Genomic DNA, 63929 nt, shown 5'->3' on the forward strand with positions numbered 1-63929 from the left:
AGAGAGGAGTTAGAGGGCAAAATGCATCCACCGATTATGCTTAACCTAATGCATAATTTACATGCTTTTTTTTTTCTCATCAGCATAATTTAATTTACATGTTTGACTTGCACAACGCTCTAGCTTAATCGACTTGTGGCAGGATTTTTTTCCTAGTTTCTGTCCCTCATCACATACTCAAAGACTAGCTTGCAGGATAATATTTGTTGTTTCGCAGATTAAAATCATAATAATCATGAGATCGAAGATGATTTTCAACATGCACATAAAAATAACATAATATACCTGCCTAGGCCTAGCTAGGCCCCCTTATTGAACATGCATGTTCTTGAAGATAAATCAAACGCATGATTAGGCCATCATGCCGGCACAAATATAACCCCCACCTTAGCCCCCCCCCCCAAAATATCATCCTTATTCCTTGTCATTGTCAGCATCGAGAAGGAGGAGGCTTCCCACACAAAAGTAAGGCAAAATGAGATCAACGGGTATATTTTCAATCTCAACAATCCTGCGTGTCTTCTTTTTGATGTCATACCAATAGAGTTCCATTAAGTGACTCTCAATTAGTTCTCCGGTAAAAACCTCTTCGCCGTCACGTGAGAACACTAAAGGTGGGTAGTTGGTAAAAGCTCGCTCCATCGCATAAAGCAAAGTCCAACTACTTACTATCCCATACTCCTTCATCACCCAAACTTCACAGAGATCCTGAAAAACTGCACAAAGCCATCCTCCCAAGTCCACCAAAAAGACACGCAAATTGATTGAAGAATTAACAGGAAATTCATGCACTCGGAATTTTTCAGTGCTGAGATCAAATGCAACATGGACCTTTTTTAAGTCCGCCACAAGAGTAACCATCCAATGGAAAGCACCGTTGGAGAAAATGGCCCGGCAAGTGTAGCAGAAATGTGACAATTCCACAATAGGCCATTCTTCTTCCACCATTCTCCAAGAGTGTTCTCTTAGACTGTATACCTCAAGACTATATTTTCTTCTTCCATCCCGTCGATAGAACTCCACTAACCTTAAAACCTTGTAGTCGTCGTTGACTCTGTCGTGTCCAAATGCGAAATGGTCATGACTCAACTCTTCTCTGGGCTTAGAGGGTAATTTTTTGTATTTTCTAATTAATGGGTTCCATATCACAGTCTCATCGTTGTAGTTGTTGATGCAAACCAGGCCATTGCAAGAGTCTACAATACGGTTGCTTTCTGAGTGGTGTAGTGGGTGTTGGATCTTCACAGCCTCGCCGAACCGATCCTCGTTGGACAAGTTTACAATGAGGTAATCGAGTGGCTCAGAGCTCGCTAAAATGAGGATGCGTTCTTTGGAGCGACTGAGATGCAAATTGATGAAATGTGAGTCGTTGATTATTAGGGCGAACCATGACTTGGAAACACACTGAAACCGAACAAGAGGCTTGATGGGTAGTATGGAAAGTATCTGGGTTATGAGCTCTTGCGGGAGATGAGTCGTCTTCATCGATCTTGAAGTCTTTTGGTAGAGTCTAGACTCTAGAGAGAGATTTGAAGTGATGAAGGTAGTCGGTTAGTTTTGCATGTTATGGCTGTCGCAGAGGTTTAATTAATTAAGGTGGTATTTATGGTGGTCGGTTCGGTCTACATTATTTCTTTCTTATATATATATATATAATCAGTGCAAGAATCAAATATTAATTAAGCTCAAATATCCTTACAGAGAATCAATGGCATTAATCCAGCTGTCCGTGATTCTCTCCATTGATGTAATTTTCCTGTTATAGTTAGTTAATTAATTAATATGGGTTGGTTGATTCTCATTAATATTTGTAATCTTTGAAATTGATATTTAGATCCTTATATATAATTGATACCTGCAATTGCAATTGCATGTCAAATTAATTTTACAACAATCATACATGCCTTAATAATATCAGTTTTAATTAATAAAATCAGTTTTAGTAAAATTTCTTATGATTTACCTACAAAAGAAAAAAGTAGTTATCTTCTCCCTCCTCCCAGCTATCTTATTTGTATTCTAGTGTGCTTTAATTTCATAATACTTCTATTTGATACGAAGAAAAATAACATCAAAATAATTGCATACCAATGATAAATACTTAAATACGACTAGAAGCAATTAATTAGACATGCAATACTAGTGTGGAATAAAGAAATTATTTATGTTAATATTTTGATAAATTACATTAAAATATAATATAATTTTATATTGATTAATTGTTAGTCTGCCCCTACATTTACGGGATCCTAGCTCCGCCTCGGCCAATGGGTCCAATTCCACAATTCATACTAGAGTTATTGAGGACATGAGAGGGCTTGACTTTGACCACACTATAGGACTTGAAATTAATTAAAGCCAAATTATAATATTATACACCCAAAAAAAAAAAAAAAAAAAAAAATTGATTCGTCTCTATATATCAATTGGTTACTTTTATTATATCCTTGTCATATATACAAAAGTAATCAATGAGAGAATCTGAAAAGGCAAAGTTGAGGAGCAGCTGGTGCCTTTATATATCAATCGGTGAAAAAATGTTCCTTCCCCAGCAACCAAGTGAATTACAGAGTAGAACGAGCTTGCCGGCATTGCAAAACAATCTCTTAATTAAACAGGTTTATTCAGAATCATTTTGCTTTAATTCAACCAAATCCTTAACCACTAAAACCCAAAGAAGCAACTATCCCAGACTTGACCTTGTCACCTCATATGCCAAGAAGCATGCAGCATTTGCAGGAACACTTCGGGCCATGGCAGGTCCAAAGCCCCTGTACAGCCCTTTTACTCCCTCCGAAGCCAGGATCTTTCTAAAGGCATCAATGGAGCCAGAGAACTTGGGATTTTTGTAATCATCTACCTGAATTACACTTTTGATAACATCAGTTGGATAGACTGAAAGCCAGAAGGAACCTCCGGCCAAGCCTCCAGCCACAATCAAAGAGCCTCTTCCTAATCCAGAAGTGTCTTGGCCACCTGCTAGGTACTGCTTCAGAGCTTCATACACACCAAACATTGCAGCATTTCCGGGAACCTCACGTGCCATAGTGGGAAACAATCCCTTGAAGAGACCCCTTACACCCCCTTCTGATCTGAGAACATGCCTGGCTACATCCATTGGTCCACCATACTTCACGGCCACACCAGCCGCACCGGAATCTGCCAATGCACTCTGGGCTTGCAACCTGTTCTTTATAGCAAATCAAAAGAAGTTAACGGGTAAGTTCGGATTTTAGGAGAGTTTCCCATCTCAGGATTCAGAAATCAGATCACACACTACAAGGACAGAGAAAGTAACCACTAAAGTACTGACCTGCACTTGATCAATTCAGTGGGGCAAGCTAAAATGGAAACGGCAACTCCAGCCCCTGCCCCACAGACAACTTGCTGATTAACTGTAAGTGGAGCACCAGGATGAGACCGCAATAATCCCTCCAGTTGTCCCCTCACAGAGAAGAGAACGGCATTGAAGGCAGCCACAGTTGCCAGTGGAGCTCCCATACCTTTATACAAACCTCTAGGGCCTTCAGCAGCTATTGTTTGCCTGACAGCATCCATTGCACCTGCATACTTGGGAGCTTGGCCTGGGAGTGGAGCAGGCTGGCTCTGGAGTTTGACCTTAATGGTGTCGAAGGGGTGCCCAACAATCAATTGTGCTGCTCCTCCAACAGTCCCAGCAGCCAAGTCCTTTGCAACATCCATCTGCAAATGTCAATGTTACAAGAGAAAATTGAGAATGGACGCAACCAAGTATCATGAATAAAAAAGTTATTCAGGTTCAAGAAAAATATAAATTTTTATGCTTGTAATAGAAGGTGCTGAGAAAATTTCTAGTTAGAGCTTTAAGCTTGTGACAGAAAATATCACAACCAATTGCCATGAGCATATCCAGTCCAGTAAAAAATATGACATAAATATGACCAAACGAACATTTTAGAAGCAATATTGCTAAAAAATAAAGCAATGTCGATAACAAGAAGAGGATAGAAAAGGAATCCAACTGGCAATATGAAGCTCAGAAAAGGATCACCATTTGAAATTATTTTTATTAAGTAATTGGAACTAGTTTATCCCAGAAAGGATCTCTTTCGTAGCATTAAGAAGAAATAACATTAGCTGTTGAACTGAAGCCTTTGGTAAAAGCCAGGTCTAGGACAACCACAAGTTTACAATTGGATTATCTCCACACCAAATCACCTGCAACAGCTGCTATACTTTCCAAAAGTATATAAACCTAAATAATCCCCCCAGTACTCCCAGCACCGTTTCCACCAGTGACCCTGAGGCAGCGTTTTGAACTTGTTGATGGAAATATAAGGAAAAATAACATGAAAAATCCATAAACCCTGACAATCAATTGAACAACCATCTCTCTCCCTAGCCAGGCTAAAGCATATATCCTTGACCAGAGAGCTAACTATACTCAACTCAATTGAGCCTTTTGCGACTACGTGTGTCAGCTAAAAATTACTCAATAGACGATGTTTTGTTTAACTTAACACATATATCTAAAACCAAAGTGAGGAATGAGGCTTGAACAAGATTATGTTGCCCAGGAAGTTTATAAAGCATGACCAAAACAAGCTAGCAAGCATAACTATCATTCCCTACACTAAAAGAGTCAAAGATTCAAGCTTGATTGCCCAATAAGCCTGGTTAAGGTCAAGGTTAATGTTGTGTCACAGTAGTAACATACACCCTTTCAAGAACAGCTGAAATAAAAGTCAGCGTGCAGGGCAAGGAATTGATGGGGATTCAAGAGCGTTACAGTGGCTAGTAAGGACCTTTAACAAAAGTTAAAAAAAAGTAGATCAAAAGTTCAGAAGTTAGATACAAACAACTTCATTTAGGATCATGAAAGAAGTTAAGCTTGGTTAAACTTGCATAAGTGAAGTTCAAATAGGTAGAATTTAGCTTGGATGAGAACTCTGCAGCTCAAACACCATTTGAGTCAAGTCCATGCTAAATACTAAAAGCTTTAACAGCCCAAAACTTGGTTAAGTGACTTGTTTACAATCCCAATGGACATAGTTAAAACATTAAAGCCTAAATATCTGATTGAAGCATTCATGACATCAGTATTGGACTTTGATGAAAGTTTAGTATCTTAAAAAGAAAGAAACATACACAAGGAGGCCTCACCCTTCAAAGCAGGAATCAATTTTATGATAGAATGTTAATTAGAGAAACTCGTGCTTGTATTGGATTAATTCTATTATCAAATGAGGTTAAGATCTATTAGATAGAAGAGAATGCGGTGGGACAGAAGACGGGAAATGAAATGGAATGGTGGATTCTATTTCTCCAAATTCAGTTATGAGAGAAAAAGGGAGGATTTTTTTTTTTTATCTCTGAAAAAGGATGAGACTAAAAACGAAGAGAAGGACTAACTGATTTTTTCTCTCATCCTTCTGAACAACAGAGAAGGGATAGGCGAAATCCCTTTCTCTGCTTCCATTATCTTTCTATCCCTTTAACAAAAGGGCACATCAAATGCAAACTGCACAAAATCCTTGACAAGTGACAACCATAAGTACCAGGATGTTTGACTAAGATTAGTTCACTCTCCTGGTCTTATGTTATGGTAGGTACAAGTGGAAGTCCATGTGATACATGGGCAAGAAGAAAGGGATTTTTTGCTTTCTTTATTTATAGTGGTGTAGTAGGAATAGAAAGAGATCTGTAAATGACCTACATCATTTTTACTTTGCAATGATATGTGAGTAAAGATTATAATATACCAGGAAGATGAATGATGGGATACTTGGGATAAGAAACAAAAATTTGAGCGTTTCAATTTTGTTACTGCTTTGTCATGAATTTGAAGGTCCTACACATGAGGGGTATGATGATTGGCACTTGCTAAATAGAAGGATCCTGAAGGAATCACCACTAACAAACCTACTAAGTCTTTTCTTCACTCCACTAAGCAACACCATCCCTTTCTTTCGTTCCTTGAGAGTTGAGAGAGATAACCAACTCCACTTATATATCATCTAAGGAGAACGTAGTTTGATTGGGTGAAGGTATAAATGAGAAGTTGTGTTCATCTAATTTACTTAACCACAGTTTATTGTGCTCTCTCTCTCTCTCTCTCTATGACTATTGCCAAGAAACCAACATTTTGACTCTCCACAAAACAGAATGAAAACAAGTTATTGCATGTAATTGCTCATGTGCACATTAGAAATACTTCTCTACCCCCAAAGGATTAGTTCATGGAACTTCCATTTTTTATCTATGAAAAGAATAGGCATCTCTTCTAATAAAGTTAGGATCCATCATATGTGGCCATCAGGGACATATGTTATGAAACCTACAGTTTTAGCATTCAGCTGTCTTCTAGAAGGACACTAGAACTTACAACCCATTAAGATAATATTCGTTCCAATTTACAGACAATACAGTGCAGAGTATGAATGGCTATTTCTGCATTTCTTTCCCCAAACTATCATAATAGTTAAAGATTGCCAAAAAGCCACTGTGATCCTTAAAGTTCCAAGGATTGCCTATGTGACTAGCCTCAGATCCTATGGTCTAAATCAAATCCTAAGGTATACACATACCAAGTCGGGGATTACTTGAAGCATGCCAAAAACCACTGTGATCCTTAAAGTTCCAAGGATTGCATATGTGGCTAGCCTCAGAAACCGTAGCATATGTTTCCCCTTTCAGATTAAATCAAATCCTAAGGTTTACACATACCAAGTCAGGGATAGTTTTCCAAGCTTTGGAAGTTCAGAAGCAATAAGTGAAGCGCCAAAAAGAGCATTTGATAATAAAATAAGATCTAAAACATATGTAAAAATCTAGATGCCTCGGATATCAAGCAATTTTAAATTGATATAGAGAGAACAAAAAGAATCCCCATTTTCTTTCGCACACCAACACAGTGAGAGCAATTACAAAATCAATTTGTTACCATGAATGCTTTATGATAACTGGCTTTGCACTATCTATCAAAAAAAAAACAGAGTGAACATTTCTGTGCTTCTAACTGCACATCAACTAATCTCACAAACAAAATAAACACCCCAAAATTTTCTTACACGCTAAACTGAGATTGGCAGTCATTTCGGTTTACCACGGTTGCACAAAACATGCCATTGTCATCTAATGTGCATTCATTACAATAACTGTTTTCCGATTACTCTACACTGATACACACGAAATGGCAACTATTGGCTCTATCTGTGTCGGAAATTCACAAATCCATTACATTTGCAAATTTCAATTACACATGCCTTTCAAACAGAAGAGAACCCATAACAAATATAAAGGACGCAAACCACTTGAACAAAAGAAGCAAACTTACTGGAGCAGACTTTCACGTTCACTGAAAGAACCCAACTAAACAAGAGCAAAAACGATTGGAGCCCAACACCAGGAAATCCGGCCTCTTGTCTCAGATAATCAAATCTGATTAGAAAAAAAAAAAGGGAAAGCGTTAGATCCTCACGTAAAATAATGGGAAGAGAATAGAATATAACCGAAATCATAAATGGTTATTGTAGTGTTAAGAATACCCATGAAAAGAAACGAAATGGGTCCCGGAAGGAGCGTCTGAGGAAACTCTGAAATGGGTTTCCAAGGAATAAGAGAATCTAGGAAAGGGAATTGAATCTTAGGGACTGAGAGCCACAAGACGGTGGTTGGGTACGACAAAAAGGATGCCAACCACTGGTGGAGCGTAGATTTCACACGAAGGAAGGCAGAGAGAGAGAGAGAGAAAGAGGAGATGTGGTTGAGAATGCGACCCAAGAGGCCTGGTGGATGCGGACACGGTGATTGAGCACAAGCCAATCCTGGTCTCAGCCTCTAATGTGTTGTGCGTTCCCTCTCTGTCTCTCGCTGTCCAGTGTCCACCAACTCGTTTTATAGTATCCGTATTATGGCTTCTGAGAGTTGGTGGGGGTGCTGACAATGGCCTTTTAAGTGTAGCCATAAAATCTTAGATGATTTTTTGCGGGGTAACATTTACACCGATAAATGCCGTAAATTTTAGTTTAAACTAGAACATAGTTTCTCTATGATAAACCTGTTCTAAGTTAAGGTGATCACAATATTTTGAAGTAATTAGGAGAAAATTCACTTTACCCTCTGAAGTTTGAAGTGTTTTTCAATTTGAACCCTAATGTTTAAAAATTTGCAATGTACTCTTCTAATGTTTCAAAAATTTTAAATTAACACCTTCTGTTATTAATTGCCATCTAAGTACACGAAAATTGCCGGCATAGGAGAAGGTGAGAGGCATCTGATCCTTTTCTTTTTTCACTCCAACACCCACACAACACCCAAAAGGGGTTGGCGAGAAAAAAAAAAATTCAAAACAGGCGTTGGCTTTTAATGAGGGACAATTATGTCATTTCACTAGCTAGGTTGTGTGCAAAATTGGAAGACGCAGTATAAAAATCCCACATGAGACGCATGTGATGTCATTTCTGTCTACTTTAGACAGCAATTAGTAACGGAGGGTGTTAATTATAAATTTTTGAAACATTATGGGATACATTACAAATTTTTTAAACATTAGGATTCAAATTAAAAAAACACCTCAAATTTAAGAGGGATAAAGTGAATTTTCCCAAAATAATTACCATGGATTGGAACCTAGCTAGAGGACCTTCCACCCGGCTATTTACATGGTGTTTGTCCCTTTAAAACACAATCCAAATAGGCTTTAAAAGAATCTTGATTATAAAGTTAAATTTAGCTATTTAAGAGCATATTTAACAAATATTCTAAAATTTGGGGAAAATTCACTTTACCTCACTGAAGTTTTTAGGGTTTTTCAATTCAAACCCCAATATTTAAAAATTGGCAATGTCCCTAATATTTAAAAAATTTTCAATTCAGACCCTTTGTTACTAATTTCTGTCTAATTAGACGGAAATCATCCCACGTGAGTCTCATGTGGAATTTTGATGCCCTATATTCCAATTTTACTCTCATTAAAACCTATGAAATTGAGGGTAATTATGTAGTTTCATAGGTTTTAATGAGGGTAAAATTAAAATAGAGTGCATCAAAATCTCACATGAGATGTACGTGGGATGATTTCCGATCAATTAAATGGAAATTAGTAACGGAGAGTCTTAATTGAAAATTTTTGAAACATTAAAAGGGTACATTGCCAATTTTTAAACATTGATGTTCGAATTGAAAAACCCCTGAAACTCCAGGAGTAAAAATTTCATATTGTTTAACTAATATGAGGCAAAAATGATGCCTAGTAGCTTGTCTTCTCTTTGTTTAAAACACATATTTTGCTTTTTTGATTAGTTACTTTTAGATAAGTACTATTGTTATGATAATAGAGATTTGAAGAGATGTAGATTCTTATGTCTTATCTTTATCTTATTATCTTCAAGTAGAGTCAATAGTTTATCTTTCAAGTCGCATGTAATTAGTTTTATTTCGAGTACTATTCCAATGTGTGTAGGCCGGATGTAACATCTAATAGTGTTATCTACAATATGCATTATCTGGTAAGTGTATTCGAGTCCCACATCGGTAAGAATTAGAAGCCTAGTAGTATTAATAATTTGAATCTAGTTATTATTCGAGTTCTCTACTTGTACTCTATTTACACTGGATGAATAAAATTAAGCATAAATTAATCTCAAAGCTTGTGCTTGAAAAAAGTTTTAAATTCATTTAGATGGATTGAATCAATGTTATCATCTCTCGGCATCATCCCACAGGCAGATTGTCATAAGTTCCAAATTTTTGCTTCTAGAATTCTACATAAACAAAGCATATCATGATGGTCTTTCATTTGATGCACGATGTATTTATTGGCATATCAATAACCTTAAGCATTTTTATGCCTGGCAACTGAAGACATAGGGGAAACTTGGCTTCCCCCTTCTCTTGGTCGGTTCAAAATTAATTTTGATATTGCTATTCGAGATTCATTCTCTGCTCAAGCTGTTGTTTGTCGTAATCATAACGGTCATATCATCTGTACGGTTTCACAAATTAGCCTTCCTTGTCTTCAATTCCCAATTTTTGGTGAAGCTTTGGTTGCTCTCCTTGTGGTATCTTTGGCGAATTCCTTCTTCTTGATAGTTTTATTATCGAAGCTAGGTGACTCCCAAGTGGATATTATGACTCTCCAGCATCCTTGCCTATCTCAAGATTAGAGGATCTCTCATGTCATCTTTGATATCATTGATGCTATTTCAACTTCTTCCTCATAGGAAGTTAGAAAAGTCAATAGAAGTGTAAACTTTTATACTCATTTTGTGACACGTTGGGCCGCAACTAGATTCTCTTTTTGCTGTATTCCCATGGCTCTTCTCCCTATCCCTTATGATCCTATTGTAAGCGGGAAAGACCTCCTTCACCCGTTGTTCTTTCCCATGTTGGTTGTTCCTCTTATATATATAAAAGAGGAGATGTGCTTCATGATTAGATTGATTGTTCTAATTACTTTCTTCTTTTTACAAAAACAAAAAAAATCCTCAGCATTTGAGTTTATTTTTCCATATACACCATTTGGATTTTAAAAAAGAAAACACAACAAAAAATTTTGAGTCTATTAATATCTTATGATGCCGTTTTTAAATCTTTGTGGTTTGTTCATGTAATTTTTTCTTGTGCATAATATTTTCAAAAATCTGGTATGATTTAATATGAAATTAAGTTTAAGGCTCGTTTCCTTTTATTTTATACGTACGAGCGCAGACACATAAAAGAATTATATATTGACCCTCTACATGCAAAATCTTAGTTCCGCCCCTGCCAACAAGAACGAGAAAGTAGAAAGAAACTAATTAACAAACAGAAGCCATGTATTTACAAATTCAGATCAATGTTTGTTTTCGATCAGACAGAAGTTCGACATATTGGGCAAGTAAGATCATCCATTAACCAGCGATTGATGCACCGAAAATGGTAGATATGCTTACAGAGAGGAAGAACCCGACACAAATCTCCACTGTGAAACTCTTCCAAGCAAATGGCGCATTCAGTGCTGCTAATGAACATGGTTTTCTTGTAGCTGTCGTAATCTTCCGGCGGCGGGAGGCTCTTTAAGGTTTGATGTCTTTGTTGCCTCATCACTCTCGTAGGATTATTTCTGCTCAATCCATCCCTTAATCTCAAGAAAAGCTCCATGTTGTTTGGGTGAACTCGTTCTTGATTATCTGCTCGAGGAGGGTAATAAATGCTCACTCCAACTAATTCATGATTCCCATGATGATGATGATCATGACCGTTGATCATGTTGTTGCCGCCTTGATCTTCCTGATCATCGAGATTGTGCCACATCCTCCAACATTGGCTGCAAAGCTTGAAGAAGAGAATGAGAAGACTTAGGAAAAAAGCAACAGTTATGGCCGGACAAAGCACATGCACGGCAAGGAGTTCCAAGTCCATGATCATCTTGTGTTTTCATTGATCATTTGATGGGTTTTTTCATTATTTTATTTTCATTTTGGTTACAAGTACTGAAAAATATTAATTAAACAATTAACGTTTATTGGATGGAGGGTTTGGTGCCTTTTAAAAAGAATCTTGTTTTGTGAATCCTAATTATAGAGATTTTATCTAGAAATAATTCTATTAAAAGAAACAAATTTATTGATATTTAATGAAAGAAATGATCTTTAAGTACGTATGTGGGTTGTCAGTAGAGGACATTTTCAAGCTGTTGCATTTGGTTTATCTTTTTAACAAAAATTAGGTGAATTTTTCCGCTTCTTTCGACTTAAAATGTTTTTCGTGGGAAAATGATTTCAAGAAAGTGCATTTAACATGTGTGGAAAATCACAAATCTTTTTTATATTTTCATTCAATTATATGAACATATAAAAGCACAATTTTTTTTAAAAAAATATTTGAGTTCAGAAGATTGTCAAGCAAACTTAGATGATTTGAGAATGAGAAATTCAAGCTCGGAAAATAATTTATAGTGAATTTAACATGTGTGGAAAATCACAAATCTTTTTTATATTTTCATTCAATTATATGAACATATAAAAACACAATTTTTTTTTTAAAATATTTGAGTTCAGAAGATGGTCAAGCAAACTTAGATGATTTGAGAATGAGAAATTCAAGCTTGGAAAATAATTTATAGTGCATTTAACATGTGTGGAAAATCACAAATCTTTTTTATATTTTCATTCAATTATATGAACATATAAAAGCACAATTTTTTTAAAAAAATATTTGAGTTCAGAAGATTGTCAAGCAAACTTAGATGATTTGAGAATGAGAAATTCAAGCTTGGAAAATAATTTATAGTTTTAAAACCATAAAATCATTTTATGGAAATTAAATAAACTTTTTCAATGTGACCAAAAAACATTTCCAATTGACTACTATTTTTTATCACACCAAACATAAAATTAAAAAATTAAAAAAAAAAAAAAAAAAAACTATCATTTTTAAAAAAAAAAAAATTATTTTACGCTGTAACAAACAGTAAATGGAATTACAACATGAATGTGCGGTTGTTGTCATGAACGAGATCCCTCTATAACGTAAGTTTTGGTGTTAAAGTGTATGTTTGTGAAAACGTTGAAGTTGCTGAATATTCTATCTCGTATAAGAGGGATTCTAGACTGTACTCTATCTATCACTTCAGGCTTATTGGCTTGCATCATTCTCTTTGGGTTAGAGAGACTTTAATCCTAAAATTTGGATTGTCTTTATTATTACCTTTATCTTTTGAATGTCCAATCAATACCTTTCATTACATCCTTCTCAATTAACAAAACAACTTAACATGGGAAGAGAAACCACTTGCAACTAATCCCAACATGACTCTAATTAGTAAATCTAAAACTTTTCGCACCAACTTGAGATAAATTAATCTTCATATGTCTTTTATTTATCTTCATATATAGAAATTTTTCAAAAATGATCAATTACTAGTTCTGAACTATAGAAAACCAAAAATTATTTATTTCCAAAACAACAAAACACATTTGATTATTGTTCATGTGCATTTGAAACTCTTCAACAACACTATTATCGTTATCATCCTCCATGAAACGTGGATTTAGTTGACAGCCAAACTACTTAAATCTATCCATAAACAAAAGCAACTTGCTCCTCCAATTGGTGCAAACATGTGTTTAGTTGCTTTGTCTAATCGCAGTCATACATAATGCCAATAGTTGCGTATCTTCTTCCTCGCGCTCTTCTACATGCTATAGCTTGGCATAGTAAGAAGCTATATCTACAAGTACACGAGTCACAACTCTTTCATAAAACTAAGAAAAATTAAACTAGTTTTGAGCAACTCTCTCCTCACCGTCTCCAAATAAAATCTTCTCAATTTCAATTGAAAATAATAAGAAACCGATTCCTCTCCCACCATCTCACTGCATCATAAGTAACAAAGGCAGACTAACCCATAATAAATGACCTTATTCTATAACTCAAGCTTGGAGAACATATGTCTTGGAAGAAGAAAACATAATGCAAATCTTACCTCAAATTCCTCTCATTCAGAAACACATGATGGCAATCTCATTGGAAACCCCCAAACCCTGTACAAGTGGTAGACAAGCAGCCATGTTTTGTTAACCTTCTTTTTCTTTTTCATTTCCAAAATCCCAAAACAAAACTAAACAAATCCTCGAGGCTTGTGAGCCTTTCGTCAAACCTTCGTCAAATACATGCAATGCACCCCTAAATGGATGGATAGGATCAAGACATTCCATATGCGTGCGACCGTCCTTGTCTCATATTAAATAAATAAATAAACATTTTTTAAAAAAATAAAAATATTAATTTTATATTATTAATAAACAGAGCGGCACACCACACGGACACGGCCCCCTTGTGGTACGCTTTCCGGATTGCTTTTATCTCAGCAACAGCTTTTGCCGACGCGTCTGACACGTGTCATCTTGTAGCTGGCTCGCTCTTCTATATCTTGCTAACAACACACGCGCAAATCCCGATATGCATTTAGCGTACAACTCGGTCCAACGCGTGGCGTGTCTACCAACCGTTGAGGTCGTAAAAGCTCACCTGCTCCGTCAGCACCGGTGCTCCTTCATTCTGATGCTGACACATGGCGTACCATTATCACATGATCTTTACCATTTTTCATTTTACATATTAATGTCACAATTTTTTTTAAGTAATTTAATTGAAACAAAATGATCAAAATTTTAAAAATCTATACATTAGAGACTGAATTTAGTGAATAATAGGTGACAGAATAACCTAAAAATTATACCAAATACGCATAGAACCAAATTAGCCAAATTTGCCTCTTCCTTATCCGTAGGGTTAATAATTTTTAACACAATTCACATATGAACTCAACATAAAATTAGTAGATTAACGTTAAAGGGTTTAACTTGTTTAATTAAATGAGTCACTTTATTATTGATTTATAAAGTTTTATATTCATGCCAATTTTAGGCCCTCAACTGCTTAACATGATCTATACCCAACATTTGATATAAGGGTTAATAAATTTTTATGTGACCTGCGAACCCAACACAAATCCTCCCCAAAATTTGCAACTAGAGTTAATAAATTTGACCCATTTTAAATAATCAAATTAAAATCTTGTATATATTTTGAGAAATAATATTTAGTAGACTCTTATGCAATTGTCATATAATTATAATAATGTAACAGTGAATATCAGTCACTAATTTTTTATTTTTACAACCCCTTATTAATCAAAATATTAATTTTTATTGCCAAATCATCATTATTATATAATAATAGTATAAAAATATAATAAATAACATTAATTATGCTTAAATCTCATTACAACTCAAATTCCACAAACAAACACGTAGTCCCGTAAAACCGGAAAACCATCCCTGCATACCAAAATTACCATCTACTTCAAGTTCGTGCACGGTGCGGCACACCCTACACCAACGCCATAGGCTTCCTTCAAATATCAACCGTCGAACGCAGTACTAAACACAAATCATAGGACCCCCCCTCATCCGACAGTTCAGAACATTACAAAGCCCGTACGGCCTACCACAGACCGACATTGCCCTACTAAATAAGAAACACAGAATCGCCACTTGGGACAAAAACAAAAAAAAACAAAAAAAATCTGCCCCTCCAAAGAAAGCAACCTAATAAAAAAACATTAAAAAAGTTCAGTTTGCCCCTAAGAGAAGGCAAACAAAAAGGTTGTTTATACACACAAAGGCTTTTCTTCATTTCAGTGTTGTGGGAGTTTCGAGGACGTTTATAAACAGTGGTTCTTCTACTCCATTTCTTTTAGTGTGTGGACAAGTTTTTTGTGTTCATGTTGATGGGTTGGTGTTTTTGGAATTGGAGGACATGAAGAAGGTCAGGTTTAGGACTGTGAGAGAGCTGTATGGTGGTACTGAGGAAGAAGAAGGTTTGGTACCCATAAAGGCATGTGCTTGTGCTGCTTCTCCCTCTCTCTCTCTCTCTCTCTCTGTGTTTCTTTGTGTAGTTTGTCTGTCTCTGGTTCTTGGTGGGGTTAATGGGTCATTTCTGGGTGGAATTGGTTGGTTTTATTATGTGGGTCTTGGTTTTACATTCCAAGTTGTAATTTTGATGGAATTTGTGGTTTGATTGGGAGCATTTGGCGTGAATTTTATGTGTTTTGTGAATGATTTTGCTGGGTATATGGGCTTCATTGATGTTAAGGGAAAAGGTATTCTATTTACCTTCGCATTGTTTTTAGTGATGAAAGTTGTGAATTTACAGTTTGGAGTTGGATTGGGTGGTTTAAGATTGTCAGTTCTGTGACGATTTATAGAGTGGTATAAATTGTTATTGGTGTTGTTCAAAATGTCATTGTGATCATTTAGTTTAAGTTTTTGATGCACAACAAACTGGCCCGAACTAATTCATTGTCGTAGCAATCGTGAATGAGTACTTTTTATGCACAACATTTTCTTAGCAACCAACCACAGGAAATATTGCATGTCTCTTTTGATTACTTTCTAGTCTGCATTTGATCACACAATTTTTTTGTAATACTCTTCAAATTAAAAAGACTTTGGTTATGTGCTACTGTATTGAAAGTTTTTAGTTGGGGCCATCTCTGTAGATATTTTAATAAATGTGATGTTGGAGAGCTATTGTAGAGTTAAAATTGTTTGTTTCAGAAAGAACAAATTATTTTAAAGGCTATTGAGCACGGTTTTGGCGTATTTCAGTTTTCCTTTAGGTTATCCTCTTATTGTAAGTTGTAGTTTTAACTTAGCAATTAAAAAAAAAAAAAATGTAAATTGTAGTTTCTGTCTTTGCTGGTTTGCTAGTAGAATAATGAAACAGAATAGGAATATACTTGGATGGATTTTTTTCATAGGATGGATATTTTTTTTACGGAGAGAATGGGCATTTAATTCTCATTATCAGAATAGCATAAATTTTTTATTTCAGCTTTCCTCCCCCCAGCGTCTGTGACACCCCAGAAAATTAGTCCCACATTGAAAAGATGAATGACTCACTTTTGTGGGTGGATTATAAAAGTGCTCATGTATGCTAAGTTTCACATTGATTCCTTACTAGGTGAGACTGGGTTTTATAAGTGATTCTAAAGAGCTCAAATTGTAATTTGACTAGTCTTTTTGGAGTGATAGCACAAATGTGACTAACACTTATCTGTTCATTATTGATGGTATTGGAGCAACTAAGTAACACTATGTGGTACTGAGACACTACATGACATAGACTATAGCGAGAATGTCAAGGATTTGAGTGGGAGAGATTGTGACACCCAATAAAGGTAGTTCCCACATTAGGAAGATGGATTGTCCACTGTGAGTGGGTAGATTATAAAGGTGTTGATGGGTGTGAAGTCCTATATTTATTTCTTACTGTGTGAGACCGTACTTTATGAGTGATACTAGAAAACTCCAATCGTAACTTAACTAGTAGTTTTAGAGTGATACCATCATATATGACTTGCACTTTTCTTAGGTCGTTACATCATCCCCTCGAAAAGTTTAATTATGTTGCATGAACACTTCAAAGTGAATGAAGTAAAGAATTACAGCATGAGCTGGACATAGAAGCATTTTTGGTTTTAGCCTGGAATTTGTTTCTTTTTTCTTTATTTGTTGTAGCATTGGGAATTTTATACTGTTCACTAACTGTGTTTTTCATTTGGGACCCATATAAGATTTCAATAATTAAGCTCACAAAAGCTCTTTTCCTACATAGTTGATCTGATTCATTAGGGTTTGTTATGATAGAACTAAAATAATCTAAGTATTTGTTGATTCTTCTGCATTTTTTCTTATTATAGTGTTTTTTCCTCACTCTTCTTTTTTTTTTAGAATACTGCATTGTTGTCATGTCTTACGAATATAAAGTTGCCAATTCTGGCACAATGCATGTGTCAGATAACCATTGTGCTTGTATAAATGTAACATCATGAGTAATCTTGCTCAATTTATCTTTTGTTACTTTTGTTTTTGTTTTTTTTTGTTTCGTTTAGCTTTTCCCTTGGATTATGTTTGTTTACAATTTACAACCTTTTCTTTCTTATTTTAATCTTCTATAGCATTTGCAGCAGGGGTCATCCTGCACTGAAGAACAATTTGATAGGCATTTCTCAAGGTGTGAATTTCAAATGGGAGAAGAGTCTAGGACATGCAACTTCTCAAACAGTACATTTCAAAAGGCAGAAGAATGTAGTACATGCAACGTGCCTGCCACCCCATGCTCACCATCTATGCATCTCGAACGAATGGCATCAGTAATGGTTACCAAGGTTGATGCGTTTTCAGATGAAGCCTGTAAGAGGAGAGCAGCTTGTGGCAGCTCTTCTAGTGATGTTGATCTGTTATCTCCTTCGTCGAGTAGTGGATGCAATGGTCGACAGCACACAAGCAGTGAAATAAGCAATGTTTTTAGTGCATGTTGTAGTCATGATTCATTCTCTGAAAATGTAGAAAGTAAACCTATTTTGAAGTCCACTGATGTTTCAGAAAACATTGAGATGCATGTAAAGGTAAACACTGGCCCTACCGCTGAAGGACAGCATGATTTTCCAAAAGTGCAAATAATTTATCCTCAAGTGTACTCAATTCAGCTTCAGAAGCAGAAAGAAATGGAGTGCCTCGGTGATAATGTCTCGTGCATCAGTAGATCAGACTACACAAAAATGATTGTTGGAGATCATCATGGTGATGCCAACATGAAGAATTTATTGTGTACTTCAGCTTCAGTTGATAGCGTTCCTGCTGTTGAAAAGGCTATTAATGATCAACCTGCCTGCCATTATCTGGCTAGTAGTAGTCATTTTGACAAAGTGGACAATCATGATCCTTGGAGGCCAAACTTTGACAAAGAATCTGCGCAGGCTGTAGCAGATATTTCAAGCAAATCAGATCAATCAGAAATTTCTTCCTTGAGAGATTTATGTGCTGGTGCTAACTTGCTGAAGGTGTGTAATTTAGATTCTTCATTAGGTGGCTAATTAATTTTGGTTAATGAAATTCCCCATGGTTTGAAGTTTTATTTCTGTCTTCACTTTCAGGGAGAGCCTTCTGACTGCTCTGAGGAACAGGTGGAATCATCATTAAAAAGAGTGGCAACCTTCAGGGTTGGTAGACAGATGCAAGATGTGCATAACCTTGCTGCATCTATGATAGATGATGCTGAAATGAATAACGGAAATTTGGCGGTTGAAGCTGTATTATGTTTAGATCAAAAGGACCACATTGGGAATTCTTGTGCAGTGGTTGCAGAGCCCAATATACAGGAGCCTCCTTTGCAATCCCAGATTGGTGACTGCAATGATACATCAATTACATTGGAGGATGAAGTATGTAAAATTTCCTTCTTGGTATATTTTGCTACTGTATATTGCTTTGGCATCAGGTGAACTACACTTATCGTATTTTACCACATGTTTTTCAATATCCATGCTAAACTTAAAAAATTTGCAATAGTGCTAATTTTTAGCCCCTTTCAATCACTCCCTATTGTTATGATTTTTCATTATTCCTCTGTTAGATTTAACAAAAATTGCTAATGGAGGGCGTGATTGAAAGGGGCTGTAAATTAGACACCCACATTACAAATTTTTGAAGCTTAGGGGGACATTGAAAAAGGCCTTGGTAGTTTAGAGGTGTAAGCGAATGCTTGTTTAGCAGGTCTAATATTGCCTAGGTGGTGCTTTGCCATGTAAATAATGTGAGCACCTATACACAGACATATACACTGAATTTCTGTTGAAATACTCTGTAAATTGAAGGCTGGCATAAGATTTCCTGAGATACCAATACATAGAAGATGATGTGCTATGTACTATTTTTTATCTTATATTCTAATTTTCTTCAGAAAGCCAATAACTTTTATGTCATTATTATTTTGATGTTTTTAAGAAGGTAGTGCTTTGGATAATCAGATATGGTTATAAGTGTTCATTTTATGATATTTATAGCTATTGAGATGTGTATTGGTCAACATATTCACTCTGTTTTTTAGATAACTTAATGATTTGATGGCCGTAGTATAATAACAATAATAAGTTCTAATATATATATTTTTTTGATAGGTAAAGTTCTAATATTAATTGCCTAGCACATGCTAATTGTCATGGCAATGTCTTTTAATCAGCAGTCTTAGCTAGAAGGAGAAAAGAGAACAAGAAAATTATGAAAACTAAGCAAATTAGGAAAGACAAACATAGCTGTCCAAAGAGTTTTGAAGAATAAAAGACTTAAGCTCTACCACTGTCCTCTTCCAGTCCTTGAAACTTCTAAATTGGCAATGTATTCAAGATCATTTTCGTAACTTTTCACAAATTTGTATGATTTGCACCAGTCCATGGTCCAAATTTGGATTAATCAGTTTCTTCAATCTTACTGAAGCCTTAGATCCAGAACTGCTTGTCTTAGCAGGTTTTTTTGCCATTCAATTCTATATAGATTCATGGTCTTCAGTCCATCTTCAACAATCATGACTCTTACAACATGTTGGTTAAATGAAATTATGGTACACATACTAGACATGAACTGATACAGATGAACTTATGGACATATGCAACATGTTGATATCACACGATCACTTGTTGATTCTGAAGTCTAACATTTATTACTACATAAGAGAAGTAGATAAAACCATGATTAAAAAAAATATAAATTCTGGTACTGCACCATTGAATTTATTTGAACTTTTTTACGCATATTCCATGAAAACAGTGGTTAAAGTTTTGAAAATGATATGATTTAACTTGCTTTCTGACAAAGCCAAGCTAAAATTTTGATTTAAGTCATACAGCACAAAACTACTTTTGGTCTTTCATGTGAATCTATATGTTTGTGTTCTGCTTGGTTTTTCATCACCATTTTACTTTTTTATAGATATAGCACCTCTATACTGCATTTATTGCGTATAATAACATTGACGGTCTGTTTTGAACAACAGGTAAAAGTTTGTGATATTTGCGGTGATGTAGGCCGGGAAGAGTCTCTTTCTATTTGTAGCAAATGCTATGACGGTGCTGAACACATGTAAATATCTTCTGGATCTTTGACTCTCTCTCTCTCTCTCCCTCTCTCTCTCTCCCTTTTCCTTTTTAAAGTAAACTATATGCATGAGTGTTCCATCATTTTCTTCCCTTTTCCAGGAAGATGAAAGATTGACATTTTGTTTTCTATCAAACAGCTATTGCATGCGTGTTAAACTGGACAAAGTTCCTGAAGGCGATTGGATGTGTGAAGAATGCATGCTTGGGGTGCAAATGGACATACAAAATGAAGCTCCAAAAACTGCTAGAACCTCAAACGATTCATTCATGAATAGAATTGTTGAAATATCTACAAATGCTAGCGCTTTCAGATTTAAGAGTGGTTTAAAATTGAACGTAGAGGGTTCAGATGTTGAGGAAATCCAAACAAAGAAAGAAAATTCTTCTTCTCTTTTATCTGCTAAGAAACATGCAAGAAACTCAGAAGCTGGTCTGGTGACAAAAAGGTGTCTTGAAACAAGTGTTAAATCATCCAGGGCCTCAAGAACCTTCAGTAAATCTCTACTTCATGGGAAGTCTTCGTCTAAGAATTCAGGTAAGACAAAATCAAGCCAGCCCATCAAGTTACTTCTCTAGATGACCAATCTTTTAAATATTTTCCTGAAGATGATTGCTTACCAGCAGTGACAGGTGATAAACCATCCCAATTGCAATCACAAATTCAGTTGCAGCGGGGTGAGTATTTACTTCATAGCTTTAGGGCACAAGCCTGTGTTGTTCATTATAATGTCTTCTTTGAGTTGTAGTCTATTTAATTTAAGATTTTCCCACGCAGGTTCTCTCTTTAAGTCAAAATCATTTAACATTACAGACTCGAAAGTGAAAGGCCATCTTGCAAAAGATGTCAGTGTCCAAAAGCAAAAAATTGCCAGCATTACTACTGTTGAGGACAAGAGAAAGGAAGGACGTACCAGAATACTGTGTAAATCCTTGTCATTTGATAACAATAGCTTACACCTTTCAAATGCTGCTGATGCAAAGGTTACAAAAGAATGCCAGTCAACTCAAGTGAATTATACGGCTGAATTTCATCCTACAGTTAGTTCACCAGTTGCTAGTTCTGGTATCTCATCATCGAGTGTAAAAGAAAATGCATCTCGTGGTGAAACATTCTCATCAGTATCCAACTACCATGACCTCGAGGCTGTCCAGGGTCATGAGCTATCACATAATTCATTGAACCCATTTAGTCATCTGGTGCAGCAAGGCTTAAAATATCCAGATGGGTTTGATGATGTGAGCCGGCATGTTGAGCACTCCACAGAAGCAGCTTCTGCTACAAAAGAAAATCATTCAAATACTATGTTTCCTTCCAATGAAATTCCCTATTTGAGAAACTTTCCATGGTTTACGGCAGCCATTCCGTCTCAGATTTCTGCTGTTCCACAGCTTCATTGCATATGGCAGTATGGTCTTTTGCTCTTTTCTGAAAGTTCATTGCCAGTGTTTGTTTTAACTCAACTCACTTTTGTACCTTGCTAATTATGTCTCATGCAAGAGTATCTGACATTCATGCAGAGGCGAATTTGAAATTCAGAGAAGTGTAAAACTTCCAAGCTCTTGTAACGGGGTCCAAGCGCACTTATCAACTTATGCTTCACCTAAAGTTCTTGAAGTAGTTCTCAAGCTTCCTCAAAAAATTATATTGCAGGAAGTACCCCGCTTGAGCATTTGGCCAACTCAGTTCTCTGAAAATCATGCTACAGAAGATAATATTGCTCTCTACTTTTTTGCCAAAGACCTTGGAAGGTACGTATGGGTATTTCCTTGTGCAAGTCAAAGTACTCTCCCTTATGCTGTCATTCACATTTTGTATGCTTTTTATGTAGCTATGGAAGGAACTACAAGAGCCTGCTGGAACGCATGATTAAGAATGACTCAGCACTCAAAGTAAATTTGGATGGCGCGGAACTGTTAATTTTCTCATCTAACTCTCTGCCTGAAAACTCTCAGCGTAAGTAGTATTGACCTTAACTTCTATAGTTGTATAGAAATTTATTTGGAGACCCGCATACAAACTTTCATTCACTTCTTTAAATTATATTATATTATTTGTCCTTGGCAGGTTGGAATAAATTATTGTTTTTTTGGGGTGTATTTCGAGGAAGAAGGGTTAGCTGCTCACAAGACATACAGAGTTCCAAGAGGGTACTGATATATTCCCTAGAGTAATTACTCAATGTTAAGTGAAATATAAGTAAATTCTTCAAATACACTTGGTAGCTTTGTGTTCAAGGGAAAGAAAAAAAAAAGAAAAGTTTATTGAATTTCAGGCATATATTGTATGCAGGATAGTAACTAATAATGCCACAGTGAAATTTTGGTGCTTTGTTGATTGAAATACTTATGTTTCTCTCTCCATTTATTGATTAATTATCTTGATTTGGTTATAGAGTACCTCCATTTCCTTGCCAAAAGTCTGTTAATATTGAATTAAAAAGCAAAGTGTTCCTTAGCTGTAAATTTTGATCATCCAGTTTTGGATTATAGAGCAATATACAACCCTTTGAGTATCAGAATTTAGCACTGATGTATTTGTTCTTCCTGCAGAGAGAAGAAAGAGATGTTAGAAGGCAGGAAACAGATCTCAAACGTCGTTTTCAAGAAAGCGAAGAATATGTTGTAGACCAAGAACGTGAATGTAAGAGGATGAAGAGCTGTTTCAGTGTGGCGTATGGATGTGATGGTTCTACAGGCACAAAGTATCTTGGTGATAGACTTCCATCCTTCGAGAATCCCAGATGGGGTGGAGTCTATAGTATGGCTGCATCTTCACCAGAGAGGCAAATACTTCCAAACGATGAAAGGGGTCGGTCGGAACACGGGGTTCCAAATCTTGAGCTTTGTTTGGGTGTCGAAAACAAATCAAACAAGCAGGGAGTCATGCCTTCCTTTCTTGGTATCATGGACAACAGAACTGACCAAGACAAGCATTTTGAGCCACAGGTTAACAAAAGCAATAAAGATGATGATGAAGTCTCTTTATCACTATCACTTTCCCTTGCATTACCTTTTTCCAACAATTAGCAAGTGTGAAATCTTGTCAGAACAAAGCAGTTGTTGCTTGAGAGGCATGCTGTGAAAACCTCCCTGCCACTTTCTGGTGGCTTTGCAAGCTCTTAGATATAGAAAGATATACTGTGAATAGTTACCAAACCATGGATGAAAAAAAATCTTTTCATGTATACCAGGAATCAGGATAATGATAACGACCCTAGTCTTATTTTAATAGAGTCCAATTTTCCATCTGGTTTAGAATTTATGAGAGCCTTGTAAGATTTCTAGTTTTTGTTGTTGTTTTGGTTTAATTCTTGCTTCAAATTTGGTTCAATTAGTTATCCATCACAATATTTCTTCCTTTAAATTTGCTACAAAGGGAGCAGTAATAAGGAAAATTGAAAGAGTTCATCAAACATTCACTAGGCACGGATATACACAACTTGGAGATGGAGAACAAACTTTTGTTTACTTGCATCAAACTAGTATCCGATGTGCAACATTAAAGAAAATAGATGTTGGCCTATTAAATTCGTCACACTCACCAAAAAATAATAGAGCAAGGGAAAGGAGTGGTTTTTTTTTTTTTTTTTTTTTTTCGGAGAAATGTTATATATCACACTAAGGCTGATTTAAGGATGGATTTTGGCAATGTCACGTCAACATTAAGAAATTATTGGACCGGATTGGTATTTCATAGGCTCATTTTTGTTGATCATGTTCTCCCTTTGTGTTGTATGACTAAGTTTATTCTCTTGTTGGAGTTTATACCCTAGTATTTTGTGTCCTTTTAAATGTTTACTTCTAGTTAATTTTTCTCATATTACCCCACCCTTTTTTATTTTTTATTTTTATTTTTTTAATTCTGCATCTAGAGCTAGCTTTTGACATCAGATAGCAAGCCACCACAAGAGCATCATTCCAATAAATCTGATAAACTAATGATAGACCATTTAGGGCACACAAAAATTAAGTTGCACATTTTTATGTCTGAAGCCTTTTGGACCCGACCCATTATTAGCTCTATTTAATAATGTAAGCAAAAGTTTCTTAGAACTTTTTAAAATCTCAGACCCATTGAAAAATAAGATGAGACAAAAACTTTTCAAAATCCCTTTTTCATATCTAGAGTGGACACCGTTCATCATGAGTTTGATTATTATGTGTAAGAATGAATTGCAACTCTCCATGAACGTGTTACAAGTTGGATCTTCTCTCCTATCATTGCAGATTTTTATCACCAGTTTTGCCTTTATCATCAAAAATAAAAAATAAAAAACCGCATTGAAAATCTCTAGAAGTGTTAATTTTTTAGCACGTCAAATTATGAAGTAGGCTGCTTGTCATTTTGTGCATCACTCTTTTATGTAAAATCATCCCAAACTTTACACTTGCAACACGGTGACGGTATCAGATAATCATTATTGTAAGGGCCGTTCAAATATCAGAAAGAAAGGTGAACTAAAAGGCGGTTTATATAAAAATAACCATATATATATATATATTTGGAAAAACATAATAAAAATGGACAAACTAGTTAGTTTATAGTACAGCAATTTAGTAACTCATATAATTTTTAAAACAAAAAGAAACAACAATAACTATAAAATTGTCTTAGAAGAACCTATTCATTTAAAAAAAAAAAAAAAAAACTGCAATTGAAAGTTACAGATGCAATCGAAGAGAAAATCAAAACAACTACTTACTTTTGGAAGAGAAGCACATGGCTAATAACAAAATATGTCCATCATAGAAAACTATAAAAAAACAAAAAAGCAAGGATACAATTTGGGAGAGAAGTCTACTTTTCAATTTTAACTTTTCTATTTGCTGTTGTGCCAAAGTCAGAGTTTCATACTCTCAAAAACGCCCAAAAACTTTAAAATGCGGGGAAACTACCTTTTTCCTCGTGAATTACAAAACATTTTTATTTTCTACCTATAAACTATCAATTGGGACACCCGAACCTCATGAACTACTATTTTACGTCTAAAACCTCCTATTTCGTCAATCAAAAGCGTTAATTCAGACGATCAAAGTGACAATGCGTTGTAGTTCATAGAGGCAAAGTGACAATGCGTTGTAGTTCATGGGGCAAAGTGACAATGAATTGTAGTTCATAGGAGCAAATACTTTTGACTAACAGAATGGGCCTTTGATTGACGGGAGGGGAGTTTTGAGTACAAAATGGTAGTTCATTAAGTTGGGTGTCACAGTTGGTAGTTCCTGAAAAAAAAAGTGTCAAAGCATTATAGTTTATAGGGGCAAAATGTAGTTTCTCCTTAAAATTTAGTTGCTCTTCTATTCAAGACTTTTGATCTAAAATTTTTAATTTTAAAAAACCATCTACCCTACCAGGCTAACAAAATAAGATAAAAAAAAAAAAAAAAAAAAAAAAAAATTGGGCCGTAGGGTCCATTGATCTATTAGTTAAAGTTTTTTCCTTAATTTTTTAAACACATTGTGAGGATCACGAGTTACAACCCATGCCGGGATTAAGGCCTCTTTGAGTATGTGTTTGAGAAGCCTAAAAATGCGTTTAACATTTAAAAAAAAATTGAAAATCACTTTTAAATGTCCAAAAAGCTTAAAAATGGCAAAACGCACTTTTGGCAAAAACTTAAAAAAAAAAAAAAAATGATTTTTGGTTTAAAAACTCTATTTCTCAAACGCAATTTCAAACATGCTCTTAATATGGCTCTACTACTGTTTTAGCACCTCCTCTTTTTTTAGGGAGATTCTTTATCAGTTATTCTTAGCCTTGAGAAATCACACTTAACTACTAATTAGAGAAGAGAAATGATAGACATAACTTAGAGACACAACTTTAGTCAAACTTTATCTTATGTGGTCATTTAAAAAAAAAAAAAAATTACGAAATAATAACATTGTATGTGATCCTTTTTTTATTCGGTATTTTTTTATTATAAAAAATGGTTTTTTTTTTTTTTTAAAAAAAAGTTGTCATTATTTTGAAGAAAAATACATTTTTTTTTTAAAAAAATAGTCATCATTTAATTGTCGTTTTGAAAAGATCACTCCAAATTTTTAAAACTCTCAATTTAACTCATAAACTTTTAATTTGATTCAATTGACCAATTTCATTAGATTAAGCATCTAACCCTTAATGAAAATGACTATAAAGATCAAATTATCCTTAAATTTTTTTTCTTTTTAATTTCAAATTTCAAATTTTATAAAAAAATCCAGGAATATAAAAGTTATTTCATCACTTTTAATATTTAAAATCTAATAAAAAATGATACATGTATCAAATTATTAATTCAGGAGTAAAATTAAAATTTTTTAAAATTTAAGAAAAATCTTTTTAAAATACGTGATAATTTAAAGGTGAAGTTTTCTAAAGAAAAAATAAATAGGTGAGGTAACAAATTTGCATGCTATTATTTAGTCTAGTAGACTAGTACTCTAGTAGTATATACCCTTTGTTCTTGTACGCTCCCATATGGGGTTGACGTCCTAAAATTCCACAAACTTTTAAGCCTACGTGTACTTTTCTTTGCCTGCATTATCCCCACGCGTCCTTCATTCATAGGTCCACTGGATATTCAGCGTTCCTCCATCGCACATCACTTTTAATGAATCCAAACCCAAACAAATCACTCTCATCTCCCGCACCGTCCGATCCTCCCACATCAGGGATCGGACGCTCTCAAACGCCCCCTCTTTCTACAAAAAACGTACGATCAATCATCAATTATTCCTCGGAACTCTCCAATGGACAAGACGAAGACCAATACCGTTACCTGAATGGAGCTCACGCTGATGTCGCTAAGTTCGACAACGTCGTTTCCGGCCATAGCCGGGGCGTGTACGAAGTTCGGCGAACTTCCGGCGAGGAGGAGCAGGAGGCTGGTTTCGGACGGAGGGAGGCTTCCGATACGGTGCATTCGGGGCTCAGCAGAGCGGAGTAGCGAAGGGATTGATGGGAGAAGAAGAGAGGGAGGAGAGAGTGGAGGGCGAGGTGGGTTCACGAGCCCGGCCATGGAGGTGACCACATTTGACGGGAGCTTCCGCGAGGCCGAGTTTCCCGTTTGGGAGAAGATCGGCGCTGTGGTCAGACTCAGCTACGGAATCGGTCTGTTCGATTCTTTCATTAATTTCTTTGATTTTTTTTTATTTGTTTATTTCGTTTAGTTTCCAATTCGGATTTTGGATTTCCGTAATATCCAAGGTACTGTTAATGATATGAAGTACGTGTCTGGTGGCAAAACACTTAAAAAAGTAGTACTGTTGATGCTTTTTCGGTTTTTTTTTTTTTTTTTCAAAGCAATAATTTGAGCTTCAACTAAAAAGTATTGTTTTTGCCCTTTTTTCTTTCTTTCTTTCTTGTTTTCGGGGCAGGGGATATGTAAGTTAGATTAGGATCATCTGGACTTCTGGACGTAAAATAAAAGAGGCAAGCTATTCTTTTTCTTTTTCTTTTTTGTGGCAAAGCAACGGTTTGACCTTCAACTAGAAAGTGTTTTTTGCCCCCTTTTGTCATTTCTTTCTTCTTTTTCTTGGGTCTTTTTTGTTTTGTGGGTGGGGGCTCGATCCTCTTGAGTTTCTAGGTTCTTTAAATTCTAATTATTATTTTCAAATTAAATGGTTCGGATTTTGTTCCCTCAGTATTTATTTTATGTGATATGCAATGATTGAAAGAAGAATTAAGGGTATTTCATGTGTCATAAATGTTGGGGAGATAAACGGTTAGGGATTCGAACCAATGATCTTCATGAGGCGTGGTGCACAGTTACTTGAGCTACCCTCGGGGACACATTAATATGCATATTTAAACACTAATTTAGCTCAAAAGTTTAAGTTAATGAGTTTGGATCCACTTGGGTAAATTACTCCTTTTTTTTTAAACTGTTTCAACGTGGGACTCAACACTCACAACAATAAATACTTTGGTGGCAAAATTTAAAGTATTTATTGAGAAATAAGGGTAAGAACCGACATAAATAGATAAATACATAAATACATATAGGGTTTAGGGTTGCACGTGTAAAATAAAAATAGATAAGTCTTAAACTTAATTTTATACCAAGTCATAAGCCATAAGTGTATGCAAAAGTTACATGTTTATAAAATCATCCTTAAAAAGTACTTCCATTTCAAATACAAAGGTTTTCTAGTTTGCACTAGACATATACAACTGTAGAAAGCTAAATCATCTAGCCATTTAGAGAGTGAAAAAGTAATGGTATAAAAAATAACATTTTTATAAGAATTTTAAAATTTTTTGTGGTTGCCAAAGACCTCCCAACTACTAAGTTAGTTCCGCCCAGGATTTAAGGGACTTTAAGAGGTACAGTTCTTTGATTCTGTGAGCTGTGGTTACGTACTTGAATGTGCTGTCCAGAGGAATTCTTTTGAGCTTCTCTGGGGACCCCAATGCTGAAACACTTACTAATGTGTCATGTGGATTTTGTTGTGTTGTTCAAAACCTTAGAGTCCAGTGTAGGTGCTGAAGAGTGATGTTACAAGTACTAAACATCTTAATTCTTACAACAAGTCACACTACATTTTTGTTACTAACGGATGTGATCTTTATGGCTTAAACCACCAGTTGTGTGGTCCACGCATCAACTTTAAAAGTGGTGGACATTTGTGATACACAGGGCTTTATGGTTCAAATTACATTATTTTGTAACTAAAAGATGTATCAAAGTTTGGTTTACATATAGGGGCAGTTTGGTTTGCGGAATATAGGATTCTCACTAAAGCCCTCAATTACAGAATCCTGCATTTCTGGAATTAGTTACCTGGGAACGTGGAATTTTCTTATTTAACTTGCTGTGTTATTCCTGTTAGATTTCCGGGAAATATAACATTTCTGCATCTGATGAGACTAAAATTCCTAGGAGTGATAATAGGTTTTATCTGGGTTTCCAAAAATCCCACTGTGCTCATAATGGCCTGGTCGGTGGGTTGTGGTTGGCAGAATGGAAATGTCTGGTGGCATTTTTAGATTACGCTTAGAACCCAACATCCCTACCATGGTAATCACATTCACACAAATCACAGGAATGTGAGATAGCCAGAATCTTGGTTCAGAACCATGAATTAATTGTGGGAGTTCTGATAGATTTCTCGAAAGCAATGGGAATCCTTTGACCCAAACAGCCCCATAGTGTTTTGTTCTGTTAAAACATTATATTCTTAATAAGTTTGAAATCGAGAAAAACAGCATGTTTATTCTGATATGAATATAACAAAACTCTCACATGAGAGAGAGAGAGAAGAAAAATTGTGTTTCTTTTTAAGTTTTGTTTTGTTTTGTTTTGTTTTATTTAAAATCATAATGTGCTTTCTGGTTTTGTTCTATCAGGTATATATGGTGCAATGGCTCTAGCAGGAAGGTTCATATGCTCAATCTCTGGAATTGATTCTATGGGTGGTTTCCATCCATCATTAGATGCCATATTAGGAGGACTTGGATATGCAGCTCCTCCAATCATGGCCCTTCTGTTTATACTAGATGTAAGATTTGATTTATTAGTTAAAAGTTTTAGAAAATCACTTATGTTTCTCGCTTGCTTTAGTTGAATTGTGCTTTGTTCTTATATGCTTCAAGTCATAAGTTATCCTTTATTTTAAATAGACTTGCCTTTTGAATTTGGGACTTTGTTTTATATATATACACATACAAAATAATACCTTAACGAATTGACTTGGTTACAGGATGAAGTTGTAAAGTTGTCACCTCATGCTCGTGCTATCAGAGATGTGGAGGATGAGGAGCTATGGAACTTCTTTTATGGAATGTCACCCTGGCAGGTAGATTATCTAAAGCTGTGTGGTTTTGACATACTTTATGAACTTCATTTGGCTGTAGTGTAAGGGAAATGGTTTAATTATCCTTGCCTTTTGTAGTTTATGCTAGTTGTAGCTGCAAGCTCAGTGGGAGAGGAGCTTTTCTACCGGGCTGCTGTTCAGGTCTGTTCTCATAAAGATGTCTTATTTCTACCCTTAATGCATAGTGTAAGAGATAACCTGAATTTGTTTTGAGGACTATTGTTATGTTTTTGCTAAATCATAGGCTTCAGGACTAGTTGATCCGAGTTTCTGTCAGCCTGTCCTATGCTTAAGCTATTTAACACTCAGTCGTAATCCTTCATTGAAAAGTTTATAAAAGCCAAGGAAATAACATTGTATTGAAAAATATGTGGCACGGTCGTCTTTGTGATAAAATCACTCTAAGTTGATTCTATTTTGAAGTGCAAGATTAGTGAAGTGCTAAGTTAAATATTAAGTTGTTTCTCCGTATTTTTCAAGCTGATCTAGTTACTGTGTGAGCATTCTTAGAAGTTTCAGATCCTAGATTCAATCATCCACCCACTAGCTTTCAGGAATTTTCATGATTTGGAATCCTGCCGCTATATTCAGCATAGTTTACATAATTATCCATACAGTGTATTTCATATTCATACTAAGAAACATTTGAAACTTTGGTGGGCATTAACTAGGTTACCCTTTTTTTTATCATAATTTTGTTGAAGTACATGGAATCTATACAATTAATGAATCACTTTTCTGCCATAGATGTTAAATGCTGCTCCTTTAAAACTTCTTTTCTGCTTTACTTCATTCTTACTAATATATGTTTTCTTTTTTGTGCAACTTCATAGGGAGCGTTGGCTGATATATTTTTACGGGGCACTGATTTTTTAACTGATGCTCGAGGAATGGCATCTCTGGTGTGTGCCCAAGTCATGTTCCTTCTTGTCATTAGTAGTAATAGTAACATATTTCCAGTTGCCAACTCTCCCGTTGCAAACTTGTTTCATATTTCAAATTAGGGCTCCCATTTTTTAGTATAAAGTGAGACTAATTTGTTTTAAGTTTCTTCCAAGTGTAGACTGGGATGCTGCCTCCTTTTGTCCCATTTGCTCAAGCATTTGCTGCCGTGATTACAGCTTGCCTTACAGGTTCTCTCTATTATGTAGCTGCCTCTCCAAAAGGTTTGACTCTCAGATACTCATGTTATTTATTAAGGAAACGTTTCTTGAACTTAAAGTCTCAAGTTTGATTTATGAGTTGCGTATTTTTCCTTCAGATCCTACGTATGTTGTTGCACCTGTTTTGCAAACTCGCTCTGGTCGCGAAGATATGAGAAAGCTCTTTGCAGGTTCAACCCCTTCCCTAAGGGAATTCTAATTTCTTGGTGTTTCCTTTCTTACTTCACATTTGAAATAAGCTTGTTTCATTTCCATTGTTTGGAAATCACTTTTTTCTTTTTAATCAACTTTTGCTTGAATTGAATTGGGATATCCAATAAATGTCCTCTTTCATTTTGTTAATGTAGTAATGGTGAGTGTGGTGGTTATTCCACTTTAGCTAGAATGGCAATGTGAAGTATGTTGGAGCATTATCATCCAAGTTACTACCATCAACCTTCAATCTAACCTTTAATTTCATTATGCCAAGTACTAGTTGCCAATTGATCTGTTTCCAATCAGAAATGATCCATAGTTTTTCACTTAGTTTGGGGCACAGATATTTTCTTTCATTTACAAATGGTGATTTATATCATCCTCGTTATTTTTCAAGAGTCTTGTTCATTTACTTTGAATAACATTATGTTTATTTGATTGCTGAGAAGATGAAGGAAGAAAAAGAAATAACATTATTCTTCATTTTGGTGAATGATTGCAGCCTGGTATGAGAAGAGGCAATTAAAAAAGATCTATTCTCCCCTCCTGGAAGCCCTGTTGGCACTCTACCTTGGTTTTGAATGGATTCAGGTCAGTCTAGTTTACTTGATGATAAATTTGTTGTCATGGTAGGTTATAGTTTCAAGAGGATGAGACTAATAGATCTAGTTTCTCTATCTTTTGATGCGAACATGACAGATGAATAATATTCTTGCGCCCATTATCACCCATGGCATATACTCCTCTGTTATATTGGGACACGGCCTTTGGAAAATACACGACCATCGGCGAAAACTACGCGAAAGAATCCAGCAGCTTAAATTAGAAGGAAAGAACTCAAATAACTTATGAAAGAGCTGTACCATGAGGAATAACCAAAGTGTGAAGGAAATTTGTATATTATAAAATAGATCATAGAAGTTTGTTAGCAGTGTAATATGGTACTTTCTATACGAACAGTGTATAACTTGTAGAACTTTACAGCACACATACACAAAGCATCATATCAATAATAGATGCTAACTTGTATCCATGAACTATCATCTCTGTAGTGCTTTCATTTTCTTTTTGTCATAGCCATGGCTTTGACTTCGCTTGTTCTTTAATCTTGCTAGCCTTTCTTATACAAATATTGCAAAAATATAACCTTTTATTCATTCTGAAAATTGGATCTCTAAAGCAAAGATAGCTCTTGGAAAAAAAAAAAAAAAAAAGGAGAAAATTGTTTTGTTATATCTTCCAACAAGGCTTCAGCCAGGGAAAATATTTCAAAAAACCCCTTGTTCTTCCATTTGTAGCAGTACTTATGATTTCTAATCTTATTAGGATTAGGAATATTATTTACTATTAGGAGTTTTATTATTAAAATTTGGATTAACAAACTAAGCTACCAGGATCGTACAGTTAAACACAGATGAAGGGGGTTTTCATCAAGCTAGCTGGATTTATAGGGTTTAACCTTGATGTAAACGAGTAGCTCTTGTTCATCCAACTGTGTTATTACGCATGATCATCATGGAACAGCTCAATTTAGTTTGATCCAACAGCTCCATGTGTTCTCATATGCTTTTAGGTTGCTGTTGTTTGGTCGAACGGCTGCTGCCTTGGTTTCCCATTACTAAATCTTCAATTAAGTACAAGCATAAGCAAATGTAAATGAACAAAACATGCATACAGCACAGTTGGCAGCTCACTCGAATACTACGCCAATCACATAAAACAAAGTTTATTCCATCTGTAGAAAACAGAGTTGAGGGCTATTCATTAGCACAACATATCATTTCTCAGAATCTTCTAGCTGAGAGATGACGCTGACAAAGACCTGGTAGCCTTGACACATATCAAAGAGAAGACAGTACTCATTCTTGGCATGGTATGTGGCCATTAAACCTGCAATATGATGCAAACGCAATGAATCAGATTTTGTAATGAGCTTTCAAATTATCAACCCTACTAACTTCATTATATAATAATAATAATAATAATAATAATAATAATAAAGTACATCATGCACAAAACATTGAGTAACTTCATCATAATGTAAAATGTCAAGACATTATCAATAAACAAAGACAAATTAACAAGGTGATTGGCGGTATTAGTGAAAGTTGCTTGTTAGAACATCCATTAAAAATGTGAACCATTTAATTGACAGTTAAAAGACCATGCCCTAACAATACACCATTAACATGGCACCCACCATTTTCATCAAGCTATAGACAAGCTACCCATTTGAACAAAAAATAGCAATCCTCAAACCGCTGAAAACAACAGCTCCCCTTACTAGCAAAAGGAACTATGCTTAACAATGAACAATAAGCATCTCCTCTAATTTGTGGAGAGAGAGTCTTGCTTTGGTTAAAGTTATGGAGGTTATATGTCCCAAATACCCAGGTGTTAAATCATGTGTGCTTGACATCTATGTGTATGTTTTGGATCTTTTTTTTTTTTTTCTGAAAGTGCGGAGGATCCATACTGTATTTGATGGACCAACTGTGGCAATCCCTTTAGGTCAGAGACAAAAATCTTTCTCGGCATTCACCTCTGTCATGCAACATCTTAGCCCACAAAATCTTCTCTAGAACCTACCGCCTTCTGATGATCTCATGTCCTTTCACCTCCTTCAAACTTAATCACATTACTCCTTACTAGTATGTTTAGTGATCTTTGGCAAACATGACTAGATCATCACAGTAAATCATCCATCTTCATCACCTACTGTGCCCACCAAAGATTTCACAAATATCAATATGGTGATTAGGGCTGTAAATGAACCTATTTGTTCACGAACAACTCAAGTATGGCTTGAATAAGCTCTATTTGAGTTCGACTAGTTTATTAAATTAACCAAGTTTTGAACAATAATTTTGACTTGATTATTAAAACGAGCTAGACTCATATAAGCTCGATTTAGGCTCGTGAGCTACTCATCTAAGAACTCAATTCAATTTGTTTTGGATCAATTATCAAATAAGCCAAATTCGTATTACATGGCTAAGCTTAAAAAAAATAGTCCAAAAAAAAAAAAAAAAGGGCTCCTAGGCTAAACCTGGTTATTCTAGTTAGCTTCTAGGTTTAGTCACGTGTATCCCAGTTAACATTTAGTAAGGTTCTAGCTTCTAGGAAAAGAAAGGAGAAGAAGAAGAAAGAAACCAAGAACTTTGAATCAATATGTACATGAGATTCTATTATGGTGAAAAAAGAAATAATAACACTATCATACCGTAGCCTGCAGTTTGAACATCAAATCCTTCATCCTGCCAAAGAAAAGGGACGGTGAGGATGAATGAGTAAAAGAATAAAAATTCAAAAAGCCATAGAAGAACGTGAGATACTCACCTGTAGTTCTCGAATGAGTGGCAAGCTCCCAGTAATTGAGTACGGCTTTACATGCCCAACTACCTCTTCAGTTGCTTTACACAATACATCAAAGCCACGTGAATTAAGATCACATGCAACTCCAGACATCGCTTCATCAAAACTTATTGTAAGACTGTAGGGAAGAAAGAAATGCCATTTAACTACTTTGTAATGTAGCAAAACAGTAGAAATATGGAAGAGAAAAGACTAAGGTGCCTAAAAGAAATTATTTTGAGATGGACAGAATATAATACAGAAGCAAATGTAACTACATTTCCAGTAAAGCAAAGTTTTTTATAGGAGTATCTAAATTACTTGTCTAAATCAATGCAAGGAAGAGAGAGAGAGAGAGAGAAAGAGACCTTCCCCTCAGATTTTCATCAGGTAGTACATATTTTGAAACAGGACCACGTGAATCTAGCTTCTCAATGTTGTCATTGATGTCATCCACATATTCTTGTAGCTTCTTAATTACATCTTTTACACTGGAGCAGAGCATCAGAAAATTGGAATTCAAAATCCATAAGCTGGCCTTTTTTATTCCTTTCAAGAAGACCACTTGAAATTTACAGAATAAAGAAATTAGCTTCTAAGTAATAATTTTTGCCTTAAAGATGAAGCAGATTGCTTACTCGTAGAAGGGAGTTAACCTGCAAATCAAAAGAAAAGAATTAAAAAAAAAAAGAAAAAAAAAAAAAGATTCTTACTGAGAATCATTACCAAAATAGGTCTTAAAAAGGTTTTTGAGAGATTATAAACCTGACATCTCCTGAAATTGTACACTCAGCTGGAATCTGATTGATCCCACCACCTGGATCTGCAAGAAAGATGCTGAGCATGGTACAATGAAAGCAATTTTCTTTTCCCCTATAACTTGTCAGTATAGGCAAAAAAACTTACAACTCCACTGAGTTGGTTTCATGGTTGAAGGTGTTGCGAATCCATAGACCTGTTCCTTAGGATGGGGAGGAAAGTCCCTGTAAAAGCGAGATTGCATCTCTTTAAGTGCTTCCATTGCTAGCTCCAAAGGATTTATAGCCTGCAGATATTCAACAAGAGTCTGAATGAATAAACAAGTAAAAACTGGACATGTGATTTCAGTATTTTCATTTTTTGGCAAGTGCCTACTTTCTTCCTTGTTCAAAGGCTAACTGTTCTAAATTTTGTAATGCATTTGCTATATTTTGGTATAAATTCTCAAATTAATATATGTACAAGTCAGATTTTTGACCCAATAAATAACTCTCAACCACTTTATATTTAAGATTTTTACGTAATCCAACTCTATGTCATCTCAATATTGCACTCTATCTAGAATCATACTGTCTCTTAGATCTAAAGTAATCTAGCATTCTCTCACTACCTCAGCTCAGACTTTTTTGGAATTCTCTGTATGAACTCAAACTTGATAACTACAATCCCAACTCGTCTTAGTCATTCACATAACTATTGCTCAGTATTTGAGTGGAAAATTTTATACATAAGACAAGAACTTTTTAAATTCCAATACCTTCGATTCATTTTCATCTGCAACCTAAAAACAGCATGTTCCTTCCTCCTAATTCTCTTCTGCTTTTCTCCTACTCTTTCAGATCTTAGATAACCAGCAAAACAGCCTAATCAATTTGGTATACTTTGTTGTAAAGAATCTAAGCAAATATTTCCTTTAGGGGAGCCGTGCAGACAGAAAACTTACACAAAAATGACTCTAAGACATAATTGTAATGGTGTGTGTACCTTGTGTGCTAAGCCACTGTGGAAAAGCTTCCCCGTCACTTTAAGTTTCCAAGGTATCATACCACCGGTACCAATGCAAGGTTGTTTATCCGCTGTGTCAATCCAAAATCTGTGTGGAAAAGCCAAAGTTCACAATAATTAGACTAAATTCTGCTAAGCTTTTATGTAAAGATTTCAAGAGATGCTTTATTTTGCTGTTCATAAAAAAGAGATGTCCTTCACTTACAACGGACCTTCCTTCAGCTTATTGAGTAGTCCATCTTTCACTAGTGCATCCACACCAACGCCAGAAATAGCAGAATTCTCTTCATTGGCTATAAATACTGCAACCACAGTTGACTTCAATTTGGGCTTTTTCTCCCCTAGCCTCTTCATGAGTTCAGTTACAAGGGCAACATGCCCTAAACAATCAGTAGTTCCACGTCCGCGAAGTTTATCCCCATCAATGCTCAGTGAGAAAGGATCAAATTCCTGTAAAATTCATAATCATAAGATGCATAAAAATCATCACTCTATCATACAGGAAGAAATCCATCACTCTATACACAAATCAAAATTCAAAATCAGAGTTGCTATAATGAAAAGTTTTAGTTATCATCAAGCAGACCTTAAACATGAACTGCAGACAAGAAAAACAGCTAATATAACTAAATAAAAAAAATGCAGTTTTTATTTCCCAATTAATAAGAGAGAAACAATCAATGATCGCCAAAAAAAGAAGAACAAATTGAACAAAAGCTTGACGCGGGTCATCCTTAATCTGTTAAAGAATGGTGCTGAAGCCAATTCTTAAAAACCCAAGAAAGATGATTCTAACAGAACGAGTATAAAAATGAAATTTGCAAATGCAGATTGAATTTCACAAAATTGATATGTTGAAACTTATATCTTACAACATATCAAGTACTGAAGCCCATTGAGATTGAACCCAGTAATAACAGTGCTACAAGAATTAAGTATATATAAGAAATCACTGAAATTCAAGGTAGAAACTATAACTTGAAACAGTAAAGCCAGCGTTGACAAAAATTTGAAGTGCATGTTTAAGTCAATAAAAACGATACCAAAAGATTTTCAGTGCCAAAGTTAAGAGGTACAGATTAAAAGTCACCAATTCGATATAGTAAGCAACTTGAATTAGAGAAGCCCCAGGCCAAGCGTTAAAAATCCAAATCAGAACAACCTAGATTGGGTTTATATACAGCCCGAAGCCTATAATCCTTAGACTGAAAACCTATAAAATGCTGAAATCACATCGCTAAAATCCCAGAACAAACAATGCCGAAGAAATTATTATAATGAAAATAAAAAGGGCAGTATAAACTGAAATGAATCCAATAACTTATGACAGGAATTGCCTACAAAGAACCCAGGTCATAACAACCACTACGTATACCATTAGAAAAAACAAACCAACAATCCCAGATTGAATTTATGATAATGAAACAATTCAATAGCCTATTCAAGAAAAACCCAGTAAAGAAAACACCAAATTAGGCAAAGAAGCAGACCCAATCATTAGGATTAGCAGTAACCACGTCCATGTGACATCCCACGAAGGACAAGATCTTCCCAGGCACGGTGCCGGGGTACTCCACGATCAAGTTGCCTCTGCCTGGATGATACGTGACATGGTCGACCACCAGGGGTCCTCCCCCTGTGGTGGTGCTATGGGGAAGAAGGGCGTCCAAGACGTGCTTGACCACCCTGTCCTCCTCTGGGATCAGCTCAGGTGGGTTGTTCTGGACGTATTTGGCTTCGCCAATGAGCTTCGAGAGGAGGCTGACGAAGGAGTCCTTATTGAGATCACCTAGCGTTTGTTTTACGTCCGAGGAAGCCATGGTTGGAGCGTCTGCTGACTGCGAACCGGTGAGTAACTCCGTTTATATGGGCACCAGGAGTGGAGTATTAAATTACTCTCGGGAATATGTTCCGAACTTTTTTACGAGGGATAATGCCCAAAAATTCGGGTAAGTTTGGGATTACATTCCGCATGGTTTTAAAAATATCATAAGACATTTGGCATTATGATTTAAAAGGCATATAGAAAAATTAAAAAAAAAAAAAAATGACAATTTTTATAAACACACTGGGGTAATTATTTAAAAAAATGTAAATTTAAACTAAAATTACGGTTGAATAATAAATATTTGATAATTTTTTTTTTAAAATATGTTTTACCAAATGTTTTTGTAATTTTAAAAAGTATCTTTTTGAAATCGCACTAATTAAAACTGCAATCTCAAACCGACCTTCTCAAATTGATTCGTGCCACGTTATAAGTTTATTAATAAAGTTATTTATTTTCTGAAATTTATTAAAAGTAAAAAATAGGTATCTTGAATCCATTTACACTTCATATCACCGGGTCGATTCAGATCCGCCTCCAATCGAACCAGGTTGGACTCATTTTAACTTTGGGCCTTAATCCTTATTAGTGGACCATGGTGGGTCATGGACTGCTTAAATTCAATAAATTGTGGACTCCATAAATGCAATATTCTTTCTTCACTATTAGGTGGAAAATTAGAAGAAAAAAAAATTAAAATAAAAAAGAAGAAGAAGAAGATTGTAATTAATTAAGCTCTTATAATTCTATAATCTTTCTCATAACTTATGTTTTTTTGGCTTGATCTGACTTCATATGGCAGTATGACTATGGTGACTGGAGCAATCAAGCTTTATAATTAATTTTAAGCACCAAAAACAAGTGCACTAATGCATGCAAAAACCCCTCTTAATGGATGAACAATAGCATAAGATGCAATTGAAATAAATCAAATGACTCCGCGAGATATAATATATGGCAAGAGTGCGTCTCAGAATAACAGATTTTTACATCATACTGATATAAATTCACCCTGCATCCTTGATTGAGGAGCATTTTTGTCAATGTCTGGTCCGTTTTCTTTGTAATGGAAGGCTTTGAAGAAAAAATAAAACAGAGTTGTGTATAGGACCAATTAATCAGTTGTGATGTTAATACAATATACTTGGGAGACAATTAAACCTCTCATTCATCTTCTCTGGAAGTTGAGGGCTTTGATTGAGACAGCAAAAATGCTGAAGAAGAGGAGGCAAAATCCAATATGCACTGCTGCTGAAACTCCTAGCATGCCAGGACTATAGCCAAGTCGAACTTCCAAATACTCTTTCACTGAGCCCTCAAATCCAGTTCCTACCATCTTGGTTTCCACGTCACCAAGCTGAGAGGTGATAATACCCTGTAGTGTCCATGCAAGTGGGCAGATCTAGTAGAACCAGCTCCACCACACAGGGATTTGCTGAAGCAATATTAAACATATATATAAGATCCATATAAAATAAAATAAAAAAAAAAAAGAAAAAAAGAAGAAGAAGAGGTACATGGGCTCCAGTGCATGACCTTAAAAATAACAAATAAGAACCATTTGCTATGTTTTCTATCACCTATTCTTTTACTGAAGGTGGGATTCATCCCCTCCCTTTTTATTTGATAACTCTTATCATAAAAGGTAATTTCCGTTTGACTTATTTCATTAGTTACTTGAGTGCAAACCACATATATATTCCTCTGATGACTAAGTGGTAAAAGTTCAAATCTTAACAGATTGGATTTTAATGTCATTTAGAGTTCCAGATACATAAGGCCAATTATGCTTTCAGAATTAGGATGAAGCAGAGTTTTGGTATGTTAGACTTAGCAGCTTGACTGCTTGATGGATTCTTATTATTGTAAAGTGAAGCTCCGGCAGTAGATTAATTTAATCGGTTCGAGTCCAAAAATAAAGCAATAATTTGTTTCAAATGTACAATATATTTACTTACAGGTTTCGGGAAAAGAAAACCTGCGAGGAGGTTCCATAAAGAGTAAAATGCAGAAGAAATGACAGCAGCTAGGTGTGGAGAAGGTGTAAGACCAACAGCCATCACGCCGTAAAAGGTAAAATAGGTGAACGTGAGGAACATAAACAGAAGATAGAGAACAAATTTTCCTGCAACACAAAAGAAACATCCAGTTGATCAGTAACTGCACGCATTGGCATAAGAAACATCCATCAAAATCCATATACTAAGAACCAACTCTAAAGACAATGGATCTTACTAATTGTCCTTTCAAAATTAATCATGAAATAGGTGATGAAGCCATATATTAATGTCTGCACAGCAATGTATGGAATCTCCACAAGACCCTGTTAAATTGCAATCAAGATATGTATCAGCAATCACCACTTGATCAAATAAGTGTAATTTGCCAAATTTTGTGTGTAATCCCCCTTACTTGGGCTGCTGCATAAGCAATTGAAGAGTAAATTCCAGCCGCTCTCTCTTGATAGAATGAATAGTGTCCTCTCAATTGAAACAATTGGTTGTACTGAAGAGGCATTGTTGATTCCAAGAAACAAGCAAGCGGAATGAAGAGCTCCCATAATCACTAACAAATCTTGAGTTGAACTCCTAAACAACATTTATGTGTTAAATAGTTTAATACCTTTGTAAATAAATAGTAGTAATCCTCGTGGAAGAAGGAAAAAAAAAAAAAAAAAAAACCATGTGACAAGTTGGGGCGTTGCAATATCCAAATATTCGTCTTTTGAAATTGTTAAAATGACTCCAAAAATATAGAACTTAGCGTACGGTAATATTCATGGTTCCCACCTAACTAGTAATTCTAGCAAGTTTGTCACATGCATGATCCATGCATATACTCTCAAGGAAAATACAATTCAGTCACTTAATCTTTCCTAGTAAGAAAATAACAAGAAAAAAAAAAAAGAAAAAAGCCGGGACTAAATTGAAAAAGGAACAATAAATAAAACACAATGAGAAAAAGGCAAAATTAACTCACTCTATGAGACATGAGAAGAGAAAACATTTACCTTCTTAAACCAACATTCCAGAATACCAAACCCAATATCAGTGCGGTGATTGTAGTAAAACATAACCTCATGCCATTGTATAGTGCAGTTCTCCAATAAACAAGATTTTGTTTCCATAGGCAAGTCCAAAATTGGAAGAGCTTGTCTTGTGAATATGTGGAAGAAAACTTCAATGGTTCTGAACTATCAGGTGGAATACTAAAATGGTTAATGGAAGCTTCCACGTCCCTAAAACACGGATGTATAAAATTTCAGTCATAAATATATTAATGTGTTAAAATGCAAGCGAGCGAGAAACAATAAGGAACAAGAAAAACATGGGTAGGATCTTGGCCACAGCAGAAGATTAACATCACCTGAATTGCTGAGAGTTCCTGTAAATTTCTGCCAAGTCTTCACCAATTCTCTCTTCAGCAACAGGTGTAGTCACCTCAAGCATCCTAGTCGATGGATTGTAACCCCTGGGAATTGGAGGGATTCCACTAATTCCCTGCACATGAAAAGGAAAACGGGGACAAAACAATGTACATATGTTTATATTAAATCACGGAGTTGTTCAAAAGCTGTAAAGTAATTAGACTGCATAAGGAAGAAACTACATAGATGCCACAACAGGACCGGACCTAACATTATTCTAGCAAATCAAAAACTAAAATTATTGCATTCTGAAGTCCAGTTAGTCTTAATATTTCTAGTTTACACAACAGTGAACCTCATAAATTGAGAACTAGACATAATGAAAATAGGATGTTATTACCTGAAAATAGTTTGTCATTATCTGTGAGTTCACACCAAGCTTGCCTCCATATATAACTCTCCCCCATTGTTTCACAAGAAGTAGTTGTGCATTTAATTAACCCCAAAGATTAGAACACATCAAATATAGTTGTCAATTGACTGCAAAAGAAAAGTTTACCTCATCAAATGCTTCAAATATATCAATACTTGGTTGATGTATAGTGCAGACCAAAGTTCTTCCAGTATCAACAGTATTATGGATAGTTCGCATCACTATTCGTACATCCAGTCCAGATGTAGGCTCATCCATAAATATAATGGAAGGATTTGCAGCAAGCTCTACTGCTATTGTTAAACGTTTTCTCTGCTCTGTTGATAGGCCAATTCTACCAGGCAAGCCTACCAAAGCATGTCGTAGAGTATCAAGCTCTACTAATCTCATCACTTCTTCAACAAACTCCTAAAATGCACGATAATTAATATATAATAATGCCATGGAAACATTCCAATATGCTGGAAAATCTTGTGTAGCAACTCACATGTCTTTTCTCTTTGCTGACTTCCTTTGGGAGGCGAAGAGAAGAAGAAAACAAGAGAGACTCCTCAACTGTCACTTGAGGAGAATGTATATCATATTGCTCAACGTATCCTGATACTCTGGAAGAGGTGCCTTGTACTTTTGGGTGACCCGATATCCTAATATCCCCTTCTATGTATCCACCAGTTTTCCTACCGGCAAGCACATCCATCAATGTGGTCTTTAGCTCCACTTGACCCAACTATTAGGGAATTAATCCTATTTCCCAAGATCCGTGAGATGCGAAAAATAAGAAAAATGCGGAATAACAAAGATAAGCAATTACACACGACACAAAGATTTAAGTGGTTCAGCTTAACAAGCCTACATCCACTGGCGGAGACGACCCAGAGAAAATTCACTATCAAAAGATAGAGTACAAAAATAGTAGAGAGAAAATCACTCAGATCTCAAAGCCCCAATACACCCAAATCTCACTATTACACAAGAAAGATTATTCTCAAAATAGAATACAAAAGACAGATGTACAAACTCTTCTTTTACTGGAACAGATGGTGGCTGATCTCTATTTTCTTCTCTCACTCTGTAGCACCTTTTTCTTCTAATAATTTGTTTTTGGCTCCTCCAAAAACCACCAAGAAGAAAAACACCGTTGCAACCCTTGTACCTCCTTCTCTCAAATTCTCTCTTTTTCTCTTCCCTTTGGTGCTCACATATATTCACGTTTGGCACACACAAAACACAAAGGCTTAATGCCTTTAAATAGCACTCAAAGTCGGTTGCTGTAGGTAAGGAATCCAAATCCAAGTTGGACAACAAAGTCCAATATAAGTCAACAAAGGAATACATATTCAAGTACCGGTCAAACTAGAAGACAAATCCAAAACCAATTTAGAATAAGGAGAACACGTGCGAGAGCAAGTCTTGAATCATAAGACTTTCAATACAGCTAGGGCCCACCAAGGGACTTGACAATTCAAGTCATCTACAACAATCTCCACCTTGACTTGAATCCCATCAAGTCTAACAAAATGTGTCTCCTCCGAATGTCTCCGCCTCAACCCCTAGGGCAATCACACTCCACAAGTGTCCCTCAAGTCCAAGCGCCTCTTGGACTTGAGCATAGGACCTGATTTAGACATTACACCATGCCTCCCTATCAGTCTCGTCGACCATACAACTTTCTTTGATGAATCTTTCTTCTTGTAGACCCATCTGCACCCTTTAGCGTTCTTTCCCTTATGTAATTCTGCCGATTCCCAAGCTTTACCTCTCCGTAGTAACTCCACCTCTTTCAGCGTACCATCCTGAACAGACGATGGATCTCCACTACTAGCTGTTAGAGCAAAAGAAACTATGTCCTCAAAGCCATACCTCTACGATGCCTTTTGATCACATTTCTCTTTGCCTCTTGCTAAAGAATAAGACTCTTTCTGGTGTTGTGAGTCTCTTGAAGATTCTCTATCATCACATTCATCCGTGAGTGAACACTGTTCATCAAGCTCCACCTTCACGAATTGTTTCTCTTTCTGCACTGTACTTTCAGAAAGCTCATCTAAGTTAACAAACTTAGACTTCTTCGGTTCCTGCTTTGTAACATCAGGTTCTGCACTTGACCTATCCTTGTACATAGCACACTCATTAAAAGTCACATTCCGACTTCTAATGATCTTCCAATTTTGATCACCCAAAATCGATAACCGAATGCCTCATCCCCATAGCCAATGAAATAACATTTTCTAGACTTAGCATCTAGCTTGCTACGAGCATCAGATTCAATATAGACATACGAAACACAACCAAAAACTTTCAAATGAGAAAGATTTACCTCCTTTCCACTCCAGACTTCTTCAAGTAGTCTATGGCCCAAAGGAACTGATGGTCCTCTATTTATCACGTAAGCAGCAGTGCTTACTGCATCCGCCCAGAAAGTTTTTGGTAGTCCAGCATGCAACCTCATACTTCTTGCACACTCATTGAGGGTCCTGTTCATGCGCTCAGCCACACCATTCTACTGTGGTGTCCCTAGGATAGCCTTTTCCATTATAATCTCATTCACTGCACAAAACTGTTTGAAACCCCCGTCTTCGTATTCTCCCCCATTGTCTGATCTTAGACACTTCATTTTCAAACCAGTTTTTGTCTCTACCATGACCTTCCACATCTTAAAAACTTCAAAACATCAGATTTAAGCTTTAAGAAGTAAACCAATACCTTCCTGCTTGAGTTATCAATAAATGTGATGTAATACCGCGAGCTTCCAAGAGATGCCACTAATGCGGGACCCCACAAATCCGTGTGTACCAACTCCAGCTTTTTCGGCTTCGGTGTTCTGCCAACTTTCGCGAAACTCACCTTTCTGCTTTCCTAGGATGCAGCCTTCACACAAATAAGACTCAACTGACTTCAGCTCCGGTAGTTTCCCCTTTGACAGAAGTACCTTCATCCCTTTCTCGCTCATGTGCCCAAGCCTTAGGTGCCATAATTTTGAGTCAGCACCCGTATCTGCAACAACAATTGTATCTCTGTTGTTCGTCATCATATAGAGAGTACCCGGTTTATGATCACGAGCCAAAATCATGGCTCCCGTGCTGACCTTCCACTTTTCACTGTGGAAATGAATTGAATGCCCTTCCTCATCAAGCTTTCCCACTGAAATCAGATTCTTCTTCAGCTCCGGAACATGCCTGACCTTCTGCAACTTCCATACCGAGTCACTGTGAACTCTAATGCGAACATCGCCTAGGCCCACAACATCCAGCGCCATTCCGTCAGCCAAATACACCTTCCCGAAATCTCCACCAACATAGTTCTCGAGAATTTCACTGTTCGCTGTCATATGAAAAGATACTCCTGAGTCTAAGACCCAAGAATCAAGGGTACTGTCAACAGAGAGAAGTAGGGCATCATATACTTCTTCTGTCACTACGTTTGCATAATCATTCTCAGTCTCCTTCCGCAGTTCCCTGCAATTCTTCTTGTAGTGGCCAGTCTTGCCACAGTTCCAACACTCAGGTTGTTGTCCGAATCTGAATTTGCTTCTCCCTTTTCTGGAATTTGATTTGCCTTGACCAGAGTTTCTGTCTTGTCCTCTACCTCGAATCTTGAGGTTTAAAGCAGCACCAGAACAAGAAGCTTCATCTGCATCTCTTCTGTGAACCTCTTCACTGAGAATCAAATCCCTGACATCTTCATAGCTCAGTTTACTCTTTCCTACAGAGTTACTCACAACCATCCTCACTGCTTCCCAGCTATTTGGCAAAGATGCCACGACAATCAATGTGCGAACCTCATCATCAAAATCAATTTCCACTGAGGACAATTGATTTGTGATGGTGTTGAACTCATTGAAATGATGTGCCACCGAAGCCCCTTCAGCCATCTTTAGGTTGAACAATTTCTTCATCAGATGCACCTTGTTGTTAGTCAACGGCTTCTCATACATGCTTGATAAAGCCTTCATTAGACCTGCTGTGGTCTTCTCCTTTACAAAGTTGTGTGCAACTGATTTTGACAGTGTAACCTGATAACTGCTAGGGCTTTACGATCAAGCAGAGCCCACTCGCTATCATACATGTCGTTGGGTTGTTCTTCCAAAAGAGGTTGATGAAAATCCTTCCCATAAAGAATATTTTCAATTTGTACCTTCCAATACCCAAAATCTTTGCCATCGAACTTCTCGATTCTCATCTTTCCTTCTTAACCTGTTATCGCTCCCACTCGAACCAAAAGCTCTGATACCAGTTGTTAGGAAATTAATCCTATTTTCCAAGACCCGTGAGATGCGAAAAATAAGAAGAATGCGAAATAACAAAGATAAGCAATCACACATGACACAAAAATTTAAGTGGTTCGGCTTAACAAGCCTACATCCACTGGCGGAGACGACCCGGAGAAAATCCACTATCAAAAGCTGGAGTACAAAAATAGTAGAGAGAAAATCACTCAGATCCCAAAGCCCCAATACACCAAAATCTCACTATCACACAAGAGAGATTATTCCCAAAATAGAGTACAAAAGATAGATGTACAAACTCTTCTTTTGCTGGAATAGATGGCGGCTGATCTTTATTTTCTTCTCTCACTCTGTAGTACCTTTTTCTTCTAATCACTTGTTTTTGGCTCCTCCAAAAACCACCAAGAAGAAAAACACCGTTGCAGCCCTTGTACCTCCTTCTCTCAAATTCTCTCTTTTTCTCCTCCCTTTGGTGCCCATATATATTCACGTTTGGCACACACAAAAACATTGAGGCTTAATGCCTTTAAATAGCACTCAAAGTCGGTTGCTGTAGGTAAGGAATCCAAATCCAAGTTGGACAACAAAGTCCAATATAAGTCAACAAAGGAATACATACCCAAGTACCGGTCAAACTTGAAAACAAATCCAAAACTAATTTGGAATAAGAACACGTGAGAGAGCAAGTCTTGAATCATAAGACTTTCAATACAGTTAGGGCCTACCAAGGGACTTGACAATTCAAGTCATCTACAATACCGACTAAGGCAGTAAGAACACCATGTGAGAATACTCCACTTACATTGGACAGGAGTTGCAACTTCTTCTCTGGTCTGCCTTCTAATCTCATTTCCTTAGAGCCTCAAAAAATAGTTTTCATCAAATATATTTGGTGGACCAATAAGTAAAATTTACGGGAATCAAAACCACAAACATACCTTTGGCATATCAACAAAATAATTGACATTATGGAAAGTCATTGTTAGTGGTTGAAATTGAAGGATCATTCCCTTCTTTTTGCTGCCCTCACTGGCAGATGTTGGAACCCAGACCACCCACTGCATAAACTGGCATATGTATATAAGAGAATGTTCATACAATATACACTTCTACAATCAATTCTGAGGAGCACAATTTAGCAAAAGTTGCTGCAAATTTTAAATTGAATATCATTGGTAAAAACTGTGGAAGTGACTGACTACCATCCAAAGCTGAATTCTCTTCTGTAACATCAAATGGGATTACTGTTTGCGCATTCTGGAGGGCTGAAATAGAAACATAAGAGATACAACATTTAAATGAGATTAAAGACATCCATAGTAAGAAGCAACAGAGAGAAAATGTACAAAAGTTATAAAAATAAATAAATAAATAAACATCATCCAAACTTACGATTAAGGTAGGCCAAGGCCAAAGTCACCAATCACCATGCTGTTGAAAAGAAAAGCATAAAGCAATAATGCTCCAACTCCAAGCCAATACCAATAATCACCAGTAGGTAAGCTATGTGAATTGAGAATGTTGTACCCAATTGTATCGTTCCCGATTGCCGATCTCTGCAAAATGACAGTTTCCAAACCCAGTAAACTACTTCCAGAAGTCATCCATTCCAAGATATCTTAATTTTTCTGTCTTGAAAATGAAATGATATGAAGCAACAGAAAATAGGCAGTGTGCATTAGCCCGAAGAGCGTACCTCCATCCACCTTGGGGCTATAAATTCATTGACAGATATTGCACTTTGCCCATAGAATAGTGGTGACAACCAAAGTGCCCAAACGCACCATGGCTTAATCATTGCTGAAAGAAGAACCTAATAATTATGGCACAACATACGCATTCGGGAATAACATAATTTTCTATTATCAATAAAAGAATTTGAACCTACATTTTGGAATGATAAATCCACCTAACAATAATATAGCCAGCAGTGCAGCTGATACAAATGTATTCGCAAGGGCCATATCTCGCGCAATAGCAGCCATCAACCGGAAAAGACCCAATGACATTTGATGTACAGAATAGAGTAGAAACATGAATCGGAAAAACCTAAAACATTTGACAAAAGTAACGAGTACAGAAAAATACAATAATAAATTAAAGAACATCATCTACTAAAGTAAAAAAGAGATACCTTACTGCACTAGGGGCAAAACCAAACAGTGTAATATACAACACAAGACCACACAACAGCTTCAATAATGGAGTAAGGCACACGCAGAATCCAACTTGTGACCGACCATGCTGATGCAGGATGAAAGAAATTATCCCTTTGCTTGTAGAAGATGGGGAGCAGAGATATCATAAGAGGTAGCTCAGATAATCCATTGAACACCATATGCCCCAACCCAAAAAATAGGCAAGAAAGATAAAGATTGCCATTTATCTCATCTGTGGGGTGTAGTCTTGTTCGTAAGAATAACATGCATGTGACAAATCCAACAAATGCAACCTTTTAACATATGTAATGGATGATATGAGATATAAAAGAAGTATGAGAAAATTTCAATAGTGATTTTTATCATGATTTTATAGCAAATAGATAATAAATATTGAGTTTTTCCAGAAGAAAGAATAGTGAATTATAGGTACCATATATTCTTAAACTAGACACACTCATTTATATATACACAAATAATGAAACGTCTAAATATAGAAGTGGCATAGCAAAACATACCTGGCATGTCCTAAATATATATAGAAAACGATGCCTGCTGATTAATAGCAGTTCTCGTCCAAAGCAAGCTTTAAGAAGCTCAAATTTTGATACAGCAAATTTCATCTTAGACAAAGCCAAAGGATGACTCCTGCATTTATCATATAGAACAGAAAGAGAGGACTCCAGAGAGTTTCCAAATCTTGAACTTTTGAAGGCCTCTGCAATTTCTGGAGCAGAAAGGAACACGTATGGTTTTGAAGCATCAGCCAAGTACTGAGCTTGGTCCTTTCTAGATGTCACCTAGAATGAGATATGTTAGATAATCACCTAGGATCGAAATATGAAATAATTTAATCATCTTTAAGAAAATACCTCTTGAAGAAAATTTGCTACCCCCCTTATATGGTGGTAGTCGAAAACCCAACGTCTTAAAGAATTCTAACAATTCTGCTCAAGGGCCTTAATATACAACGCATCCTTCAGATAATAGTACCAGATCATCAAACAATTCAAATGTCTCAGGTGCAGGCTGAAGAAGAGCCATTAGTACAGTAGCCTCCATTTGATGGACAAAGTTCTTAAAACATTTTACAATTTGGTATGTAGTAGAGCTATCGAGTCTAGTAGATATTTCGTCCATAAATAGGGCTTTTCTTGGCCCAACAACCATTTCTCCTGTATATATAAGAAATAACACCAAACAACCTTTATGTATTAATATTGTTATAGAACTAATATTTGTCTATATGTGTTTGTGTATGTGTCATAATTAATAGAACCAAATTATATTCTAAGAATATAACTTGATTGCTTAATTATTATTGTTCTTATGTTGAAGTTTTGAATATAAGCCACAAGTATGACTTGGTAAACTCTTTTTGTTTGGCCACCACACAGAGAGAGAGAGAGAGAGAGGGAGAGAGAGACTTGTGGTAACTCTTTTTCTTTGGCCACCTGAGATGCCTCTAAGCATGTCATTACCAACAACCGTCTTTGAACATACATCAAGACCAAGCACTTTCAAGACATAATTTGTTGAAACACTCTGCTTCTTACCGCCAACAGATGATGCTTGTGCAAGTCAAATTTGTTTCACCACTCAATTGTTATAGTGCATCATTCATCCATAAAGAAGAAAATAAAAGGTATGCTCATATATACACAATCACAGTAGCAGGTTAATTAAGATGACAACCTTCAAAAATGCATCAATCTCAAGACTAGGCCGTGTTTTCCTTTCCTTCTCTAAACAGTCCAGATCTTCCATATAACCTATGAGCAACCTCAAAATATTCATTACTGCGTATATAATTGATATTAACAAATGGTTGAAACAGTTAGCTCAGCAAGGTGATTATTTGTTTGGCTAATGTATGCAGAAGTCCTCTGAACGTAAAATTTATCAAGCCTATGGCCATTATATGTAATACTACCACTTTGTTGAAGGAAAAAAAAAAAAAAAAACGTTTAGTATAGAAAGGGCCAATTACCGGCATCGGATTAATATTTAAGTTAAAATAATCTATCCTCAATGTCTTTACAAAGTAGGCAAGTGCTAACCTTTAAATTGCTATCAAGTTTCCCCATGAGAGCTAAAAGCAGGGTGGATTTCCCAGAGCCTAGAGGTTCTAAGAGTAAAGTCATCCTACAAAGGATGACAAATCAGTGTGTTAAAGATATGCCTACAATGTGACACTCGTTGCTTTTTAAAACCACTTGATCATTAGAATCCAATTCGGAGTAACAAAGGAGAAGCATTTGAAAGTCCTTCTCCTCTGTTACTCCAAATGAAAGTGCTTTCATTCCTCATTTGAGAACAGAGAACCATTTACATCCCCATCGATATTGAAATAATGAAAACTTTATTTCACACAAAACAATATTGTGAGATAAGGCTACAGTTTTCTAGAGAAAAGGGTTTTAATTGTAAGCTTTTAAAAGTGCTTACAAAAGGAAGAACTCGTGTTATACCTTGTTGAAAAATGGAGCCAAATGAGTAAACAATGGTAGTATCTTCTAGAAGACGTCAAAGGAATAGTGCATGGTTGTTGCAGCAACCAAGCCGTCAAAGAAATAGTGCATGGTTTTTGCACCAACCATGGACTTTCATGTTTCTCACCAACCCTTCTACACCTATATAAGGAGCATCAGGCTTCAATGTTTCAGAAAAAGCTAAGACAAGAAAATAATAGAGAGAGAAAAGAAGGAAAGGTTGAGAGAAAAGAGTATAGAGAGATAAATCTAGTGTTAGGCATATAAGAATTGCAAATCACAACATAGAAGAGTTGTGTGCAATCTCTCTTGGAAATATCTCTTGTAAAGTCTCTCTGTTATTTTCTCCAAAAGTAGTGAAATCTTTGCAACTCGATGGATGTAGGCAGCATTGGCCGAACCACATATAAATTTCTTGTCTTGTGTATGATTGTGCGTGTTCATAGTATTAATCAAAATACACGTGTATGTTCTGTCTAGGAAAGATTGGATTTTAAGTGAGACCAGTGAAACTCCTCCAATCTTACCTGGAAACGTACCGAGCTGTATCTTTGGTAAAATACTATTTACCGTACTTGAGTGTTGTTGTTTTTCTTGATAGATTGGATCCTAAGATCCTAGAGAGGAATTAGCAGCGCCTAATTACCTAACAATTGGTATCAGAGATTAGGAACTGTACGCAAAATATTATTCGAGTGGGAGCAATAGCGTCAAGTTTATACAACAAGAAGGATGTTCATTCCTAAAGTTACTTCTACGAATGATAGCTCAAAGAAGTGGAATCCAAATTATGGATTCGGAGGCTCAATGAAAATTGAGATAAAGCCATTTGACGAGAAGATCAATTTTGGCTTATGGCAAAGGCGGATGCGTGGCGTTCTTGTTCAACAAAGGTTGTAAATTGTCTTAGAAGAAAGACCTTAGGGCATGACTGACCCTGAGTGGTCAAATATTGATGAACGAGCAATCTCTACCATTGAGATGTATATCATAGATGATGTGTTAAATCATGTGATATTAGCGATCTCTGTTAAAGATATGTGGGACAAGCTAGAAGCCATATATCTGGGGAAATCCTCGTCAAATTAGCTCTTTCTCAAAAAGAAACTCTTCAAGCTGGAGATGAAGGAAGGCGAGGACGTGATAAAGCATATCAACATCTTCAATGCTTTAATCAATGACTTGAACCGGATAGATGTTCAATTCAGTGAAGAAGATCGAGCCTTGCTATTGCTTGCATCATTTCCAGATTCCTATGAGCATTTTGTCACCACGCTCATGTTTGAAAGACAACTCTCAAGTTCAATGAGATTGTGCAACACATCATCTCTCATGCGACCATGAAGAAGGCAGATGATAAGTCCACTTCCGGATCTGCTTTGAATGTGGAAAGTAGAGGCAGAAGTTCAAACAGAGGCAGCGGGTGTGGAAGGTCGAGATCAAGGACCGGCAGGTCAAAATCAAGGTATCCAAGAAATACCAATTGTTAGGTAATTAGGCGCTGCTAATTCCTCTCCAAGATCTTGGGATCCAAGTCAAGAAAAACAACAACACTCAAGAATCAAAAGGACTGTTAATCGAGAGGATCAGGGCCTTTTGCCCTCCATCTGCCACCATGTTTGTAGAGTCGCTCGTTGCCTCCTTTTTTAGAGCTTTACACTGGTATTTGAAATGACCAGCTTTACCACAATTCCAACACTCACCAGTTTTTAAGCTGCTTTGGCTATTGGGATTTCTTGGATACCTTGATTTTGACTTGCTGGTCCTTGATCTCGACCTTCCACGTCGGCTTCCTCTGTTTGAACTTCTGCCTCTACTTTCCACATTCAAAGCAGATCCGAAGTGGACTTATCATCTGCCTTCTTCATGGTCACATGAGAGATGATGTATTGCACAATCTCATTGAACTTGAGAGTTGTCTTTCCAAACATGAGCGTGGTGACAAGATGCTCATATGAATCTGGAAATGATGCAAGGAATAACAAGGCTTGATCTTCTTCACTAAATTGAACATCTATCCGGTTCAAGTCGTTGATCAAAGCGTTGAAGATGTTGATATGCTTCATCACATCCTCGCCTTCCTTCATCTCCAGCTTGAAGAGTTTCTTCTTGAGGAAGAGCTTATTTGACAAGGATTTCCTCAGATATATGGCTTCTAGCTTGTCCCACATATCTTTGGTAGAGATCGCTGATATCATATGATTCAACACATCATCTGTGATATACATCTCAATGGTAGAGATTGCTCGTTCATCGATATTTGACCACTCGGGGTCAGTTATGCCCTCCAATCTTTCTTCTAAGGCAATTTGCAACCTTTGTTGAACAAGAACGCCACGCATCCACCTTTGCCATAAGCCAAAATTGATCTTCTCGTCAAATGGCTTTAGCTCAATTTTCATTGAGCCTCCGGATCCATAATTTGGATTCCACATCTTTGAGCTATCACTTGTAGAAGTAACTTCAGGAATGGACATCCTTCTTGTTGTATAAACTTGACGCTATTGCTCCCACTCGAACAATTGGGAGACGATTGAGCCAGGTTCGGGCCAGAGCAGTAGGTTCGAGGACTCGTTCGCTGACGTGGACGTGGACGTGGACGAGTCGACCCTGTTCAAGATATGTTCGAAGTCGGGAGATTTGGTAATGCTAGACGTGCGTAATTTAGGAGATGATCTGTGGGTGTATTTGAACAATAATAACCCAAGCTTGATTAACAAAGGTTGAGAGAAAAGAGTATAGAGAGATAAGTCTAGTGTTAGGCATATAAGAATTGCATATCACAACATAGAAGAGTTGTGTGCAATCTCTCTCGGAAATATCTCTTGTAAAGTCTCCCTGTTATTTTCTCCCAAAGTAGTGAAATCTCTGCAACTCGGTGAATGTAGGCAATATTGGCCGAACCACGTATAAATTTCTTGTCTTGTGTGTGATTGTGCGTGTTCATAGTATTAATCAAAATACATGTATATGTTCTGTCTAGGAAAGATTGGATTTTAAGCAAGACTGGTGTGGCTCCTCCAATCTTAGTTGGGAACGTACCGAGTTGTATCTTTGGTAAAATACTATTTACCATATTTGTGTGTTGTTGTTTTCTTGACAGATTGGATCCCAAGATCCTGGAGAGGAATTAGCAGCGCCTAATTTTCTAACAATTGGTATCAGAGCTCAGGTACTTTACGGAGGTACTGTATGCAAAATATTGTTCGAGTGGGAGCAATAGCGTCAAGTTTATATAACAAGAAGGATGTCCATTCTTGAAATTACTTCTACGAGTGATGACTTGAACGGGACAGATGTTCAATTCAGTGAAGAAGATCGAGCTTTGTTATTGCTTGCATCATTTTCAGATTCATATGAGCATTTTCTCACCACGCTCAGGTTTGGAAAGACAAATCTCAAGTTCAATGAGATTGTGCAAGCCATCGTCTTTCATGCGACCATGAAGAAGGCAGATGATAAGTCCACTTCCAGATCTGCTTTGAATGTGGAAAGTAGAGGTAGAAGTTCAAACAGAGGCAACGGGCGTGGAAGGTCGAGATCAAGGACCGGCAGGTCAAAATCAAGGTATCCAAGAAGTCCCAACAGCCAGAACAGCTTAAAAATTGGTCAGTGTTGGAATTGTGGTAAAACTGGTCATTTCAAATACCAGTATAAAGCTTTGAAAAAGGAGGCAATGAGCGACTCTGCAAACATGGTGGCAGATGGAGTGCAAGAGGCCTTGATCCTCTTGGTTGACAGTCCCTTTGATTGGGTGTTGGATTCAGGGGCTTCCTTTCATACAACAACGATACGCGAAATCTTGGAAAACTATGTTAGTGGAGATTTCGGGAAAGTGCATCTGGCTGATGGTACAGCGCTGGATGTTGTGGCCATGGGAAATGTTCAGATCAGAATACATGCCGATTCAGTATGGAAGTTGAAGAAAGTTAAACATGTTCTAGAGCTGAAGAAGAATCTGATCTCTGTGGGACAGCTTGATGATGAAAGGCATGACATTCACTTCCACAGGGGTAGGTGGAAGGTCACATTTGGAGCTATGATGATAGCTCAAGGTGAAAAGACTGTTACCCTCTATATGACCACAGATATGAGGGATGCTATTGCTATTGCGAATGCAAGTGCTGAAGCAAATTTGTGGCACCAAAGGCTAGGCCACATGAGTGAAAAAGGGCTCAAAGGTATGCACTCATTGGGGAAGCTACCAAAGTTAAAGTCGATTAATATCGACTTCTATGAAAATTGCATTTTCATCAAACAGAAACGGGTGAGTTTCAAAATGGGTGGCAGAACCCTAAAAAATGAGAAGTTGGAGCTAGTTCACACAGATGTCTAGGGGCCAGCTACAGTCTCATCCATTGGCGAAAAGTCATAATTTGTGACTTTCATTGATGACTATTCCAAGAAGGTATGGGTTTATTTCTTGAGACAGAAATCAGAGGTGTACGAAGTATTCATGAAATGAAAGGCCATGGTAGAGAACGAGACAGGCTTGAAAATCAAGAAGTTAAGATCTGACAACGGTAGAGTGTACGAGGACACCTGGTTCAAAAAGTTCTGTTTTGAGAATGGGATCCGTTTAGCACAGACTGTTCCAAGAACCCCACAGTAGAACGGGGTGGCAGAACGGATGAACCCAACATTGGCAGAAAGAGCCAGAAGCATGCCCATTCAGTCAGGCCTACCCAAGTAGTTTTGGGCTAAAGCAATCAATACAGCAGCCTACCTCATTAATCAAGGACCATCAGTGCCGTTGGAGCAATGCATTCCGAAGGAGGTATGGAGTGGAAAGAAGGTGAATCTTTCATGGTTAAAAGAAGGTGAATCTTTTTTGGTTGCATTGCTTATGCGCACATTAGTGACCATGTGAGGGGAAAGCTAGACCCCAAGTCACTAAAGTGCACCTTTATTGGATATGGAGGAGATGAGTTTGGTTATCAACTCTGGGATGACCAAAATAAGAAAATCATTCGAAGTAGAGATGTGGTTTTCAATGAGAAGGTGATGTACAAGGATAGAGGTACTGCACAACCTATTAGTCCAGTACAAGATGATCATATGTATGTTGAGTTGGATGATCTTCCAGAAAGTAGTTTGGTGTAGCAAGTTGGTGAGGATCCTTAGCTTGAAGAACTTGCAGAACAACAAGCACCACAAGATCCAACTCCTACGCTCGCACCTAGAAGGTTTGCTCATCCACATGTTCCAAACAGGAAGTACATGAACTTCCTGTTATTAATAGATGGTGGAGAACCAGAATGCTATGATGAAGCATGTCAGGTGGAGGATTCGAGCAAGTGGGAGCTTGCAATGAAGAACGAGATGAAGTCTCTCATCTCTAACAAGACATGGGAGCTAGCTAAGTTACTCGTGGGAAAGAAGACTCTACACAGCAAATGGGTATATAAAGTCAAAGAGGAACATGATGGTTCCAAGAGACACAAGGCAAGATTGGTGGTCAAAGGCTTTCAGTAGAAAAAAGGAATTGACTACACCGACATTTTCTCACCAGTTGTGAAATTGAATACCATTCTTTCAGTTCTCAGCATTGTTGCAGCAGAGGGTTTGCACCTAGAGCAGTTAGATGTGAAGACTGCTTTCCTCCATGGAGACTTAGAGGAGGAGATCTACATGCAACAACCGGAGGGTTTTCCAGTCAAAGGGAAAGAGAAACTCGTGTGCAAACTGACTAAAATCTTGTACGGCCTTAAGTAAGCCCCAAGGCAGTGGTACAAAAAGTTCGATGGGTTTATGCAGAGGCATGGCTACAACAAGTGCAACTCTAACCATTGTTGTTACTTCAAAAGGTTTGAATCCAGTTACATTATTTTGTTACTATATGTCGATGACATGTTAGTAACAAGTTCGGATATGGATGAAATCCAGAAGTTGAAGAAGCAATTATTGAGTGAGTTTGACATGAAGGATTTGGGCGCAACGAAGCAGATTCTTGGGATGAGAATAAATAGGGACAAGCAAATGGGTACTTTGCAGTTGTCTAAAAAATGAGTACATTGACCGTATTCTGAAAAGGTTCAGCATGAGTAATGCTAAGCTAGTTAGCACACCCTTGGCTAGTCACTTCCGGCTATCCAAGGATCAGTCCCCCAAGATAGAAGAAGAGAAGGACTTCATGGCCAAGGTTCCATATGCCTCAGCCATTGGAAGTTTGATGTACGCCATGGTTTGCACGAGACCAGATATAGCTCATGCAGTGGGAGATGTGAGTAGATTCATGTCAAATCCCGGGAAGCAACACTGGGAGGTAGTGAAGTGGATACTAAGGTATCTACGAGTTACAACTAACAGAAGCCTATGTTTCAAAAATAGCGAGCTAAAACTAGAAGGGTTTGTAGATGTAGACTTTGCTAGAGAGGTAGATCACAAGAGGAGCACTATCGGATATGTTTTCACAGTAGGTACTACTGCAGTGAGTTGGATTTCGCAGATACAGAAGATTGTTGCTTTATCCACTACAAAGGCAGAGTACATGGCTGTAACTGAGGCTAGTAAAGAGATGATTTGGTTACAGGGATTGCTGGCAGAAATGGGTTTCAAACAAGAGAAGAATGTTTTGCACAGTGATAGCTTGAGTGCGATACACTTGGCAAATAATTTAGCATTTCATTCAAGAACCAAGCACATAGGACTTTGGTATCATTTTGTCATAGCACTTCTAGATGATGAGGTGTTGACACTTGAGAAAATTCAGGGCAGCAAGAATTTAGCTGACATGTTAACCAAGACAGTTACCATAGAGAAATTGAAGTTGTGCTCAACTTTAGTTGGTCTTCAGGCTTGAGGACAAGTGGACGAGTTGCAGAAGAGGGAATTGCAAAGATTGTTGAGATTCAAACTCATTAGACTCCAAGTGGGAGATTGTTGAAAAATGGAGTCAAATGAGTAAACAATGGTAGTATCTTCTAGAAGACGTCAAAATAATAGTGTATGGTTGTTGCACCAACCAAGACGTCAAAAGAATAGTGTATGGTTGTTGCACCAACCAAGCAGTCAAAGGAATAGTGCATGGTTGTTGCACCAACCATGGACTTTCATGTTTCTCACCAACCCTTCTACACATATATAAAGAGCATTAAGCTTCAATGTTTCAAAAAAAGTTATGACAAGAAAAGAATAGAGAGAGAAAAGAAGGAAAGGTTGAGAGAAAAGAATATAGAGAGATAAGTCTAGTGTTAGGCATATAAGAATTGCAGATCACAACATAGAAGAGTTGTGTGTAATCTCTCTTGGAAATATCTCTTGTAAAGTCTCTCTGTTATTTTCTCCCAAAGTAGTGAAATCTCTGCAATTCGGTGGATGCAGGCAGTATTGGCCGAACCACGTATAAATTTCTTGTCTTGTGTGTGATTGTGCGTGTTCATAGTATTAATCAAAATACACGTGTATGTTCTGTCAAGGAAAGATTGGATTTTAAGTGAGACCAGTGTGACTCCTCCAATCTTACTTGGGAACGTACGGAGCTGTATCTTTGGTAAAATACTATTTACCGTATTTGAGTGTTGTTGTTTTTCTTGACAGATTGGATCCCAAGATCCTGGAGAGGAATTAGCAGCGCCTAATTACCTAACATACCTTCCCGGTTTCAGGACACCACTAATGTTGTTCAAGATGGTTAAAGAGTGTCTCTTTGGTCGAAATATCCGCAAGCTAGTTAGGATATGCTGCACTCAGAAAAATTAGAAAGGAAGAAAAACAATATGAGACCAAAAAAATTAATTAAATGCATAAAATACGCAAATTCTTGTATATATATATAAACTCTCAACCTCAATCACGTCACGAGAAGCATTAACCAAAGTAGGCAAAGCTCTTGTACCGGTTTGAACATCAGCCACAATTTTCAGGTTCTTGTACCTTACTTCCACCTTTGGCACCTCCAATCCGACTCTTTTGATGATGAAAAATTGTACACAGTTAATTAGTAGTATCGGAGAAGCAAAAACCACGAATTAGATTATTGCCGAAGCATATGATTTTTCAGATTCCATGAAAGAATCCATAGTCTCACACACATTTCCATAACATTTTCTATAACTAAGGTCGGTTTGGGTTTAAGATTTAAAAATGTAATTTTTGAAAACGAGTTTTTGACTAAATTGAAATTTGACTTTTAAAATTACAGTTTTATTTAAAAAAAAAAATACCTTCTTACATATATTTTTCAAATAATTTTTTTATTTGGTTTAAAATCGTAAATTTTGTCTACCAAAGGCACCCTAAATTGAAATAGAACTTAAAATGAATGTAAAAGGCAATTAAAAGTCATATTCTAGAATTCGGCTTTCTTCCAACTTACAAGCGCTTGAAAATTTCACATGCATTTCCAAAACACTTGGGAGGAGAAAACAAGGAAAACAGAATACTACTGGATAAAATCGGAATCAAGCTCAACGAACTAAAATGCCTTCGTCATTTCTCAACAAGAAATAGAGGGGCAGAGAATCACGTACAGTCGCTACAGCCTACACATACCTATCCAGGTGTTCTTTGATCGCCGAAAGCAACCTAGAGTTATCTTGTTCGTTCGTCGCCAAGGCCTTCTTCACAACCAGCTCGCAGTTGAACCGGTCTAGCTTACGGACGTCGATCATCTCGGTTCTTCCCTCCTCTCCGCCACACTCTGATGGCGTCCGCCTCAGCAACGCGAAGTTCTTCCACTTGTGCGACGGAATACTGTCTCGATCGCTGCCCACCGCAGCTCCTCCTCGCCCTCCACCACTGACTATGCATTGGACGGCCTTCCAAAGGACTCCTCCCTTCCTCCTTCCTCGAAGTACTCGCTCCTATTCCTCAACGCCATAGCCAAAGCTTCACTCTCTGTTTTTAAATCAAAACAGAGTGCGTGGCAGCCCCAAGGATTTTATTTTATTTTTAACCCAAGGCTCCCTCAAAATTAAAAAAATTAAAAAAAAAAAAATTCTTTTTACAATTTTACCTACCAATTTCCCAAGACACAGCAACCCTTCCCCCGCACCCCATTTAACCCACGGCAATTTGAGCACATATTTATGAAGTTTTATAGATATTTTTTGTGATGCATATATTGTGTGAATTACCAAATTTTTAGGGTGGAGAAAATTTTTAAGACGCCAAAAAAATTTTAACGGCACCCCCAATATAAAATGGCTGGTTCCACCACTGACAGAGTGGTAGAGTTGTATGAAAGCGGGTTTGGATGGAGTAGTACTAGTATTCTCTCTTTATAATCAAAAAATATCTGGGGTGTAAATTCATCCAAAAAAAAAAAAAAACTGTGTACAGCTAAGAACGTTCAAAAAAGGGAAAAGCTATGTACAAATAAGGAATACAAATCATCAAAAGGGAAAGATTTTGTCGAGAGAAATGCAATGTTTATTTTTTTGGTTCAATTTCGCCCCCGCGAATTTTGAAGCAAGTGAATACCAAAATTGCCCTTCATTCTCTATAAGCCTTGCCAAGTTTGTTTAAATTTTTTCTTTTTTTGTTTTTCTCTCACAAAGTCTAGTGCCGGAAAAAACGGGTTAGCGGGCCAGTGTTGGGTTAACTTGCCTCACTTGTCAACCCGTTGTGGGTCAATTCAAACACGTCCTGTTTAGCTAAATGAGTCAAATAGGCCAATCTGAACACGATAAGCTAAATTAAAGGGTGACACAAAACGACTCATGTGACCCGTTTACTTAATAAGCCGTATCGAGTTGACCTGACTGATTCAAGCTTGAGTTTTTTCCTCAAGAAGGGCATTGACTAGTAGGCAGTGCTAAACCTCAATCATGTGCACCTTACCCATTCAACTTCCACAATTTGCTAATGTATATAACAAATTGAGGTAGATAAACTAACCCAACTAGGAATTCCTTAGCATTGAAATACTGGACTTTTAGGCTCTGATTCATTATAAGATGGATTTAAGTTAGGGTTAGCAATTTTTTACACAATCTGTGAATCCGGTATGAACACATCAAGAATTTATAAGATTAAGGTTTAGTTTAAACAAGTTCAAATCATAAATGGGTCAACCTATTTAATAAACTTGTCAAACGGGTCCTAAAACCTAAACACTTCTCTTCTCTCACTCAATTTACCAATGCCGCTCTCCCATATTCCCTCTCTCTTAATCTCTAATCTCTCACTCTCCCTCTCTCCCTCTCTCTAGGTCTCTCTCTCAATATCTTTGTGTGCGGTTTAACCTTTGGTGTAATACTTAGTTTATACCTCAAAGATTTCTCCTTTAGTCTGCAAATATACATTAATGAACCCCACTTCTTTTTTTTTGCTAATTCGCGATCATCACCATCATTGCAATTGCTTGACCCAAATTTGAAGGCTAGGCATGTCCACATAAGATTGAAAGAGTACCTAAAGCCCCCTAAAGCTATGCACAACATGGATGAAGTGGAATTGCGCTATGGGGAGCTTCAATGGTTTCTCGGGTTCCCAAGTGTCCATTTGATTAAGTTCCCAAGATTTGCTTTAATGTTCTTGACAAAGGGGATTGTGTTTATGGCTCCTTCGGAGAAATTCTTCAAGGGGCATGAAGGGTTGTACTCAATTTACATGCATGCAAAATTTAGGACTGGCGAAACGGGTTGGCGGGATGGATTTGGGTCGACCAGCTTGACTTACCAACTCGTTTAAAGCTAACCTAAATATGACTCGTTTAGCTAAATGAGTCAAACAAATCAAACCAAACACGACACGTTAAATTAATATGTGACATGATACGACCGTTGTGACCCGTTTAATTAACGAGTCATGTTGTGTTGGCATGACCCAACTCGACTTACTCGAACGTAAGTTTTTTCCTCAAGAAGGGCATTGGCTAATAGGCGGCACTCAACCTCAATTATTTTCTCCTTTTATTTTTGAAAAGGTGCAATCGTGCAAGTAAAGAAATATTACAAGGATAATACTAGGGGTGGCAAAATGGGTACTTGACACGACCCGATTACGACCTACGGGTACCCATTACACAATTAGCTTATACACAGACACGACCCGTTTAGATAAACGGGTAATTGGGTCTGACACGATTATGACATGAAAATAGCCAAGTAACCCGACACGACCCGTTTTACTCATTTAAAATAACCGGGTCTAATCAGGTAGACATGACCCGATACGACCCAATTACCCTAAACTATAATTTTTTTTTTTTAAAAAAAAAAATTGTAATAATAATACTAATGCATCAATACAGTCAATGCAAAAAATTGAGTTCCATCCCCTTGTTATCACAAGCACCAAGAATGCCCAAATCTTGCAAAAGAAACTTTCAATTTTAGTATATTTTTTATGATCAAGATTTTTGGAAGACAACAAATGCATTACAGCCCAAACCACTGAGGAAAAATTACAGTCCCTTTATTACATGAATAAACGTAACTAATGACACTGAACTCAGAAGAGGAAGAAAAAAAGTGTGAATTTTTGTTTGCTTTTCTTTCTTTATTTTATTAGTCCAGGACTTATTTCCAAATCTTAACAGATTCACACTTCACAGTATGAATATATGATACGGTTGATACCCAAAATCAGAGTCCTCAAAATCAAAGTCCAGAGATAGAGACTAGAGAGAGTAAGAGACATACCACCATACCAGAGATAGAGAGGCGCGGCTGACGGCGAGGAGGCGTGGCTAACGGCGACGGTGACTCGGTGAGGACGGCGAGTCCGCGACGGTGACTATGCCTTGCCCTTGCTAACGCCTAACGGCGACGGCGAGGAGGGAAACCCGAGAGAGAGAGAGAGAGAGAGAGAGAGCCAAGACTTGAGAAGGAGAGTCGGGAGACGGAGGGAGAGTGAGAGACCGAGACGGAAGGAGAGTCGGGAGATCGGAGACGGAGGGAGAGTGAGAGAACGAGTGAGAGAGGCAGACAACAGACTCAATAAAGGCACGTGATAGTGGTGACACGTCTGCCTTATCCTTAAATAAAAATAATAATAAAAAAATAAAAAACCGGGTTTGGTGGGTTGACCCGACAAACCCGCACAGTAACCGTGTCTGGCGGGTTGACCCCACCAGACATGAAATTATCGGGTCTTAATCGAGTAGACCCGATTACGACCCAAACCCAATAAGCCCAAACCCAATACCTGTTTTTTCGTATCGTGTTTGTGTCGGGTTCATGGGTCGTGTCAAAATTGCTGGCCCTAGATAATAGTGTAATTAAGAAGAAAAAAAATAGAATTAATTGAAAGATCAAGACAAAATAAAGAAAACATTATGGTGTTAAATATGTATTTTCCTTTGAGAGATAAGGTTAAATATAATTTAGGCTTTGTTTGTTTTAATGTAAAATATTTTTCGTCGAAAAATGTTCTTAATGGAAAATATTTTCTTAAAAAATGATTATTTGAAAATATTTTTTGGTCTTTGGAGCGTACATGAAAATATATATAATTTTTTTTCACTCATATTAAACTTTTAATTATGATAATGCTTCGACAGGGTTCCAACTGGATCTCAGTGTGGTCTCGACCAAGTCCGAGTGGGGTTTTGACTGGGTCTCGATGGAGTCTCGGCCGGTTCTAAGCGAATCTCGAGCGGCTCTTGGCGGAGTCCCAACTACGTCCCAGCGAAGTCTCGTGGGGTCTCGACAACATCCCAACTAAGTTATTCAATTTGAGAATAAGAAGCTCAAACTCGAAAAAAAAAAAAAAAAAAAAATTAAAAAAAAAAAAAAAAAT

At 36.8% G+C, this 63929-nt stretch overlaps 6 protein-coding genes and 1 pseudogene across 13 annotated transcripts; 2 read left to right on the plus strand and 5 right to left on the minus strand.

Annotated features, from left to right (window-relative positions):
* Positions 1-414: 414 nt before the first annotated feature.
* Positions 415-1485, minus strand: LOC132174140 (F-box protein CPR1-like). Its single transcript, XM_059585838.1, has one exon. The coding sequence runs from the start codon at positions 1483-1485 to the stop codon at positions 415-417; it is 1071 nt and encodes a 356-aa protein (XP_059441821.1).
* Positions 1486-2482: 997 nt separating this feature from the next.
* On the minus strand, positions 2483-7861 carry LOC132174998 (mitochondrial carnitine/acylcarnitine carrier-like protein). Its single transcript, XM_059586786.1, has 4 exons — positions 7527-7861; positions 7316-7419; positions 3314-3702; positions 2483-3185 (listed from the first exon to the last, which is right to left on the minus strand). Exons 3-4 carry the CDS (start codon positions 3700-3702, stop codon positions 2684-2686), a joined length of 891 nt encoding a protein of 296 aa, XP_059442769.1. The 5' UTR covers positions 7316-7419; positions 7527-7861; the 3' UTR covers positions 2483-2683.
* Positions 7862-10830: 2969 nt separating this feature from the next.
* Positions 10831-11382, minus strand: LOC132174141 (uncharacterized). The gene has a single exon (XM_059585839.1). It carries the CDS (start codon positions 11380-11382, stop codon positions 10831-10833), a length of 552 nt encoding a protein of 183 aa, XP_059441822.1.
* Positions 11383-15102: 3720 nt separating this feature from the next.
* LOC132175344 (uncharacterized) lies at positions 15103-23724 on the plus strand. 8 transcript variants are annotated; one of them, XM_059587250.1, is made up of 11 exons: positions 15108-15363; positions 17489-18373; positions 18467-18754; positions 20362-20447; positions 20602-20999; positions 21071-21139; positions 21240-21870; positions 21983-22213; positions 22294-22418; positions 22530-22612; positions 23015-23724. In XM_059587250.1, exons 1-11 carry the CDS (start codon positions 15286-15288, stop codon positions 23489-23491), a joined length of 3351 nt encoding a protein of 1116 aa, XP_059443233.1. In that variant the 5' UTR covers positions 15108-15285; the 3' UTR covers positions 23492-23724. The 8 variants fall into 8 exon arrangements, with proteins under 8 accessions (XP_059443241.1, XP_059443233.1, XP_059443237.1 ...); XM_059587254.1 differs by having other exon boundaries at positions 21086-21139; XM_059587255.1 differs by having other exon boundaries at positions 21089-21139.
* Positions 23725-27095: 3371 nt separating this feature from the next.
* LOC132175049 (uncharacterized) lies at positions 27096-32699 on the plus strand. The gene is made up of 9 exons (XM_059586855.1): positions 27096-27560; positions 29799-29950; positions 30152-30247; positions 30344-30406; positions 31099-31167; positions 31329-31431; positions 31527-31598; positions 32126-32214; positions 32323-32699. The coding sequence occupies exons 1-9, from the start codon at positions 27233-27235 to the stop codon at positions 32473-32475; spliced, it is 1125 nt and encodes a 374-aa protein (XP_059442838.1). The 5' UTR covers positions 27096-27232; the 3' UTR covers positions 32476-32699.
* A 567-nt stretch (positions 32700-33266) lies between these two features.
* Positions 33267-38633, minus strand: LOC132174909 (acetylornithine deacetylase). The gene is made up of 10 exons (XM_059586659.1): positions 38232-38633; positions 36947-37191; positions 36721-36829; positions 35884-36022; positions 35743-35800; positions 35616-35633; positions 35346-35468; positions 34963-35116; positions 34847-34880; positions 33267-33513 (listed from the first exon to the last, which is right to left on the minus strand). The coding sequence occupies exons 1-10, from the start codon at positions 38559-38561 to the stop codon at positions 33401-33403; spliced, it is 1323 nt and encodes a 440-aa protein (XP_059442642.1). The 5' UTR covers positions 38562-38633; the 3' UTR covers positions 33267-33400.
* Positions 38634-39737: 1104 nt separating this feature from the next.
* On the minus strand, positions 39738-60063 carry LOC132176016 (ABC transporter G family member 31-like; annotated as a pseudogene).
* Between the last annotated feature and the right edge of the window lie 3866 nt (positions 60064-63929).

The sequence above is a fragment of the Corylus avellana genome, chromosome ca3 (genome assembly GCF_901000735.1).
Source record: "Corylus avellana chromosome ca3, CavTom2PMs-1.0".
Classification (NCBI taxonomy): Eukaryota; Viridiplantae; Streptophyta; class Magnoliopsida; order Fagales; family Betulaceae; genus Corylus; species Corylus avellana.

Coding starts and splice junctions, on each gene's coding strand:
- LOC132175344 (XM_059587250.1), top strand. CDS start 15,286: ATGAAGAAGGTCAGGTTTAGGACTGTGAGAGAGCTGTATGGTGGTACT. Junction 21,000..21,070: donor GTCTTCGTCTAAGAATTCAG/GTAAGACAAAAT, acceptor ATTTTCCTGAAG/ATGATTGCTTACCAGCAGTG. Junction 21,140..21,239: donor ACAAATTCAGTTGCAGCGGG/GTGAGTATTTAC, acceptor TTTCCCACGCAG/GTTCTCTCTTTAAGTCAAAA.
- LOC132175049 (XM_059586855.1), top strand. CDS start 27,233: ATGGAGCTCACGCTGATGTCGCTAAGTTCGACAACGTCGTTTCCGGCC. Junction 27,561..29,798: donor CAGACTCAGCTACGGAATCG/GTCTGTTCGATT, acceptor TTGTTCTATCAG/GTATATATGGTGCAATGGCT. Junction 30,248..30,343: donor ATGGAATGTCACCCTGGCAG/GTAGATTATCTA, acceptor TGCCTTTTGTAG/TTTATGCTAGTTGTAGCTGC.
- LOC132174909 (XM_059586659.1), bottom strand. CDS start 38,561: ATGGCTTCCTCGGACGTAAAACAAACGCTAGGTGATCTCAATAAGGAC. Junction 35,801..35,883: donor GAAACCAACTCAGTGGAGTT/GTAAGTTTTTTT, acceptor TCTTTCTTGCAG/ATCCAGGTGGTGGGATCAAT. Junction 34,881..34,962: donor CACTCATTCGAGAACTACAG/GTGAGTATCTCA, acceptor TTTCTTTGGCAG/GATGAAGGATTTGATGTTCA.
- LOC132174141 (XM_059585839.1), bottom strand. CDS start 11,382: ATGGACTTGGAACTCCTTGCCGTGCATGTGCTTTGTCCGGCCATAACT.
- LOC132174998 (XM_059586786.1), bottom strand. CDS start 3,702: ATGGATGTTGCAAAGGACTTGGCTGCTGGGACTGTTGGAGGAGCAGCA. Junction 3,186..3,313: donor ACTGAATTGATCAAGTGCAG/GTCAGTACTTTA, acceptor TATAAAGAACAG/GTTGCAAGCCCAGAGTGCAT.
- LOC132174140 (XM_059585838.1), bottom strand. CDS start 1,485: ATGAAGACGACTCATCTCCCGCAAGAGCTCATAACCCAGATACTTTCC.